This window comes from Nothoprocta perdicaria, unplaced genomic scaffold (assembly GCF_003342845.1).
Source record: "Nothoprocta perdicaria isolate Ctin4 unplaced genomic scaffold, notPer1 scaffold_3, whole genome shotgun sequence".
NCBI lineage: Eukaryota > Metazoa > Chordata > Aves > Tinamiformes > Tinamidae > Nothoprocta > Nothoprocta perdicaria.
Genome location: NW_020455532.1, coordinates 9,859,169 through 9,929,559, shown reverse-complemented (window position 1 = coordinate 9,929,559; position 70,391 = coordinate 9,859,169). Strand labels below are relative to the sequence as shown.

The window sequence follows — 70,391 nt, the reverse complement described above, 5'->3', positions numbered from 1 at the left end:
TTCCCTTTCTATTTGCCTTTCACCCATAGCAGAGTCTGGACCAGATGTTGACAAAATGCGGTAGTTAATACAAAGCTAATCAGCTTCTAGATCTAGTTCATTTTTTTCTTGTGTCTGAATTTTTCGTGTTGCAGATATCTGCTTACAGATGCAGACAAAAGGGTGATTTTTAAAGCAGCAATTTCATGATGTTGGCCAGAATTCACAAGCCATTCCAGCAGATTAGAGTGCCACAATGAAGTCCTCTGAAATGTGAAAGTTGGAGCTGGGTCTGTAGTTTTCAGAGGGARCTTGAATCCACATCCAGAAAAACACATGAACCGCTGGATTACTTTTATATCTCATCTCATTTCTTCTTTGTTCTATTTGAACGTTTGATTTTTTTCCACCACGTGACGTGAAAACATGTCATGTGAGAAAAAAATATTATAAATATCTGGCAAATGATACTCTTGTGTGTGTTTTTTTCTTTTGCACTTCTGTATTTCTGAATGGCTTGGCACTTGTGYGAAATAACACAATAGTGCTTGAACTATGGAAGTTGGAGATAATAGAAAGCGAATTGATTGAAGTACTTAAAGGTCAGAGGCAACTGAGGAGGGAGGAAGAAGATGGGAGGTGGTTCTGGAAAGGGRTGAGTGCCGGAGAGCAGAGTGCCACACTTCTGCCCATAGGTTTAAGGTATTCTTGTGTGTAGGTTTAAGGTATGTCCGTGTGTTTTTCTGCTCTTACAGTTAGTGCCATAGTCCACCCTGTTGACCCACAAATGCCGGTGATTTGGTGGGAAGCTCCAAYTCCCTGTAAAGCAACGGTTGGACAAGAAAAAAGTCACGAGGCAGCATTTTGGGATGTGCATAAATAAAAGCTGCAGGTGCAGCAGCTTCTGGCAGGTGTTTTTTGACTCCTTTCCTGGCTCCATCCTCAGCAAGGAAGAGGGAAAAGGGAAACAGAGTTGGAGGAGCTGCCTGGTGGAGACAGGCCCTAGTGCTGCCGCTCTTGTTGGAGCTCATCGAGCACCACGGCCCTCCTTGAAGCGATGGGATCACAGCGTTAACTAATGCAGTGTGAGCAGCGTGGTGACCCCATGGTCTCCCTGAGCATCCTCCTCTTCCTCCTCCTGCTGCCCTGGGCACCCTCTCACCCTCCTGCACACCCACACCGCACTTGAGCGCTCCGGGAGGCACTTGGAGCCTGTTGTTCTCCCTCCTTCAGAAGCGCCAGGCTGCGTGTCAAATGCCTGAAGCGGTTTCCTGCTTTATAGTTTTATTATAGGACTATTATGACTTATCTAATTCTGCTCTCCTCCATGTGCGTGTGTGTCTCACTACTCACGCGGCAAGTGTTTATGTCGAGCACAAATAATTGCTTTGTGCCTTGGATCCTTCTGCAGCTCTTCCTTTTTTATTTCTTTTTTTTTTTTCCTTTTTTTCCTCTTTTTTTTTTTTCTTTTTCTTTTCAAGAGTGATTGCTCTTAAAGAGGCAGGAATATTTTTCTCTGAATCCTTTTCCAGAGTCTAAAATCTTGATTTTGACAGGGACGAACCAACCCTCATGCTGAGTACAAAGGTGCCGTCTCAGTACTAAGAGCTCTGTAGGATCACAGCAGCATCTCGGTTTGCTAGCAAATTTGCACAGCAATACATACGTACGTATAAGCTAGTTTAATATGTACTTCMGTGTATGTTAATATGTACACCGTGAATATCAGAGAAGTTGACATTGTTCTTCAAAAGTCTTATTTCTTGACCTGTGTGTTTCAGCTAGTGCAGATGTTCTGTTCTTTAATCATGTCCATTAAACTTTTTTATATATAATTTCACCAGAATTAAAACCCCTCTATACCAGTATATACACAGAGGAGACAGCAATTGCTGGAGTACCGGGTCAGGAAATGCTAAAAGGGCTTTCAGGAAAGTTGGCCTCGACCTCAGAACAGAATTTTGAGCATACAACCTCAGAACATACAACCTCAGAAAGGATTTTGTAGATGCAGATCCAGCCGTACGGTTGGAATCTGACGCTCCAGTAACCTACATGTGAGCCCAAGTCCCTCGGTGTGAGCAGAAGCAGGGGCAAACAGGGTAGCAGCCAGCTGGATTTTGCTGTTTTGAGCCTGTCTTATCTTTCTGTGGACAAGAACTTGGAAACTTCRGTCTTCTCAGAAACTGTTAAATCGATTAAAATTAGCACTGACCTGGAGAAGTGAAGATTGAGAGGGCATCTTAGCAGTACRTATAGAGAGCTGAGGGGAGAGTGTAAAGAGAGTGAGGCCACACTTTTCTTGGTGGTGGCCAGTGACAGGCTAAGGGGTAAATGGATATAAATACACACACAGGACATTCCATCTCCATGTGAGGAAGAACTTCTTTCTGTGAGGGTGGCAGAGCCCTGGAACAGGGGAGCAGGACTGGGTATAAATGGAGGTTAAAAAAGCAGATTAGCAGAGGTAAGAAAGCAGAATTTCATAGATTTTTGCAAGTTTTAGGGTTTATGAAGAATTGCCTTTTAATTTGCTTTACATTTCCCCAATACTTTTTCAATATTTTTGGGTAATATTATTGACAGGGGGTATGAGTTTTTTGAGTTATGGAATAGGCAAGAAAACATAGGCCTTTCTTAGAACATCTTCTGCAGTATTTGAGAGCTGTTGCTGTCCCTACTTTGTAACGAAGCCATTTCTGTCACTATCTTCCTAATGTCCATCCTCAAGGTCTGTTAATACTTGGTTTTCTCTGCGAGCAGCACCCCACCCTGGTGCCTTCACCTCCSTCTTTATTCCCATTTTGGGAATATTACCTGCCTGGATGCCACCTTGTGCCCCTGCTTGAGCAGGGTCGTTGGGCCAGATGATCTCGAGATGTCACTCGCAACCTCAACCACTTAGTGATTCTGTGATGCCCGTGGTCCCACCACATTGCTCTTTGTCACAGTGTCCTCCCAGCACCTTTTCCACCCCCAGCAGCTTCACTTTCTGCATTGTACATTTCTGCTTTAACCGGTGCAAATCCAGTAAATCTGCATGTCCCTGGGGAATTCTCTCCTCTTGTAACTCTTTCATGGTGTTTTCWCTTCATGCTTCACTCTAGGGCATTCCGGAATGCGATTTGCAGGCAAGTTGCTGTGCATAATAAGCTGTGATGTGTTGTACTGTATTTCCTGCTCTATAGCAAAGCCAAGCGGATCCRGTAGCTTGTGTTTCCTTTCAGCAGTGCTGGTTCTTTTGGAAGTAACGGTCAGTGCCAGCCTGGAAGTGAGGARTTTTGGAGGGAAAGTCCCTGGGGGGATCAAGGAGCTTGGTTTTGTAACTCTCCACTTGGGAGAGAAACTACAACTTAAAGAACCATGGCTGCGACGACCGTGGGTGAGTGGCACGTGTGGGGATCTCAGGCAGAATGCAGATCCTGTGTCCACTTGCTTGAGGATCGGGGGAAGTGGATCTGCTCCCAAGCGGAGCGTGGAGCTGGGTCAGGACATTTGCAGTATCCTTTTTCCTCTGCGTTTGCCTCTGCGCCTGCTCTTGCCCTTCCTTTAGGACCTTCCTAACCTTTCGGATGGGGAAAGCAGGCAGCTTCCTGCCCTGTGTGTTTATGGAGCTGGATCTGAAGGAGGCCGTAGGTTTCCTGGCACTCGTTCAGCCGTGGGCTGAGCCCCACGGGCTACGTGCCTTGCACCGCTGTGGTACATCCCAGCACGTGGTGTGCTTTGAGTTACTACCTTTCCTCCAAACTTGAAGAAAGCAGAATTTATATAGTTTTTTTACGGATAGCATCTTAGCATCTAGAAGTTATGCAGAAAGCCCTTGCTGACCAGAGCATGTTTGTTATCACAGAGTAAATTAGGACCCTCTTCCCTTGGCAGTTTTTGCTGGTGAGTTTATGACTTCCAAGTTTGCTTGCTCCAGATAGGTCTGAATACTTTGCAGTGGAAACCAGGGAACTGAGACAAGCCTCTCTAACACTGTTAGCAACCTGACAATCTGCTGCTTCGTTATGGGATTGAAATCTCCAYGGGACGGCTCTCCGCCTCGCAGCAGAGCTGACACACAATCCGATGCAGCTGATTTCCCGTGGCCGGTCTTCAAATGTTGAAATCTCGGCCTTTCTGAGTACAGGGCTGCTATGCATGGACACACTTCCTGCTAATCTCGAGGCATAAACACTCAGCGGCTCCAGACGCTTGAAGAAATAAACACACTGACTCAGTATTAATATTTCATCACAACACACTAAAGTTAAACCTCGCTGATCCAGAGTGACCTGCAACCACTCAAGAAAATGTTTCTTTTTTTTTTAAATAATTTAACTTTTTATGGGGGGAAAATAAAGAGGAAAGGGTCTCCTGCATGGCAGACTTAGCATGGATAAGCAAAGGCATTTGAGCTGGAGTGAAGCTGCCCATGTGCAGAGCTTGGCTTTGGAAAGGTTTGCGGGTTGGAGGAGGAGGGTTTAACAGCTTTGCTCGCTGTCTCCCTCGTGTCAGGGGAACCCGACATACTTAAAGGGCATGGAGGAGCAGAGCACAGGTCAGTGCATGCTTCAAACAGCAGCTCCTGTAAGTATTGCTCTTCGCTGCAGGGRTGCAGGGTTTCCTGGAGAGGCACGTGTGTTCAGCATCGCTGCTATCAGAAAACCCACCTTTGGTCAATACCAGACAACCTTTCTGCAGAGGTAAGAACCTGTGYCCAGGTAGGACCCAAGCAGTGTTAGCTGAACTTGAGGATAGTGATCTGATCCTAAACACACTGTAAAGGAACTRTCTGCCGCTGGTCTCTTAATAGGCTGCAGCTCAGATGTCATCTACATTCACTGGAAAACCATCCACCCAAAGTCTCTTCCTTTAGTCCTTTATTCTGTAGAAGAATGTGGCTTGCAGGTTATGAAAACATCTTCCATGTGAGGAAGAACTTCTTCACTGTGAGAGTGCCAGAGCCCTGGCACAGGCTGCCCAGGGAGGCTGTGGAGTCTCCTTCTCTGGAGGTTCCAAACCCGCCTGGATGCCGCCCTGTGCCCCGTGCTCTGGGTGTCTCTGCTGGAGCAGGAGGATTGGACTAGATGATCTCTAGGGGTCCCTTCCAACCTCAACCATCCTGTGATCTTGGTGATTGAAATGTGTAGGGAGTTATGCCTGTAACCAGCCAGGCAGGACAAGAAACTTAGTTGCTGATTGCATTACCCAATTCACGGTTTCTAGGCAGTTGCTAGCTTGAAAATAATACTACTTTCCTGTGAATTAGAGCATATCTGTTTGGAAGTTACTCAAGGTAAGTGGGTCAGCATGTTATCTTACATGTCACTTAGCTAGTGAGGCATTCACTACTAAATTGTCTTTGTTTCTTTGTTAAGATAAAACAATTGAATTAGCCTATAAGTTTTTTTTCTATTTTGTTGTCCTGAGCCACTAATAGTATTTAAATCCAGCCTTAAAGAATTAAGTTTGTCTTGCTTTGTAGTTTGTTCTTTTTATTGAATTTGATTTAATGACTGCTTAGCATTCAGAGATACAGCACCTATATAGGCTCATGTGCGTATAGATGTATAGGTGTGCTATATAGGTGCATGTTTCTGATTTGAAGAGGGAGAGAAACATTTGCTTTTTAGCTGTCTTAGCAGCAGACAAGGCCAGTGACCACACGGGGCAGCGAGGAGCATCAGAAAAAATTGTGAAGGGAAACATGAGCTTAGTAGTTGTAGCTGCTCCAGCATTTTATCAGCTTTACAAGGGCTCCAGTAAAATATACCAGGGAAAATTGTAAAAACTCAAGTACAATTTACACAGTAGCGTTCTGATAAACTCAGATCAGCTGGGTTTGATCACAGAGCTGTTTGGTGCAGGAGCACCACTTGTACATTATGAGTGAGGAGCAGAGGAAGCTTAAAGCAGCTGCGCTTCTATATTTGCTCCCTCTCTGCATTCAGACCTTGGCTTGAGAGCTCAAAGGAAATGAGATGTTTTGCAGAACCCAGTTGCAATCAGTGGAAGCACCTACTAATCTGCTGGTGCCATTTCTGACCTTTCAGGATCTGACAAAGTTGCTTATCAGAAAATGAAAACATTTTAAAAAAAGAGAAATGGAGTTGTTTATTTTGGGAGCTTTGTGAGATTTCAAGGAGCRTTCGTCAAAAGAGATTTACACAAAATTCCTTTGAAGAATTGTATTCTCCTCACTAGAAGAATCAGAGCTGATCCACGAAAGTATTTTGTTATAAGTGAATGTCCAAGATTATTTTGTAAACTTATGTTCCCAGCAATGGTGAAAGTATATCATTAAGTGCATCCTCGTGGTATGAATAGGGGAAGGCACTCCCTTGTATAGCACCTGAGTAGCGATGGATTTGTTAAAATATAGTTCTTCCTTTTAGAATGGAAATGTAAAAAATGATGCGAGGGCCCATGGAAAAACAAGGGAAGGCCTGACAAGTGAGGCTCTAGTTTTCAGAACTTTGAATAAAACAGGGTCATCCACGGTAATCACTACTAAATTCCACATTACCCTGCTCTTCTATATAAATGTGTGTTTAGTAAAGCTGCAGTTCAGGTAATGCAAAATTGTAGTGACTTATTCCATAACTTTTCTTTTTCCCCTCCTGATTTCAGAGTCCATCTGGGAATTCGAGCTTTATTTTCTCTCTCACTTTCTACCCCTTCTGCCTTCGAGGCTGAAGTTGTCAGCCCGATATGCAGGAAGCCGAGGATTTCGTATATGCAGATGAACAACTGGATGTGAAAATGAGTAGCTAGTGTTGAGCAAAAATTGTGCAGGGATTTGGCAGCTTGTCCTAAGGTGGCAAAGCAGGTGCTGCCTGCTCCAAGGGTTGCTTGGGAAGCCGGTTCCTTTCCACATGAGCTGAAAGCCTGGAGACGTTTTGCCTCCTTTCACCTGCTCGGATGGCGCCTGTTGCTGCTTGCTCTCTGGTCAGTGTGTGCATAAAAGCACTGAGGTTAGTCCAGCTAATCATCTAACGAGGCTACTGTGCAAACGTGGCTTCTCTCYGCAGTCTTCAGCAACACGATTGACCGGTAGCCAAGTATTTGCAAGAGCCAAAAAGCCTCCTGTCTATGAAGGCTAGTGGAGATGACCATGATTACCATTAAAGGCCATGATTGCCATCAAGCAGAGAAGACTCCTAGTGCCAGGTGGTAGCGAGGTCTTTCCCTCCGGGCTCCAGGTCACCTGCACCCTCCTGCAATCCCTGCTGAACACCCTGTTTGCTGGCCTGTGTTCCCCTGTCCTTTATAAACACACAATCCCTTAAGCAAGTAATGAACGTAACGTTTTTTTTTTTCCTCTTGTTTATTAGAACTTAGCTAATCCCTGTGTTTATGAGGAGTAGGGTGTGTCAACCTACAAGTTAATGAAATTCATGTGTTTTCTCTGTTTTCCAACAAAATTGAAGCYGTGGGGGCAGGCCCAGTAGGATACCACAGCAATGGGACTAACGGGGWGGTTTGCAGGCAGAGGCTCAAGAGGGAGTCGCGGGTGGGAGGACGTAAAGTGGCCGAATGGGAGCAATGAAGGGAATAGTCCCCCTTCCATTAGAGTAATTAAGAAGTAGTAAAAATAAACCACCCAAATGAAAGTCTAGCCAAAGCAAAGCCCTAATGTGCACTTATGGTTTCAAGAGCCTGCCGGAGGCCGCCACCAYGTGTTGCCGCAGCCCTCGTGTCTGCGGTGACATTGAGCAAACAGCAGCTCCGGAGCGAGGCTGGGGACAGCTCGGGGACGGGCTCGTGGGGCCAGGCGAGCAGCCAAGGCACGGGCCTTTGCTGAGGGCGGCCTGCAGCTTTCCTGCTTCTGCTTGCATGAGGGAATTCACCTTTCACAGAGACGGCCTTGGGTGTTGAACTGAAATTCAGAGTAGCCGATGTAATGAAAAGCTGCTGTAGTTGAGGAGGTGATTGGTGAAAGGAGCTAAAAGTGGCTTGATGAGAGTGGTGAAGTCCTGTTGCTCCTACAAAGGTTCCTGCTATTGTCTGTTTTGCTACAGAAGAGCTTATTATCTCCTTTTGGTCTCATTTTCTCTACTTCCTTCTTTGGTTCTTTCCACTTGAGTTCTTTCTGATTACCTTTATTTGGTCTCTAATTCCCCAGAAGAGTGAAACGACTGCTCTGCTGGTGATGTCCCACTGGCAGTTTGGGTGTGTATAAGCATGTACTTGCACTTAGGTGTGACTTAAGGTGTCTTTTGTTAAATGGCTTCACTGACATCTGGTATGAGCCAGCGGTGCTGGACTCTTTGGCTGTGGTTTATTTCCTAGAAGCCTCAGTGTTGACTCCAAAAGCATCTTCGTTAAATGCAGATCAGCCCTTCTGTCTGTGTGTTGTGTTTTGGAGATGTGGAGAAAGTGGCTAAAGAATGAGGTAGGTTCTTTATATTTGCCACTGCAGAGTTAAGACTGTGTGGAAAAATATGGTAAATTGATGCAGCAGTCCTTGGGTGCTCTCCAGAGATGATGCGACTAACATAATCTTCAGTTGCAGGAGTTTTTTGGCATTCCCAGTGCTAGAGGAACCAGTTCGCACACCACTTTATAGCAGTAATCAGCATGTCCTTCCAAAGACTATCATGCAGAAAGGGACAGGATCTGTAGTGTTAGATCATTGCAGTTATGGAATCAAAAAAACCTTCCAGGATCATCGGGTCAAACTGTAAATCCTTCAGCACCGTGCGTGTTGAACCATGTCCCTAAGTGCCTAATCTACATGATTCTTGAACACCACCAGGGATGATGACTCCACTGCTTCCTTGGGCAGCCTCTTCCAATGCTTAACTCCTCTTTCTATGTAGAAGTTCTTCCTAATGTCTAACCTGAACCTCCCCTGGTGGAGCTTGAGGCCATTTCATCTTGTTTTATCTGTAGTTATTCTGGAGAAGARATTGAYACCCTYCTCACTACAACTTTCTTTCAGGTAGTTAGAGAAAGCAATAAGGTCTCCCCTGAATCTCCTCTTCTCCTGATTAAATAACCCCAGCTCCCTCAGCTGYTCCTCATAAGGTCTGTGCTTTCTTCACCAGCCTCTTTGCCCTTCAGATCTAAAAATCTGAAGTTACTTAAAGTCTCTGGCATAATAAACTCATCAACTTAATTCTACAAGCGGTAAGATATTGGCCTAATTTTCAGGGGTACACTGGTTGGTTAAAGTGCACGGAAGGGTGTAAGGCTGGCTTTGCCTCTGATAGCATCCATTTACTTGGGTTTTGATGTTTTTATGCTGTTAGCAGTTGGAAATCTTGGGGGAAGAGCGGTCTTGAGGACTGCACGGACCATTTGCAGTAGATCTGGTAGTAACAGTGAAGGTTACACAGATTTTTAGAGTCTAGTCTCAATGTGCATGAAAGGTAGAGTTGCTCTGCATGTGCAGATGTGATAACTCCAAGTATCCCAGTTTAGGATGTATTATTAAAAGGAAAAAAAAAGCAGCATAATTGTTAGACTTTCAACTGTGTCCTCGTTCTTCCTTTCTTCTTTGTTCACCTGTTGGCTGTCATCCTGCTTTAGTTTGCAAACTCTTAGGTCAGGAACTGCTTGTATGTAACTCACTGTGCACAGTTAATATTTAATGTGGCCACATCTGCAGCCACACAAATTCATGACAGCTGCAGTTTTGATAGTTAAGACAAAATACAACTGAGTAATGAGAAATAAGTTTCGTTTACGGTGGTTGAGTTTAATGTTTGAGAGCCACTGTGTCAGATGTATGTGTCCCACAAATAATTAATAAGATACCAACTCCTGAAGGAGGCCTCTTTCCTGCCAGGTATCTGAAGTGGGGAGGCAGGACCTTGTGAGGGGAAAAAAAATTAGAATATCCTTCAGAAAGGGTATTTGATGTGGGCCTCGAGTCTGTCCTTAGCTGCAAGTGGGCAACATGTAGGTGTAAAAATTCCAAGTCATCTCAAAACTCTGCTGTATCCGCTGCTAAACCGAGCTAGTGGAGAGCCATTTTTAATTACAAAAGCAAAAATTGCATTACAGCTGGCTTCTTGCCCACCTTTTGGAAATGGGCTGAAGCCCTTTGGTTTATAGTCTCAGCAGGTAAGTCGCATAAAACATTCAGTGGCATGGACCAAGTACGTGAAGGGTGAATGTAGGGAGRAAGGGGCCAAGCTCTTCTCAGTGGTAACCAGTGACAGGACAAGGGGTAATGGGTACAAGCTGAAACACAGGCAGTTCCATCTCCACGTGAGGAAGAACTTCTCACTGTGAGGGTGACAGAGCCCTGGAACAGGTTGCCCAGGGAGATTGTGGAGTCTCCTTCTCTGGAGATCTTCCAAACCCGTCTGGATGCCACCCTRTGCCCCGTGCTGTGAGTGTCCTTGCTGGAGCAGAGGGGTTGGAGTAGATGATCTCTAGAGGTCCCTTCCAACCTCAACCACTCTGTGATTCTGTGACCCGGGATGCGGTACCACAGCAGAGTCTGGGGAGCCATGTGTTGAGTCTTTTATCTGAAGGATAAAATAAGAGAATTGGATCCACCTTGGCTGGCAGGTGTGGAAAGGAAGAAAAGACTGAGGATCTCTAGGAAAATTTGGAAAGCTTATCAGTTTTATAGTATACATGCAGCAATGATGCATTAATTGCTGGTCTGAACACAGGTTACTGCAAGATATGTTATTAAGGTTGGATTAGATGACCCCTAGAGGTCCCTTCCAGCCTTAAGGATTCTGTGATATGTTGGTAAGATAAGCTGATGAAATCCACAGTAATCTATTGGGTTTTGTTTCTTACCCAGAGGTGACATCTCGCAGCAACCAAGTTTCTAACAGGAGCTGAAACTTCTGAGTCCTCTTTGCAGGCTCTGAGGTGGCTGGTGGGCTCCATGGCACAGGGGGAGGATCGGTTACTGGGAGGCAAGAATGGTACCAGCCCAGATGATAAGGAGTCTAAATTAAACCATAGGAGAAGAGGGAAGACGATGCTATAATATTTAAAAATGGCAAACTAAATAATATATAATTTACAGAAAATGACAGGGTAATGCTGAGACTATTTTTAAATCAACAGCAAATTGGAATTCARACCTCTGATAGGTTTAACAGATGGTCTGGATCTTAGAATCCAAAACCCCCACATTTTATTTCTTGGTATGTTAAGGACAAAATAAGGTTATGCAGTCTTTGTGGAATGTTTCTTGTTATTAAGCTGTGTTGAAGATAACTTTTGACCAAGCATGACTGGATTGGGAGGGGAAAAACAGAATAAGCTGGTCCAGTAAGAAGAAGAAAAACAGCAACAACAACAAGAAAAAYCAAAACAAACTATATGCAAGGATCACTGGGGACAAGTTACCGGTTCTAGGTGAGGATGACAAGAGAATTTGGGAGATTTAAGGGATGTGATGTACTGATCTTGGCTTTAGGCTGCAGATTTTTGTTTGGCCCACCATGCTGTGTTTTGATATTGAAGAGTAAAAATAAGTAGATATARCCTCTTTTATGGATTTTTAAAAATGTTCTCTCATGAGGACAGTAGAGGGAAGTATTCGGATGTGAATGATTTTTTCCCTGGAAATGTTTGTGAAGATGTCCTGGGAACCCTTTGTGGAGAAGGGGAGAGCCCAGCTTCGCCATCATGTAGCCCATGTGTCATGGGTAGAACAAMAAAAAATACGTGCTGAGAGGTTGAGAGTTAGCCGGAAAGAGCACTTTATTTTTTTTTTTTTTGGTTCTAAACAGCATTGTTTTTGATAAGACTTGAAATATTTACCTGTTTCTAGGAAGGGGGAGATTTGTGRTGGGAGCTTTCTGTCCGATAGATGCACAGGATCCGTGTTTGATTTCTTCCTCAGCTTCAAGGAGGTGCAACTACTGCGGAGAATGTTTTAACCRTGGCTTAGAGGGATATGCTGTCTATCTCTATATAGAGATATATATATGTATCTTGTCTATCTTGTTTTTGATTTATTGAGATTGCAAAACTGATTCTTTGTCACAGGTGTAGATTGTTCACCTATGAACTCATATATGTAGGTTGCAGTGCTTGGCATGTGAGATATATCTTAATGTAAAGAGGTGCAAAGATCCTCAAGAAAACTGAGGAACTTTTCCATCCTGTGATTGGATTGAATTGATTCAGGTTCCTTCAGGTTGAAAAGATGCATCTCCCATGTTCTTAATGAGCTCCTTAACCTAACAGAGGCTTCTGGATAGAGCAGTCATTACTAATGTCTCTGTAATTTATTTTTCTTTTTCATTTATTTATTTTAACCAGATTTTTGCCTGGTCTAAAAAAGTGACTTTAAATAATGGAAAGCTGCTACGACTGGGATTTCCTTAGAGAAAACAGAGTTCATTAGTCACTTAGTGACGGTGAAACTGGCAGTGGCTGGAGAAGTTGTGATCACATCARCACGAGCTGGTCAGCTGGCAAATTCTGGGCTACCCAGACTTGGCTTGTGGCTAGTGATAAAAATGGGGGAGCGCTGTCTACAGCAAGATTTATGTTTCCATTCACAGCTAGAGGATAGCAGTATTACCGAGCAAGATCCAGCTTTCAGGATGGACGTCGTTGGCTGAGCACGCAATATAAATATTTAATGGAGATGTTACCACAAACGCATTTCATCCAGGCTATGTTCATTTGAACCATTCATTGAATAACTTCTCATCATGACAATCTGTGTTTGCTTAAAGATGATTCATGAGCTGCACTGGGATCCAGCAACGTTGGTCGGAGATGACCAGCATGTTTCAGATACCTCACGGTGCCGTTTGAAGGCATCTCTGACCAGAAAAATGGCAAGGACGTGTCACATAACTGAATAAATGTAGGATTTATTTGGGATTGCTTCTGTGCAGGACATTTGGCAGACTTGGGGATATTTTTACTAGGTGGATTAATTTAGTTTTGTTGCTGATTATGTTCTGTAGCCTGTTGTAATTGAGAGAAGAGCACTAGTGAAGATGAACAAGTCATTGAACTGAGTAAAAGTTGTGCTGAATAGCTGGGATGTTCTGATATATCTGGATTCAGTGCAGAAAGAGAAGCAGAATATTTATGACTATGTGGGACTATATCTGAGTATTTCTTTACTACATCMTCTTTTGCGTGTTTCGGAGCTTTGTCCATGTTAAAGTTAGTTGCAGTTTATTTAAAGGAAAGTTTTTTTTTGCTTTTGAAATGAAAAAATAGAACTAAGTTGAGACTTGAGGACTCAGCAACTTCGGTGGTGATTTCTTTAGAAAGGATGTGTTGGTTCAAGGTGGAATTTCGTACTTGAAATGAGAAACTGGTGTAGTAGGTGGGATGCAGAACAAAGATGGACCCTGGGCCTTTCCTACTGCTGGGAAATGCTCTGACCACCAAATTATGCCAAATTATGTTTCCTATGTCTGTGACTCTGCCCACTTTTGAGGGGAAAAATGCAGAATGTTCTTTGGTTCTACAACTGAGATCTGATTTTATTATTATTGCTTTCAAAAAATCTGTTTTCTGTAGGACGAGAAAAATGTTTGCAGATGATCTTCAGCTCTTCTTGCTTTTGGCAACTTTGCASAGCTTTCCTGCAAGTGAAAATAAGAACCAGAGACGGGGATATTCTGCTTTGGGGGACACGGGGTGCGTATGTGCATGCACACATGTGTCTCTGCAGCTTTAATATGTTCTCTGGTTAAACARCTATAAATTCTAATATAGCTGCAGTGTATGCAGAAGGTACAGGAGCCAGAAAGCTCATGTTTGTGTGATGGATACAGCTTGAACAGTAGCAGCACACACATTCCTCATCTTCCTTCATGATGTRGCTACTTCATTTCTATCAAAAAGGAGTGTTTGATTCACAGGTGTGTCTCTACTGCTTATTCAGTCGCTGGCATCTTTGCTCAAAATGTGCTTGGTGTTAGGGGCAATGATTCCCCAAGGGCTTCACCATAATATTTCACTTATTCTGAAGCAGTAAATAAGAAATTAGGGATTGCCGTTAACAAATCAGATCCATCAGTCTTCTAGCCCAGTATCCTKCCTCCATCAGTAGCAGTCGAGGTACTTCGGAAGAGGCCCTACATGATACCCTATAACCACGGAATTTCATTTTGCACATAATGTATTTTTATCTCAAGCAGCTAATACTTAGCATGTACCCAACCATATTTTTGGCTTTTTGTTGTAACTTATTTTCTGACCATCAATGCCAATGACTAATCCATTTTGGATCCTTATAAATACTTAAACTGGTGAYACTTTGTATGATACAATGAGGTCAATAACCTGGTTGTAGATTGCCTAGAAAGTAGATTGGTTTTGTAAGCTGTTGATTTGTTTTCATTCATCTTTACCTGATATTCCTTTGTTTATGTGTTATAAGAGTTAAAAAAGGGGGGGGGGGGGGGGAGAAAAAACATGCATTTTGCTCTCTGTTGCTCACTCTTACTGATCTTCACTAAACCAAGTCTTTTTACCGATTTCATATGAAATTTCTTTGCCTGCATCTAAAACCCTTGCCCTGTCCACTCTTAGGCTGCTTATTTCCCCTCCATCTATCTTTGGAGTGAGCATAGGCATCCAGGGAAGGAGGTGCCATCAATTTACTGAATGTTATTAATCTCCTTATTTACAGACTATTCTGAAGCTGGACTTGTTTTCAAAAGTCTACTGAAATGGGTGTGTGGAGAAAGCAGAAGATGAATTTCAAATATTAGGGAATTAATTAGAAATATTTTTCAGAGTTACATTATTTCCTATGTTTGGATTGACACCTTAGCTTGATACCACCAGAGAAATTATTTACTTGCCACTAAGGGTGTGCTGGATGCAAAGAGGTATAAAGGCAGAAATTAGTAATAATTGCAGGGCCAAAAAAGTAAAATCCAACAATTAATTCCTTCTGTGCCTATTAAGGTGCAAAATCCGTGGCCTGGCTCCTTAGCTGACGTGTTGTGTCCGTAGCTCCGTGACTGGAGCGATGCTGTTTGACACCGGGGAGGGAACCAGCCCTGGTCTCAATGCTCCTTGTTCAGGAGATGGTCACGCAGTTGCTGGTGGCTTTRCAAGTGACAGAAACCTGGCTGCACTTCCAGCTGGAGGGAATGTGGGATGYGGGAAACTCGAGGAGGGCTGTGGCAAGAGTTGCCCTGAGGTTGCTGATTCCCTTCCTGCTTTTTGGCTTTGTTTTAGTTGGCTGCCTGGGATGGGTTTCGCTCTTTGCCAGGTGCAGAGTTGAATGGCAGGGCGCACTCCAAAGCTCCTCTGTCACAAATCCACCCACGCTACGGGTTTCGGTGTTCATCACGTTCCGTGACATGTAGCTCTTGGAAATATGCAGCTGGGAAATAATATCTTTGAATCTGAATGTGCTTGGACTGGTAAAAGGTGGATTTTAAACTGTCCAAAGAGGGCAGGAAGGAAAAATGATGGGAAAATAAGTAGGAACCTTAGATTCCCTTAGAGCAGGACTGAACTGGAACAYTTGATCCAAACACTCTGAACTTTGGAGATTCAGACACTAATACTGTCTAAAATAAAGATGAGCAGTGGTGTCAAATAAAGGTATCTTCTGGGATTTGAGTCAGATTGGGATTTCCTCACAAATGCGTATCTTGGTGGAATTATGTGGCTCACTTATTCAGCTGCCTTACCCTCCARCCTTTAAGATTTATTATATTTTTGCTTCGAGTGGTGCTCTTCTGTTTGCAGTCAGACCCTGTTCCCTGTTCACCATCCAGTACAGGGTGAGGTTCCTATCCGAGTTCATCACAAATGTGCACAGTGAGTGAAGCGTCAACAGTTGAAAGAAAATTCAAAGAAATGCTTTGGGGATGGAGAAAGCAAAAACAGAGCTGAATGTTTTCTATTTGGATTAATAAAAAACAGACTCTTTAATTAATTAAAAAACTTAATAAAAAACAGACCACCTAAATGTGGGATAATGCTCTGCTCTCMTGCAGGACCTGATCGTCTCCTTTGTACTAATTTTACACCTGGTTAAGTTCATTGACTTTGCAGTAACTCGATTAGGATTTGCATTGATAGTGTGTTAGGAAAGGATCAAACTGGGCTGGTGGAAAAGCAGAGCAGGACTCTGTWTTCGAGACCATGTGATGTGGATTTTTTGATAATAAAAATATTTGAGAACTTAAGAGCACAGCCAAAGAAAAGTAGCAATAATTTTCAAGCTAACAGGATGAAAATAAGAAATTAGAGGCAAAATGCAGCAAATTATGGGTTGAAAAGACAGCTGATGGTGTGGGGAATTTCATAACGTTTGGACAAGACTCAGGTCTGCAGTGATCGTAAATTGCTGCCACTGAGTTATTACCACTGCCGCTCAAGATGAGGAAAATCAGCAGACATATAGTGGAAACTGGATTGGAGCCAGTGTGTCCTTATCAAAAAATAAAATAAAAYGCAGAAACCACAACTTAAATGAGGCCTGGTCCTCTTTAGATTGATATTTTGGCATAAATGCTGATACTGCCCTTGTGTTTTATCTTCATGGTGACTGTCTCCAAATAACAGAAGGAGGGAGACAGAGGAGGGAGGCTATGCTTTTTTCAGCAGCATTTATTTATAGCATTAACTATATATCTTAAAGTGTTTGAGATTGTCCTGTTTCAGCCTTTCTTCTTATAATCTACTAGAAAATAGTCTAGTGGGAGTTTTTTAATATTACCCTTTTGCCTGTAGCACTCTGATTTTGATTATGCATTGCATTGCGGGTGAAATTTGGGTTAAAGATAATTGCAAAYATGGTATTGATATTAAATGATGTTTTCCCAACATTGCAATAATGCTTGTTTTGTTTGCTGGAGAGTTTATTACTTTTTGATCAATAGCATGTGAGATTTGTGGGGGAAATTAGCATAGTGAATAACAATTAGGAGAAAAATCAATGGCATTCAGACAAATAAGTGACTTGAAAAAGTCCCATAGGCACACATACACTCTCACAGATTCTTTAAAGTGTAATACATCTCATTTTGAATTCTGGGAGAGGAGAGAGCTACTTGGGCCAGAACTCAAGCTGATGGCACTATAATTGAACTACTGTGGGGCTCTTTGTTGCTATTTAGTGTTACTAATAGCTTGAATGTATGACTGCTTCATTCATTGGCTCCACAAACTTCCTTGGACTTCTTCCTCTGAAAGAGGAGAGGGCAAGCTTAAGAGTTCAATCAGGTGTTGTCAGCAGCAGGTGCCATTGAGTTCTAGGTGGTTGAGCTTTGGTCTGAGGAGACTCAGTGCCAGCTATGTCTATTATGGTATGAGTTAGACATAAGAAAATGGGAAAAGCTCCCCAACCTTGTGAGCCTAAGCTGCTTAAAAGCTACTGACTGAGTAGCTTTTCAGTCTCTACTTTCAGTCTCCACTACTCTGAACCAAATTCAGAGTTGTGGCAACTTTATAATGCCTCTGCCCCAAACAAATAACACATCTTTCTCATGATATGTAAGATTTTATTTTTAATCACTCAACATGTCTCTTGTTTTCTACGAGAAAACTGTGCAGAAACTTGGAACCATCCCCTTTTCTGTGTTTGGATTGAGCTGTTTGCACGTGCACTACGCATGTCCTAGTGTGCTTCTCTCCTGCAGTCCTGTGCAGGAATCAATGTTTAGAATAATGGCTCTGCTTTCCTCTGAATTGAGCTGGTTAATAACTATTGCTGGGGAAATCAATCAGCTCTATGATATCTTATTACTTACGCTAATTTAATCACAAGGAATGGGTCAGTGCTTCGGTTCACAGGGCAGAAAGCGTGGGGAGGTGAGAGGGTGTAGAGGAAGAAGCAGAGAAAAGGAGGCTCCGTGAACTGGAGCACAGGAGGTAGATACAACGTGGAATCCTCTAAGGCTGTAGGGCGAATGATGCAGGAGGAAAAAAACTTTATTTTTATTGTCTTGTGTTATCTTGGTCTTGTATTCTGGGAATCTTGAAAAGTGGAAATATATGCAAGTTTTTCCCTTCCTTTTTCTCTCCATGTTGTCTATCTGAAATCGGTGAGATTGCATTTAGAGCTGATGCCATCCTAGGGAGCAGAAAAGAGACAGAGGTTGACCCAGAGCCCTACGGCCCGTGCCAACCTCTGCTGAGTCTCTCCATGCAGCAAACAGATTTCAGGCACTACTAGGAAAATAGAAAGCACTAGTGTTAGTGGCTGCACCACCATTATCTAACTCACTTTATTAACTAGGTAATGAACTAAAGCTGTGGAAATAAATGCGTTAAAGCTGTGAATTAAAGTAACTGCATTTTGATCATTTGGGGTTATTTTTAATCCACATGCTGCTGGACACATCTCCTTGTGCCCCAGGGACGGTATAAAGTATGTTATTGGCCTCTCTTTTTGCACTCCATTTACTTCACATTCACACTGTTGTGTTTTTTTTTTTCTCCCTAGCAAGATCTGATAACTTGAAGAAGAAGAAAGTAAAGAATGAGCACAATGTCATATAACATTAATAGCAAGTACCAGAATTTATCATTTAACATTAGGGATATCTGCATGGCCTTCAATGAATGTTGAAGTGTCAGATTTTCAAGAATACTCACTCTTAGCCAAACTCAATTTCCAATGAATTTGATGGGCATTCTACTATAGATTTAGGCAGGAAAAATTTGGCTGATGCAGAGTTACTTGGAACTGTGCCTTAGGCTTCTTTTTCATCAAGTGCAGCATTTGGTGCAATAATATTAAATGACTGTCAGTAAAGGTTAACACTGACCGGGCAAAGCTCCTCAATAAAAGACTTTTTTCCTCCTTGAGCACACTCCATGGTCCTTTGGTGCTCTGCTGTTTTTGTGCATCTTTGCAATTCTGTTGCTTGGGGACTCTGTATTAACTCTGTGCTTGTACTATTAACTCTGTGCTTGCACTGTTAAACAGTTGGAAAAATACCTTTACTCAGGTTTCTCTTTCTCTGCTAACATGCTTGTCTGGCCTTACTTATTTCTTGGTCAGCTGTTGATGGGCTGAGCAGGTGGTAGTAGTAAAACCCTCTTCTTTTACCGAACTTTTCCCATCCAAATGTGGTGTTCTGCCTTGAGCGAGACACGCAGGTATTTATTGACTAGACAGATGCTCCGGACTTGTTTTCTTTGGCATTGCTGGAATGTTATAGAAACTTTAACTAACGGGTCTAGGTTTGTACACAGTTAAACAGTGATATAATTTATCCCTGTACATAGTTATGTGCACAAAGGTAAGTGGTTGTTTGCTGGCTTGACCCTGTGGCTGCCGTCTGCATCGGTCTCCTTCCTTCTGTGGATGCAGCAATTGCAGGATGTGGCTCAAATTACTCTGGCACCAAAGGAGGCTTGAACTTGTAGGGTGAGGGAGTTAATCTTCACACTGTGCAGATTGATTAATCCTGGGTTTAATTTCTCTTTTTTCAGCTGATAAAGTTGGCAGCCTTGGATTTGTCAATTTGCAGATATCACTAAAGGAGCATAAATGAGTACTTAGAGGAAAAAAAAAAAGAGAGAGAGACCTTGGAATAAATACATAACTTTTGTGTGAAGCGAGAACGTAAAATTACACCCAAAGGAAAGCCTTAGCCTATAACCTACTACACTCCTGAGATACTCCTCTGCCTCTATTAAGTTTATTAATGAGGGCTGTAAGGTCTTAGCAAGAATGCTGGCGCTGCCATTCCGCGCTGTTGTTTTACAATTTTGGGGAAGGACTAATAACAAAGATGATTAATTGTAGGTGCAGAGGTCCAAGAAGTCTGGGGGTAAGGAAAGAGGATTCGTTTTTGTTGCTGTTTACTTCTGTGCCACTTGTTATGTAACAGGCTCCTGAAATCTGCAGTGTCAGAAATCAGGGCCCGATCCTACTTCCCACTGAAATCGATGGGAGTTTTGTCATTGATGGAGCAGCGGAGCAAGTAGCTTGCAAGAATTCATTTATTCAACACATCTGGCTGCTGCTTCTGCTCATCTCGATCGATCGTAGTTGCGTCCAATCAGGTTTGTAGCATTAGCTGCACTACCTTACAATAACAGTGTAGTTCACTTGGGTTATGTTTTTGCTAAATGCTAGAACCCACACCAAGAAAACACAAGTTATCCTAAGGAAAATGGCCTTGGTTTCTCCCAGGTTGGCCACCTCTCTTGCTGGCTGTGTGTCTCTGGTATCCCTGTGRGGGCTTTGCTGTTACCAGGCTAAAGGCAGAAGTGTGAAGGGGTGCTGGAAATCTAGCTAGGAGGGACCATGTAGCAGTGAGAGGTGACTGGGCTCTTGAGGAACTAATTCAGTTCTGCCATGAGCTGCTTTGTCGTTGTTTAGGCCCAAATTCATCATCCGTCAAATGGGACTTGGCTAATGTTTCTGTGTAGGATGTGATGTAGTCGCACAGGTTCATAGAGGCTGCATCTTGGGATACACCATTCTAGGGCTCTCTTGGGATACCCAGTGCATACTTGGACCTTGTCCCAGTCAAATGCTGAGTTGTCGTGGTCATCTCTCTGGACTTCAGCATGTGGCTGCTGATGGTAGAGCAGGCTGCTGACAACCCTACAGAAATAAGCTGAATCTGACTCTAGTTGAGACTGGACTAGATGATCTGGGGCTGGACTAGATGATCCGGATTGGACCAGATGATCTCTAGAGGTCCCTTCCTACCTTAACTGGGGCTGCTGTGTCGCTTTCCAGATGTCACGGTCTTCGGAACAGCACACAGGGAATCAAATAATCAAGTGACAACTCCCATTTCTGCCCTGTGGTCTTGCAGAAGTTGGTTAGATAACCAATAAGTGACAGAAAGGCTTTGGCAAGCAGGGAATAATCAGTAATTATAGATTAATTGCATTTACAAAGAGCAGCCAGGCAGTGGCAGAGCTCTTCGTTCCTCGAGTTGTCCTTTACTACTACTTTTTTTTTTTCCAGATTTTTGTACAAACTGTGGCAGAGGCAGCTTTTCAGAGTTTATCCGCAAAGCTGATCCACCCATCTGGTGTACGGGCAAAAAGATGAGTATGTCTTGAGATTCCTAGACACTTGACTTGGGTGAGGCTAAGGGAGAGAGGCTGCAAGGAACTGTGCAGAAACTGAAGGATCTGCTGGACTTCTTTACTGAATTCTAGACTTTTTACTAGAAAGTGAAGCAAATTTAGACTTCCCTTCAAAACACTTATAATAAACTTTATTAGAAATTAATAGTAGCAATATATACAAGGAGGAAAGCACCTTTTCTCCTTCATTATTTCCCCAGATGTTTTTTCATTAATTATGTTGGCTCTCCATTTACCTTCCCCCGACCATTTAATTGCATAAACTTTATTTAGATGGGTCYGGGCTGATAAGATGAATGCTGCTAGGGAGGGAGTGCTAATATTGCCCTTAAAGTTTCTGTGCCAATTGCGAGYATATCTATAATATGAGGAGAGGAGAGTTAGTTAGTGGACTGGAAGAGCAGAACTGCTTTCAGATCAATAGATGAGCTGACACTGAGGCTGGAGGACTGATAGAAGTAGTGGAAAGGATAGACACAYTTGGCAGATTTCTGAAGACACATTCAATAGTGACACAGAGATGGAGCTGATAAATCAATAGCTCTTTGAGGAGATTAGATTGATATTTTAAATGTATATGAAGCAGTCTTAGCCAGGAAGGCTGAACAACCACTGAAGGGAAAGATAAGCAGAGAAACATGAATTCATATTTCTGTATCATTGCAGTGGGGCTATTAGAGGGATCGTGCGGATCTTCAACTGCTTCCCTTGTTGCAACTGGGTGCTGGATGAGATGCAAGTCTGAATTGTGCTGTCACTCCCACATTCCTTGGCCTAGCTGCTGTGGGTTAAGAGACTATAGTCATGAATAAGTGGTTGTTATTGTGGAAAAGCAGATWGAGGAGATTGCCTGTGAAGAGCAGGACGGGACTGGGACAACTGTGCGCTCTTTCTAGGGGTGGAGTAGAAGTTGGCCCAGGCCCACYGTGTATATAATCTGCATGAGGGTGTTCTCCAAAGCCTAAGGATGTAAAGGAAGGCATTATGGCAAACCTTCAACCCRTGTGATCCATAGGAATTAGAATCTAAATTACGTCTCATTGAAGACAAGGGCAGTTCTGTCAGTGGTTTCAATACTGGGCCTTTGTACACTCACTTTGTGCTACCTCAGGCCAGTCAGGCCATCTCCCYACGCTACCAATTAGATGGGTTGTTATAAAAGAAACAAAAAGCTATAAAGTGGTTTTAATCATTCTGGGATTCCTGGAGTGATGTGCAGCTTTTGCACTGTGATGATCAGTGTTTGGCCCTCCCACGACGTTCCTCTGTCTTCCTTGAAGACCTACTGGAAGTTCAACATGAAAGCTGCTCTGTGAGCAGTGGTGGTGTTGTGTTCACCAGATGTCGTGACTCTAAATTAAAGGGGAGCCCCTACTAATTTCCGAGTAGTTCACAAGTGAATTATTATGGCTGGAAAACTTGGCTATTTAATATATATTTCCATAGAGGCAGGATTGTAGAATGAAAAATGTATAATAATGAAAAGTGAAGCATGTCCTTGATTTGCTTTCTCTTGTTCTGAACTTGATGGAAATGGGATAAGCCACAAGATAGTTGAGCTGCTCATCTAACCAAGTTACATGCAGTCATGGGCACAGTGCCTGCCTAAGCCTGAATGTACATGCACAACAGGTACATATATTTGTATATTCCTAGGTACAAAGAAAATTAATATGAAAGTAGGATTGAAATTCCCAGGGTGAAATCATTTCAAATTCAATTTTAGGAAAATTCAAGGACTAGGTTAGACTAAAAAGAAGTAAAAAAACTATATTTTGACATACTCGTAAAGTATCCTTCTGAAGTGCTCTGGTTAATGCATTTTAGTGTTTCAGCCTCAGGCTTAACTATATTTAATGATACCATATTCTCCCTCCACCCCTTTCCTAATTTGAGCGCATTTGCTTCCAAACTTCCTTGGATTTGTTTCACATTTGCCACTAACCTCGAGATATTTTTTGCAAGTTTTACAAACAGACTGAAGCCAGTTGATAGTTCATATTTCTTGCTTGGGAATGACAGAATCACAAGGGAAAAGAGCTAGCCTAAACTTCTTAATATCCTGGCCTGAAAACATTCTGGTCTAATCCAGCACTTCCTATCAGAGCTTTATATTTTGTGTGCATGCAAGCAGGGCGATCGCTTGATTAGTCAAGCCACTGGGGGTCCCAGGACCACACACTATATAGCAATAAAGTCATTCCTCCAGCCAGATCTCCCTCTCCCATCTGTAAGCAAAAGATACAGTGGAGCCAGGCAGCCCTTGCCACCTTCAAGAGTGCCTGGAGAGTAATTCCAGCATCCAGCCAATTGGTCCCCAGCCCTGTCTCATGTTGGCGTAGGATCATGCTTGTTCTGTCTCCAGATGAGGAACTTCTTCACTGTCAGGGTGCCAGGGCCTTGGAACAGGCCTCCCATGGAGGCTGTGGAGTCTCCTTCACTGGAGATCTTCGAAACCCGCCTGGATGCTGCCCTGTGCCCCGTGCTCTGGGTGTCCCAAGAACTTAGACTTGTGAGACCTGGGTTTTATTCCTAATGTGCCAATTCCTGCTGTGTGGCTTTGCAGATCTCTCGGTGTGTATTTAGCTTCCTCTTGTGCTTGTGGAGGCCATGGCTTTTGGGGACCCCTTGCTCTGCTTGGCTTTTGGTGTGTGGTTCCACCACCTGTGCTGCTGCAGGTTCCTGATGCGGATGAGGACTTTCTGGCACTACCAAAATCTGCAGGAGGAATGAAACTGGTGTTCAGCTGTAGGCTTATGCTAGTAATTACAGCACAGATTACAGGAGTTCTAGAGTTAAAAATAAGAACATCTGGGGCTTTAAACTCACATCCAGGACCGGGGGGACAAAATACATCCCTTGTGTAATGTTCCACAGACCCTGTGTTTGGCCATGTCTTTGCCACTAAGCACTGAGAGATGAACTGCAGGTGTTAGAATAGAATAGATTGAGCACTATCAAAGGGTTTCCTTTGTTGATTAAACCACAGTTTAGGTGGTAAATATTTGTTTACAGGAAATCTTGGCTTCTGGTTAATACTCTCCAGCACAATGTGACTGTGGGCTGCAGACCTGGTTCTCCTCATGACGGGGTTGCCTTGCACTGCCTCATCTCCTCCTTTACCTGCCTTCCTCTGGGCAGAGGGGACGCAGGCTTAACTGCAGAGTTGAATCTTATTGAAAATGTAAAATGAATTTCTAATAACGGGGCAATTTAATAGAGCAATTCCAAACGGCTGAAAGCAGATTTATATCAGTGCATTGATTAGTTGCTGAGGACTTGCAGAATCTTCTATTTGTGATTGGCCCTGGCCAGATGAACCTTGTTATTCCTCATGAGTTTTACACTRGTCTCTCTTTATTACTCTCATTTCCTTTCCAAATCCTATCTAGGAAAATCTATGGGTATCAAGAGCTTGAGTCCTATKGTCATGGACCCCCTAAATTTTCTAGCATTGAAATGTATCTAAGAAATTCAGACTTAGAAGATGGTAAAGAAAATGGTAACACCAGCTGAGAGCTGAGAGAGGGAAGTTGCGTGTACCTGCTTTGGATTTGCTTCTGGAGCTCGGATTCTGTGAAGACCAAGTGGGATAAACCAAAAAATAGAGGGTAACTAGAGATAGGCACAGAATGAAAGGTGCAAATATCAACTGGTCCTGCAGAGAGTTCGATGCAGAGACATATTGGAGCAGAAATGGTTGGAGCAGCTGCTGGTTCAGGGCAGGTCGTTAACTGCAAACATCAGAGCATAGCGCTGGATAACAGGAGGCTTCGGAAGTCRGGTGAAAGCAGGGAAAAGCTACTGGACTTGAACAAGTCCTATTCAGAACTAAGAACTGAAACAGCAAAAAGCTTTCAGGCGAGCCCCTGGCTACAGTAGCAGAATTTTGGCTCCCCAGCCTCTTTGTAGCCTGCATTGCTGCTGTAATGCAATATGAACTGACTGGAAGGGCTTGGCAGTGCTGTTGCTCTTCCTCATGGTTAGAGCCAAAGGCTGCATTTTTCAAGCATATCAGGCTGTCCTTGGTTGCTGATGTGAGCACGGGCACCTGAGCTTCCTGCACGCTGGGTTCCTCACGTGTATCTGGGTTGCAGCTGGGCAAGTACCTTCAAGCAGAGCCCTTTGAGCATCCCCGCTCCTGCTGTGCGGTGCCGCGGATCCCTCCGCAGCTCAGCTGCTCCGCAGATCGTAGTTCAGCCGCGTCTGACACGGGGTAGGAGAGCAGGAAGAGGATCATAAGCAGCTCTGGGAATTCATGAGGTGGCCGAACCTCTGCCGAGAGCGATGGTCTCCAGATGTCACGGGCCGCTTTGAAAATTGCAACCCCTGCGATGCTAAAGTTCTGATCATAAAATAATTTTCGTTCAAGCTCCCCTTCCTCCACCCTGAATTTAGGGTGTTGAAATTGTGGACCAAGCGATGTGGAGCAGACTGCCCTTTTGGGGATGGGATGCCTGATGTAACAGGATCCTCAATGCAGGCAATAAACAATGTGAGCTTTCTAATTTGATGGCCTTGATTTGGACATGTAGATAACTTGGGCTTTGTCTTTCTCACCAATACTCTAAACTTTTCACATTAATACRTTAATATCAGCCAGCTGCTGATATAGCTTAGATAAGAAGGAAAAAAGACCTGCAAGTTCACACAATATATACTGTGAACTTTTCTGACCCTTGAAAAAGAGATTCATAACTTGAAAAAAAATATATTTTCCATTTTTACTCAGCTCACTTCCTGGATATGCCTGGGAACAAGAAGCAGGAAGCACCATAAATCTTGTGAAAAAGCCTGTTCTGGCAAACTTCCTAGACCAGCTTTCCTGATTGTTGCATTTTGGTTCGTTTGGATAAACTTCATGTAAGTAACCAAGCTCAAATACTACTCCAACCTATCTGCAAACTCCAAAGACCATGAAGCCAGCTCATTGCTTAGTCTAAGCAGCCTGAACTCTGCTCAGTCTCTTGCCCAGCTTGTTTTTGATATATAAAGCACAGATTTAGGGCTACTTTGGGTTTTTAGATGAACTTGGAGCTGAAGTGATTTAAAATGTTAGCGGGTTTGCTGCAGCCAAGCATAACATATGTAGGCGTTGTGCGACCTTCCCCTGCACAGCTTTGCTAATACATCCTAATCCCTCCTGGTCACACCTTGTGCTATTCAGAGACTCTGCTAATCCTGAGCAGAGTTTACCAGTCGCCCTAAAATGCCCTAAAACTGCTGCATAACAACCAAAGGCTCAGTTTGGATCTAGCAGGTTGTTCCCTGTGCAGCAGGAGGGGTGGGGGGGAAAGAGCAGGTTTGAACCCTGAAGAGAGAAGCAGCTGATGAAAAATGACTCGGGAGGAGATTTTCAGGTTCCTTCTGTTACTCTGTGATGGTGACAGAGGGTTCTGAGATGAGCTGGGAGGTGAGTTAGCTGGGAGGTAGCTCAGGCTACCAGGGATCACGTTGCCTTAGGCTGTGCACATATAGGTTCACGTAGGGTAGACGTATAACCAAAATGCCCAACTCTTTGCTCAGTAATGCTAATGGGGGGCTCTTATTCTCGCAGGCATCAGGTCTGTTTTAGTCCGGGCAGAATATGGTGTTTGATGAGGGCAGCCAAGCAGCCCTGACAGAGGGGGCTGCTGCCTGTCACACCTTGACTTGCTGAGCACTAACACAGCCCGGGGCGTCACAGAGCTGTCACGACACGGCATTAGCATGAGAAAAGGCATCTCTCCCCGTGTTTTGGCATGTCACAGCCCGGTGACAGGGAGCACAAATACAGCGAGGCGCACACAACAGCGCGAGTCGGCRTTGGCTTTGACAGTGTTGGGCACCAAGGCTGTCACTGCCGTGACACAGCCCCTCCTTCCCCCTGCCCACGCTGCCATTCGCAACGGCAGCTCGCCCACCGCTTTTATTTCCACACAATGTGTCAATAATTACTTGTCAGGCCTCTGCTTATAGACCTGGGATGGTGAATAAACGCTTATTATGCCTGAAAAATGTTGCGAGCTTTGCCATAAATCGCGGGTTACAAATGTGCACAATAGGGGCTATTGACACAGAGGCAAACACTCGCATTAACATGTAAAGTCATGCTGCCCAGAATGGAGTTTGACAAACTAACTTGCAGCAAAGGAGTTTGTTGACCTTTTCTGTGCCTTCCTGGCAACTGGACTAGGTTTGTGGGTATTAAAAACTCAGATGAATGGGAGATGAGAGAAGATACGAAGCATCTTCCTCTTTCTCTAAAAGGAAGTGAGATAAGTTTTATATAAAGCCTAGAGAGCACTGAGAGCACTTCAGAACCAGCATTATCTGATACCACTCTGCAAATATCACATAAACTGCTGTAGTTGCATGCAAAAAGCCTTTTAAAAAAATATTTTTTACAGGAGTGGAGCAAATTGAAATGCAAAAGTTAGCTGTCAGCAGCCCATAGACTTGTGCCTGTGTATCCAATAAGGGCTTCATAGCTGAAATATTAGTTTGCGCTGTTAGTTGTTCATGGATTGCCTCTACAGGTTGCATCGGTGTGGGTAGCGTTTCAGATTGCTGGGGACTTGACTTTGGTAGACAGGAACAAACTGTAGGAATGGTATTCTCCATGCTGAATTTCTCAAACACAGGGATCTACACTCTGTGCCATAGATATGTGGATAGAGGAACCTCTCCAAAGCATGATTTTAACTGCAGGTAATCTGAATGATCCTCCATAACATTTCATTGGTTTCCATTGATTTCCCTTTATTTCTGTGGTTTCTGAGGGTTTGCTTTATTTATTTCGTTTGTATCTTTCATACATTTAAAATATCCTTGTTCAGATCATGGCCATCTGGATATCCTGGCTCTGGTGGCTGAAGATATCCATACTTATGCTTAACCCTTTCCTGTTTTCGATATTATTACCTCCACAGCTGTTTTATCTTTTAATATCTTTCTCTTTACATTTTATTTGACATTGCAACCTCAATTTCATTTTTTTTCATTAGTGAGTTCCCTATAAACTTTCTGACCTAGATATTTTATCTTGAGCTAGTGATCTAGAACTCATTTCAGATGATGGAGCAGATGCTTTTAAAGAAAGGGTACTTAAATCAGAGTGTTATTAAGGAAASAGGAATATGCTACTTTTGATGGTAGCTTTTATGGAAAAGAGCTTCCTTTAAGAAACAAGAATCTGTTTTCTTTTTAGGAAAATGTGAACTGCAGAATGAATTTGACCTAGTCCCTTTAAGCAATTCAAAACTCCCTGGTAAATGAAGTTTACATTGCATATGTAAACCAGTGATTTACATGCATGTTGTGGTATATAGATGAATGCGTAAAGCCCTGTGTACCAACCACAGTCAGAACTGCATGAGAATATGGATATCTATGTAGCTTTCCATTTGACTTGTAAAGACATTCTAAGATTAAGATAGTCTTTCTAATCTTAAGGTAGTCTGTGTTTTTCCCACCTGCTCTGAGATCTGGTTCCATGATAGTTCAGTCTGAATGTGTGGTGTTGTCCCAGTCCTCCTTCCCCAAACACACACATGTACGTGCACACACACTCCTCCTCCCTTACCTCGGGACAAGTGCTTGGTGAGTTGGTTCAGGAAGCTAAACTGGCAGCAAACTACTGGCTTTTTTGCATGATTAATTTTCTTCTGGATTAGTTCCCCGAATGGGTGCCCTGAAAAATCACTGATGTCAGCCAAGACAAGGGTCATAAATGCAGCATAGGGAGGGCACAAAGCTGTAAGTTGTGTAGAACTGCAGCAAGCGATTCACCTAAGTTAGAAGTCTCATTATCCTTGTTCCCTTATTTATAGTGGATCAAAACTAGAATACACCACTGGGAAGCTTTTCAGATCTTGGGGTTCCCCTAGTTACCTTTCCTGACATTCCTCATTCTGTTGGTATTTGACACAGTGGATTTTCATCACTGTTATCTTAAGCAGACCTTGTCTGCTCTAAGTTATGCTGATCTCAGTTTGGGATAGCTCCATTGATTGTCCATCGTTTTATCACTGTAAATGCAATTATTGGATTGCCCTGTTGTTGCTTGGCAGTGAACTGGGAAACTCACCTCTGTTTCCTTGTAGGAAAGAAGTATTTTTTTTTTGTCTTTTGGCTCTCTGCCTTCCTTGGACATGTTGCAGCATCTGACAGACTCCATAGCTGTATCCTGGGGCCATGCTGAGCTGACCTAAATTCCACCTATAGCCCTGAACCTAATCTTCTCTCAGGGCACTGTTTCTAAGGCCTGGGGCCAAGCTCAGAGAGTCATGTAGCAAGGCCAGTCTTACGTAGTCTTGGTAAAATGCCTTCTGTGAAACCTCTGTATGGGAAGTTGACCTCTTGCATACCTTCTGGGGACCCTCATCCTTCTGGAAGAGGGATGAAAAGTCAAAATCCCAACTATGGACAAACTGGCCTCTTCAGGCTTTGTAGAAGTTCAGAGATGGGCTGTGATTCCTAGCTGGCTTAACTATTCCAGCAGAAATCATTACTGTTAAGTGTAGTTACACAGACAAAGCTTCTAGGTTGTATTTTGTCATTGCTTATATGCCCTGACCTTTCTACCCCAGATAAATTTAATATGAAAGGCTGGAGAGGTGTCTAACAACCACTGTATCCTGCTAAGGCTCCTGAGGTTTTCATGTGTAGCAGGGAAGGGAAATGGGCAAAAGGCTGTTGCTGGTAAGTCTCTGTGGATAGCAGTATGCTTCTTTATGAGCCCATGAACTCTTTTGATGCTGCTCTACTTCTGTGTTGAAACCATGCACTGGCACTTCTCTTTAAATATAGATCTCCTGTGGTCTCATACATGAAGTTTTTAAGGGCTTCTGGCAAACCCTGGGGACTGGTCCCCTTCTTTATTTAACCTTAAATGTTTATAAAGGAGGAACAGTAGAATGGGAAAAGCTCTTTTTCTAGAGGTGACAGGTTCTAAGGTCTGTATGCAGCATGGGAGAAGGATACTTTTTTGGTAGTGTTGTTCAAAATGTGCTTTTAAAATGTCACTTAATCATTTAGTCATCAGTCCTGGCTTGGTTTCAGCTTTTAAACCCCTGAAAACAGGATTTTAAAGAGGTGTTATTGTTTTGTGTGTTAATTAATCATTTCAGTCTTAGAGCTACTGAAGTCAYGGTATCCATATTCAAACTGTTAAAAGATGCTTATTTTCTAAGTCATCTCAGTATAGCTAGGAAACATCATCTTGTCAACAGACCTGACCATCCCGTTCTGAGGCAAATATCCCTTGAGGAGAGATAGTGAGTCGGAACAAAATAAAGCCTATTAATAGAACCCCGTAAGAAAGTTGAGTCTGTGGAGAGATTGCTGCTTCATTGCTGGAATGCTGAAGTGACGTGTTCATTGGAATACTGCATGACTTGGAGACAGGTTCCTTTAAAACCTTTAGTAAATATCAAAGGTATAAGGAAGGGCTTAAGTTGGGGACAGTGATTTTGGGGATAGCTGGACTACATATTGGTTTTCATACTGTTTAGTTTCACTCCAKTCTCGTTAGGACAGACATTTGATTTCTTCCCCCTGCTGAGCCCTGGTGAGGCTGCTTGTGGGAGCTCTGTGGCTTCCCAGTACCATGGAGCTATTGGAATGAGTTGTGATGGTTTAACTGATTAAACACATTTAACTGTGATGTAACATGCATTAACTGTGATGGTTAAAGACTGGAACATGTCTCATGTGAGGAGAAGCTGAGAGAGCTGGAGCTGTTCAGCCTGGAGAAGAGAAGGCCAAGAAGAAGGATCTTAGCAAGATGTATAAGTATCTTGAAAGGAGGCTGGAAAGAGGATGGTGCTAGACTCTTTTCAGTGGTGTCCAGGGATAGGACTGCAGGCAACAGGCACAAGAGGAACTTTTGGCTGATCCCAGGGAGAACTTTCCTGGGAGGGTGACCATGCACTAGAGCAGGTTCCCCAGGGAGGTTGTGGAGATGCTCAAAAGCCATCTGGTCACAATGCTAGACMAGGTGCTCTAGATGACCCTGCTTGAGCAGACGGATTGGACTAGTGATCTCCAGAGTCCCTTCCCACCTCAAGGATTCTGATATTCTACAACATACCATTTTAAAATTCCAGATTCTAGTCTAGGTCAGACTTTATTTATACTACCAAGTAGAGAGCTTTTGGTGAAATACCAATGCTTGCAGTTCCCTGTTCCTGTGCTAATCTTAGACCACAGTATGCAGGTAATTCCCAGGAAACGCAGTAAAATGGGCAGGAAATAATATATACCAATTCAATCTGAACATGGCCTTGTTTTCTGTACGCTCCCAGCAACTGATCTGGAGTTTCAGTACGAATTAAAGTAGATGATTGATAAAGTGCAAGATGAAGAGGAAAAAACCCCTGTGCTTATTTTTCATAAGCATTGCCATGAGTCAGCGGTGTGTGACTGTGTCCTTCAAGGTTACATCTGCGGGAGAGAACACGAAGTAGAACATTGTGTTGTCCTGAGCCCGAGAGCACGCCTTCAGCAAATTCCCTGCCCTTATCTCTTGCTGTTTATGGCTCCTTTGGGAGGATGATGACCTTCTATCTCTTTTCTACTGCGAGTGGATTGTTGTTTTGAAAACATCTTTTTGCTACGTGAGTGTCATAGCCAGTTGGACTCAGTTTCAGAAAGCTTATGTCTCAAAATGTAGTACCAGTGGGCTGTTTATTTTAACTTAATGTGATGATGAATCCCCTAACTATGGAGTGCATTAACCTCTATGCTGTTGCAATTTTATGTATTTTGTTGTTTGTTTTCTGAATTTATCTGTCTGAATCGCATCTAACCACTGTGAAACTGAAAACCTCCAGTTTAAGTGCAGACTACTGTAAACTGCTGTTTTCCAGGCTCTTGTACTGGCATACCATTGCTGCAGGGCAAATGTATGTGTGGTTACTTCAGATTACAGTTCTGCCATTCAAATATTTAAGGCAAAAATATATAGTTTTAACTAGTTCCTGCCTACCAAGCCCAGTCCCTATTCTTTCTATTACATACAGAAGCTCTGTCCTTTTTTTTCGGAGGGAAAGCTACCTGTCACTTCTGTTTCTCTGTAAAATAAGCTTTCCAACAAAATGCTGCTATTTTGCCCTTATCCCATGCTTTAGAGTTCAACATCTCTCTTTCAAAGTACAGTCCATGAATTTTATTACAACTTCTTAGTTGTTCTTGTCTCTGGGAATGGCAGGTGATTATTTTACGTGTCTCATCTTTGGCTTCCAAGTCTACAGTCAGTGARAAAATGTCATGTGCTCATGTCTCCTAACTCATCCTCTAGACTATTATACAAAAAACATGCTATTGCTGCTATTAATGTTGTCTTTGCATGCTATTTTTTTTCAATAAACGTAGCTTTAATTATGGGGCTTTGTACTAAAGACAACGTTATTGGTGTGTTAAGGATGCTCAGGGCTCAACTGCTGTATAGGTCTTAACACCTTAACTGCTCAGCCATGATGAATAGGTAGCAAAAAATAAGCGTCTGGATGAGATTTTATGGATTGCTGTTTTTCCAAATTGTGATTAGCATCCCGGGTTATAATACTAGAAAGACGAAGTGTGAGATCCATAAATAGTGGCCTGGAAGGACTASAGATGCTCTTCAGCATGATGCTGGAATTCAGAAGGGCATGATAAATGGAAGAATTCTTTGAAAATTAGGAATTGACACTCAGTGAAGTCAAAGGTAGGCTATCATAGTGCAGACTATCCTAGCTGAAATAAAAGAAAGGCATGGTTAGAGGTAGATACGTGTCATGTCAAAATTCACATCCTTTTCTGCACTATTACATGTCAAAATGTACGTGAAACTTGTAACAGTTCTCAGAAAGAAAATGAGTCAAGTCCGCTATGTGGTTGAAAAAATGGTGTAATCTTCTGGCCCATACTTGTCAGAGCAGCATATAAAAAGCGAGGAGGTGGTTGCCTTTGTTGCATGTGTGAAGAGAATGTGGCTATTTTCCATTGTATTAGAAAGAGTAAGTCAAGAAGTAATTGGATTCAATTACTGCAAAATTGCAATTTGATTTATATAGGATATTAGGAAAAATTAAGTGATGAAAGTTTTGAAGCGCTGGAAGAGGTATGCAAGGAGGTTTAGAATTTCATTCATTGTACATTTTTAGTAACAAATTAGATCAAAATCAATCAGAAATGGTCTCGAAATACTTACCCAACTGTTGTACAAGGAAAAGAACTTGCTGACCTTTTGAATCTTCCTTTTCAATGATAATCTATCACAAAAATCAATTCCTGCTATTTTGCCTGTGAGAAATTCACAGCTTCTAAAACTGTCATGTGTTTAAAGCTATATTTGAGACTGTTTTTGGCCTTTGATTTCTTTTTTTTTCCTCTTACATATTTTGGGGTTTCTTTTGCGTCACACTTGTGAATTCCTGTTGGCTTTAGACTTGCACAGAACTGTTTGGAAGATGACTTATCTATTTATTTAAAATACCGAGTTTTTTTAGCAAACTTTTGTCTACCGATGAAGAAAGAAAACTTGTAAAACAAATTCCAGAAAATCTGAGAAAGGTAAAAATGAAAAACACTTGTTTTTGTATTTGATATATCAGTATATTATGCATCTCAGTGGTGATACAGGGACAGATACTTGTGGGATTAAAAGGGAGAAGGAAGAAAGCACTGATTTTTAATGTTTACTAGCTTCATGTCACTGATTCTGAAAACATACTATAAAGCTGGTAGTCAACACAATACGAATAAGTGCTTGGACAACAGATGAGAAGTGTGGAGTTTGGACACACAGTTGGCATGGGCCAGCAGAGAAAACCACTTCGGGCCATGTTCCTCTTGGTGCCAGTGCCCCTGCTTCTGATGTGGCTGCCACATATGCACTGCCCTGCCAGAGCTGAATTAGGCAAACATTTCATTAGGAAGAAAATTGTCAGCCATGACTTTCATATGCTTCCAAGGATGAATCCTCCTCTCAGCCTCACCCTCACTCCCACCACTGTTATTTGGCGGGTGCAGCGTTGTTGGGATACGAATCTGAATATTTTTTTGATTGCATGAATAACTAGAACAGGGCAGGACAATTTGGAAGATTTTGCCATCTTGAAGGCAGTAGTATTGGTAGGAAAGCTAGGACTTCTTGAGACTTGATGAAGAGCTTGAGCGCTCRTTTTCTCGAATGCTAGATGGGCATCGTGCCCCTTGAGAGAACATTGGGAGACCTCAGGTTAGCTACAGGGAGGACAGCAGAAGGAGAAAACAAATCTGTTACTGAAGCTCTGTGAAGCATTGCTGCATATCCGTGTTTGAGTAGACCTTTCCTGCCCTCCTAGGAAGCTACGTGACCTCAAAAGCCCACAGGAGACTCTCTGTTGGATTTGTTTCGTTTTGTGTAATTTTGAAATTCATGCAGTTCATTGGAAGGATTAATTATGTATAAGGCATGTGCCTGCGTGTTCTTTTCATCTGTGAATGTTATCTTGCCTGCAGTTATTAGACGTCTGATTGGACTGAACATTTTGACAAGAATTCAGTGACARAAGGGGCCCATTCATCTTTGAAGTCGTGGGCCGAAGAAGAGGAATGCAAGTAACATCAGTAATGACCTCGTTTAACTTGTGACAGAGAATAAGGTAATCATGAAAGGTCACTGTAATGTGACTGCGTTGTGCTCTATATGCTGCACTGCTCATGTTTCAGCCAGTCTCTATTGCAGTTTTAATGAATGCTGAAATCCTCTTAATGTTCAAATRTAGGGAAGTTGGATGAAACAAGAGAGCAGAATGCGGAAAGACCTTCTCTCCCCCACGTACTTACAAGTGAGCAAAAAGCTAGAAACAGCAAAGTTCTTATCTACTGACATTTTTCATAGAAATTTTAATTTACCATTCTTTTATTTTTTTTAAACTATTGCTTGACTAAAAGAACTGTCTTGTTAAAAGAGAGAGAGAAAAAAGAAGTGTTTTCCATAGAAAATACTCTCTCTTCATAAYAGCTACAAAGCAAAAAGATTTCACTTTATAGTCAAAACTTTGCAAGTCAGGATGGCTTGTTGTCCACAGAAACAGACTTCTGTTTCATAAAAGTTTTGAAATAAAGGCTGTTTTGCCATCGGCACTAGAAAAGATGGGAATTTCTTTTGTTTAGCCTTTGGTGAGAATTGTTTTTAGACAGATGCAGTCCACGAGGGCCTGTTTTCCAAAAACAGCTCTTGGCTTGTGCTGTCAGCTTATTTTCCTCTGGACAGACTTGGCTTTGTGTTTGAGTAGCTGGCCATCTGACACCCAAGGTGACGAGCACAGCCAAATATGTGTGGGTGCATCCCCAGGGGTCAGCAGATCTAACCTAGGCACACTTTGGGTTTCATCAGATGCAAGATACCTCTATGTGGTGTCTCCGAACTGTGATGACAAGATATATGTAAATTTTCAAGATATATGTTAACTTTTCTGGTATGCTTAAGGTATGCCACCTCTGACCAATGAAGACCACTGGARGCAGGAGATGCATATGATGCAAAGCCTTATTGAGGCTCTCATGAGGCCTCATGAGGTTTTTGCCTCATGAACAACAAAGCTGCTTGAAAAAACAGCATTTTTTTTCTGATTTCTTCATGTCACTTGAAATTGCCTAAGCGCCACCAACATAATAATCCCCATGTGCTCGATGTTCTCTAATGATCACATGAACACTGCAGGAGTTTCCATGCAGCAGCAATTAAATTCCATGTATCCCGCTTTGGCATGCATTGATCACAGGGTAAGACATTATATGGATTTTTCAGGCTAATTCCTTCTGATGATATTTCATTGTCCTGGCCAGGAGTTTTTAAAGGTATTTTTTCTCATCATCTTCTCACCTCCTGCTAAAATATGTTAAGCAGTGCTACAAATGATAATTGCACAGGTTTGAATCTCCAGACCGTTCCCTCTTATTTCACAATAGACAGATGTTTGAAAACATTCAAGTGTGTGGAAATACTGTTATACTAATTTAAATGTCCCACAGTCGAGTCTTGCAGTTGTTTTTTTTGCAACATGTGCCTCGTAGTATCCAGTGTTTTACTGGAAGCAAAACAACTAGGGCTAGTGGAATTTACTATCCCTGTTATTTATTTACTTAATAAATAGTATTTTCTGCTATTTACTTCTCCCTTCCACCCTCACCACCCACATGAGGCAGCACAGTTTGAACATGAAAGTCAAGGGAGGACGGCAGCCTATAAATACTCAGAGAAGTCCAGGCAGGGCAAAAACGTTGCAAAAACCTTTGACTAACAGTTCACAGACCTAAGAGCTGGGACTAACCACTGCTGGCTGGGGATACAGGCTGAATTCAAACAAAGACCGATTGTAATTTTGTGGTTGGGCACGAATGTTTTGCACAACGTTGATTGAGGCTGCTTTGAAAATCGGGCCAGGATTGTAAAATAAACCTATTTGCTGTAGTACACATTGTGTTTGGAAACACAAGGAGGCCTTGCAGGCCTTGGCTGGAAAACGCTGTGCTGGGTACGAGGAGCTGTGTGGACCTTGCTTATTTTATTTGTCTTGTTTTATTGTTACTGAGATGCGTGGGATCTCAGATCAGGTGAGGCAAAGAACATTAACATAGATCAAGGAGTTGGTTATTTTTTAGTTGTTGTTACATTTTTTCACCTTAATTTTTCTCTGTGACCTTTGCTAAATCACTTAGGGTTTGGCCTTTTGATTTCTTACTTGAAGAACAGGCTCACCTTGCAGAGCTTGATGTGAGGACTAAAGAGTTAATGTTGGTAAATTAATAATTGTAAAGCCTGTAATACATGGAAAGTCCGATGTTAGTGACAAATGATACAGGAGTCTGCCTAGAASTGGCCAAGGCATCTTCCATTGATTCACATTGGAGTCTGATTTGAAAAAAGATGGGGCTTGGAGATGGAACTTGTGACCTATAGAGTTGCTCCTGGGATGACCTACAGCCTGAGGCAAAGTACTAAAAGCCAGCATCCTAAAGGTAGCTAGGGTTGAAGGATGCAGCATGGCTTCTTTCCAAGCTTTTCACGTGGCTTTCAAGTGCCTGAAGTCCACTCATCTCCAGCCTGGCTCTTAGCAGCTTTGCAAAGCAAGACACCAAGGCCCAAGAGGAAGCGCTGCTAGACCAGCAACTGCAGCTAGAATGGGGTGAAATCCTTGCTTTCCTCTGTGGTGTTGTCTGAGGAAGCTTAGTCGCTTGAGGAGTATTCCTGGGCCTGGCTARGGGAGAGGAGAAGTGAATACAGGCCTGCTCTCCCTGCGTGAGGAAGGAATCATCTGCCTCCCCAAGTCCCAGCCAGTATAAAAAGGCCACACAGCTCGAGTGAGGGGCTTTGCTTGCATATGGGAAGTTGCTGGGCAATCACTTCTTCAATCCAAGGATACTTGTCCTCAAAATAAGTGGTGTGAGATGTGAAAGTATTGCTTGCAGAGCAGGCCTCAGCTGAGGGAACACTCCTCATGTCATCGCATGGAGAGCTGGCATGGTGTTTTGGCTGAGTAGTGGCCTGATTTCAGTTTTTACTTTGTAGTAGTCACTTATCCCTTTTCCAGTCATTTTTGGTCTGATGGGAACTAATTAAATGGAACCTAATTGAAATAATTTTATAAAACAAAAAAAAAACAAACAAACCAACAAAAAAAAAAAAAAGACAAAAAAGCCCCAAAAAACCACCAGGCTGGACTAAATTCCAATTAGGAAGGCAAAAAATAGAATGGGAAGAAACAGGTATTGTGGAAGTTTAACATGATATATTTGCTTTAGGATGTTGCTTGGCTTCTCTCACCTGYTTAGGCCCATACAGCTACATATCTGCTCTGCATGATCTGCTCCCTTATATTTATATGTGGTCTTTGCAACTTTGACACACAACGAGCTATGATAGAAATCTTTCATTTAATTAAAATTGATTTTAAAATTCCCTTGATCAATAATGAGTTAAAATTCATCGCAGCAGTGATGGGAACAGCAAACCTTCTGAGAAAAGCTTTCAGGCCAGTGGTTTTGGCTCTGGAGACCGAGTCTTGCCTGAAATTATCCTTTTCTTGGCTCCAGGCTCCGTGTTGCTTGGCACATTATGGTTTACCCTATAGCCCAGCTTGTCAACCGCCCATACAAAAAGCTGAGACATCCAGGCTAAAGGTCTTTCATTTTCTGCTTTTTACAGTGTGGATACATAAAACCCCAAACTCTTCATGGTATCTAATGCCTTCAGGTTAGTAGTGCCTACCAGGCATCAAAATGAAATTAGTGTTTTATGGAAAATGACCCAATCTTTCTTCTTTGATTCCTACACTGTAGCCTAGCTAATCCTTTTTTTTCTGCCTTTTCACTCATGGGAAAATGGAGTAAGTCATTAATAAAGCATTACTTATCACTTAGGGTTAGAAAAYTATAAAGGGGCTTCTCTGCATTTATGTTTTGCTTCCATGCAGAAGAAAGACCCTAATCAAATATATATGTATATAAAAAAATATATATATATTTTATGTGTGTGTATATATATATATTTGTTTTTGTAACTGTTGTTACCRATGAGGACGTTGTTCCTGGTGGGCAAATGGATTACCTTGCTTGATTTGCCTTGAAGCTACATTGACTGGAAATCCCAAATGAACTTAGAGGATCTAATAGCAGGATGGGGACTCTCAGGAGCTCTGTCCTAGAATAAATACAGAAGGCAGAACTGCTGTTATTTAAATTAAAAAAAAAAAAAAAAAAGAAAAAAAGAAAGGAAAAGAATTATGTAACTAATATTTAAAAATTATGTAATATTTAAATAGAAGTGGTTTGCTGTTACATAAAGTGGAAGTGCATGTGCAGGATGATGGGATGCTCTGAGTGTACTGAGCAGGAATTCTAGACTATAGTAGCAGGTAGATGATACGTACGTCAAACAAATGAAAGGAAATGTCACATATAGTAGAAAGGAATAGCACCATCTGTGTTCTTATGTTATCATTTTATTTGTTGATTGGGGTAAAACTGTTTTATTGAATTGCTAAATTACACTTTGTAGTGAAAATGTGGACCAGTTGTTTACCATGCTTTGTTTTGTCTTCTATAGCATTTAAAATGCCAAAGGAAATACCATGCTGAGAAAATGGCTTTGGAAGAAGATTAACAGGCATCCACTGAGTAGTCTGTAGCATGTGCRAACTGCACTAATAGCTTAGTGTAAGTTCTGTAAAGTCAAAAATTATTGTATAAATTAATAAACTCTGAGTTGATGGGTTTTTTCKTATTTAAAAGAAAATGTAGACGTCTTTAGTGGGAGAAGTAATAATTTCTTAATAAAAAGCAGATTATAAAACCTAGAATATCRTGTGTCTTAATGAAAGACAGTAATATTTAAAGGTGCTTTGAGACCGTGTTTGGCTTCTATGTTTATTTACAGTTTACCCTCTGTGATGCTAAGTAATACGTACTACAACTTTTGTAGTGTTTAGATCCAGAAGCCTCAAAAGCACCYTGCAGTCTGTCATTAGAGTCATGCAGGACCCTGAGCCTTTGGGATGTTGCACCAGTCACTTGGTGCTGCCATGTGCTGATGACAGGTGACAGTACCAGTTTTTTTTAAGCATATTTTTACAAAGCCAATAAAGTATCCAGAATTTGCTTCATGATAAGGAATGTTTTTCACAGCTCTGCATGGTAATAGGAATAGGTGCTTGGTGCTTTCTCCTTCTCATGTGATTAGAAACATGCTCTATGCTTGCAACATCCAAGTTTGCTTTAGCATCTAGGATGCAATGAAAAATAATTCTATTCATCAGAGAAATGGTTTCTTATTTGAAGTTAAAATATTGCTCACTGAGAGCATTTTCGAGCCTTCTTTCCTAAAGACATAGCTGGGGGAACATTAGTCAACTTGACCAGCCCTGTATCCCTTCCTCACCCACATGCCTGCTGTTTGTCCTTCTCTGATGCTCCTTCCGCATAACTGTTCTTTTACAAGAGGTTATTGTTGCCACAGAGTGAATAGGGTAAGGAAAAATGAGRTAGTTTACGGAAAATAGCAGGAGTGAGCAGTGTAATTGCCCTGATTCTCRTGTTGCTCAGTACAAGTTTAGTGATGCACATGTATTCAAAAAAGCCTTGATATGTTTCAGGACAAGGAATACCCTGTGCTGGATTTTGTGAAGGTTGGGAAGAGCAGGACCTCTGACCAGCGAGGTGCCACCTACCCTGCSAGGTCGAGGAGCTCGGTAAGCCACATTGTCAATGTGGAGCGGGTCACCAGCACCAACCACCTCCTCCATGAGGGATTCTGCCCTCTTTACCCACTGCCAGCTGAGCATAATCTTAAATGTCCTAAATGACTTCATTAGAAGATACGGRTTTTGCTCTAATAGAAACCAAATGTATCATCTTATCTACGGAGCAATGATGGTTCTTTCCTATGCTTAACTGTATTTGGATTGGAGATAAAAACTGTGCTTCCCAGAAGAAAGGTTGACTCCCTACAAGGCTGTTGGAGACAATTTAGGGATTATAGTTTGTTTTGTGAAACATTTGTCTGTTGTGTGGAAAATTCAGTTTTTGAAAAGTCCACAGACCTGGCCAGAGAGAGATTAGGCTAGTTTTAATATTCCACTGTTTTCACTCATTCCAGTTGGTTAAAGCCTTGTTCTCTTTGTGTTAAGATTCCTGCCTCTGCGTTTTTGCTTGTGGGSCACCTACGTAGAGTCTGAAGGTCAGAGAGCAGTACCTGTGTCTTGGTGTATTGTTCATCTGCAGTGTGTGGTTTATCTGATGTGTTGAAAAAGGACTTACTGAGCTTACCTGAGCCAAAGGTAGAAAGCTTAGACAATGTTTTGAGAAAGCTGTGAGAAAGGAAAAACAGGAAGCTGCTGTTGCTGGTTTTCTACTGCATCCTTTTCACGGGTGTTATTTGGTCCTTGGGTTGTACCTTGAGCCYAGTTACTCTTTGGAGTTCTCTTGAGGCTGCCTGTTGTTCCTTCCTCCCTGAACCCTTTTGACCATCTGTGGCTTGTGGAGAATATGAAAGCTCCTTCCTGTGTCCAAGATCAATAGCTTTAAAAAGAGAGCATAAGAAGCCACTAATCATCTTTTCCACCAGGAGTGATTAATTTCTGAAGTGCTTCAGCTTGTTCCCTTTGAAGTTCCATTTCCATCTTTAATTTTTTTTTTTTTTTTTTTTTTAAAGCAAGTGTCCAAAATTTGGAGGCCCACCCACATGTGTCCTGCAAATAGGCAGGAGCTGGCCATGGCTTCTCCAGAGAGTCTGTGCTGTTTGGATGTGGGTGGGCCACAGCCCTATTTGGAAAGCTCTCAGATCCTGGAAATTGGATTGCAAAAGCCAGTTGAGATGTTTCCCAAAGCACCCTGGCTTCAGTGGAAAATGGGCCTGGTGCTGCTTTCCTGCCTGAATCTTGGATGGAGAAAAGAAGGAAAGGGGAGGCGGGGGAACCCAAACAGCCGCTGTACAAACTTAAATTGAATGCGGTTCAGTTCCTCAGCTCCACTCCAGCTCAATAAGAGACTGAAAGAAGTGGTGCCCCCACAACCACCTCCTCTTTACGTGGGTAAATAAGACATTCCAGCAGTGCTGAGGCTGGGCCAGTGGAAAGATTTTTTTTGAGGTTCCCACTAAGTCATCCACAAATCCACCTGGTCTTTCTTCCTGCTTCTGCTGCAATCCGCAGCAGCCCTAAGGGCTGCTATTACTGGAGTATTACTTACACAAACAGGGATTACATGTACAGTTATGTAAAAAAGTCCCCTTGGAGTTCAGAAACTGCAGAAATTCAGTATTGTCTCGTTTGCAAGTATAAAAAATTGGTTGTAGTGTAAATGGGTGATCTAGGTGATATAGCTCACTCAGACATGAAGGTGTCAGGGTCTGGGAGTGTGCACAAGCCTCAACAGAGTTTCCACTTGTGTTRACCTGAATTGTCTAGTACATCCTTGGCCCTCCAAGGTGCCAAGAAGCTTCAGCAGAAGCTGCTGATAGTGGAATTGTCATTGAACTGTTCAATTTGCAGGTACAAATAAAGRGCAACGTTCACATGTTTCATCCTTCGCAGAGATCCTGATGCATTTTCTAATGATTACACTTCGATTAGTGTGTTTTACTGGGTTTATATGTCTGAAATCATACACTACTAATGTGATACTGCCACTAAATACTAGGCAAGAGAGACATCCGTCATGTCACCAGGAGATATCTGTTTGAAAACAGAATCTGGGTATCATTTATTTTTAATATATTAGATTTGTTTTGTTTTTTGTCCTTTTTTGTGTCTCTGTGGTACCTGCTTTTGGCCTCTGCAGAAGTGCTGAGGCTCTTCAGGAAAGTCTCTTCTTTGCTTTTTCAGTGTTAGTTCAAGTGGACCTGAAAGGTAAGAGAAAGCTTGTGCCAGCCAGGTTTCTGGGCATCTGTGCTCCATGTGAAGCACCTGCTCCTGTTAGGTGTGTTCCATAAAGGTTGGATGATGGCCCAGTTTGTCAGCAAGAATTTCCACATTAAAAAAGGCACTTGTTGAAGGTATGGAAGTGARTTAAGAACAGTGTGCCTCTATAATAGTCAGGAATAAAGAGGATGGGAAAGAGAGGCCGTTTAACAGGGAGAAAGGAAAATACACGTGAAGTTAACAAGTTCTGTGGTGTTTGCAGTCAACTGTGTGAAACAGAGAAGCGGTTTCCTCTGTGTTTCTGGAAATRTAAAAACGTGTTCTAGGCTCTCTCTTGAGAACTGCCCACTTTAAAAGCAGTTGAATCATGACAGTAGTGAGGTTGAGATCAAACATATACAGCTGTAGACCTCTTGCTCGTGTTTCTTCCTTGTGACTGGATGTTATGGGGAGTTGTGACAATGATCATCATTTGGAACATATGCATAATATGGGATTTTCAACTGAACACTGAAACGGCAAACACCTTGAACACCAGCCTTTAAATAGGAAGTTGCTTTTGTCTCATAGACTGGATATTTTGGTTAGATTTAGGTGTTTAACTTTTCTGACTTCCTTACGTGTTATTTTGCCACTTCTGCAACACCAAAGTCTGATCAGAAGGGCTCCGTTACCCTGGTCTGCCAAAAAAGGTGAAGGTGGGAGAGAATAAGCTCGAGCATTGGCTGTTTGGATTATATTTTTTAAATAGTTTTAAGCTACTTTTTTGGTTGCCTGCTTTCCTCATCTGTCACAGGTGTTCCTTTCATGTTTCTTYGGGGTTTATGGATGAAGCTGTGGTCTTGGTGAAGAGTAAGAGTAGGATTTCACCACCCTCGCAGAAATCATGATTGGTTCGTGGTGCAGGATTCCTGTACAAGTGTTTCATTGAATCAGGCTGTTGTATTAAGCTGCGTTTTCTTCTTCAATGTTCTAAAAATGGTTGGCAGAAGTATTTAATGCCTTTCATATCCCCTCCTCCCTAGTAAAATTAATGTTACGAGCGAATATTTTGGATGGAAAAATAATTCTGAAGACATTTTCTTTGAAATACTATAAATGTAAAAATGGGAGGGTTTTTCCCTATGGTTGTTATGTGTTTTTATCCTGCGTCTGGGAGTGCTATTTTGGATGCATGTGTGAAATGGCTTTTTTTCTTTTTTAACTCCCATAAATGAACTTTTTCCTTGTTACTGAGAAAGCAGCTTATTGCAGAGAGAAAGGAGGTAAAGAAAGGACCACACCACTGTAAGGGATAGGTGATGGAGTGCTAACATTGCATATATACTGGTTTATGTGCAGGCCTTTTAGTGTATATCCCAGTATCTGCCTTGGTTTCAGAGCTCACTAATATTCACAGGCCCTAAAAAGTGCCTGWAGATCCTTTTTTTTCTCTCTCCTTTTCCCTCTTTTCCCCCTCCCTTTGAAACCTCAAGGTGTTGACTGGTGGCTCGCTGTAGCACTCTGTTACCAGCCATTCGCACCTCTGCTTGTCCACTGTCCCCACCTCCTCTCACACTTCTCTCTGCTCTAACGACGTGTTGCAGAAATATACTGTGCTGTACAATGAATGCGTGCAAAGAACAAGGGGGTATTTAAAAGCTGAGAAATAGGAGAACTAGTGAGGAAAGGGAGAGCGAGGGGAGTGCTTTTGGCACACTGGACTGGCTGTGCATTGTAATTCAAGATAGATGACAGCTCCACAGTAGGGATTAGAGTGTTCATTTGAATTCTGGAAGTCTAGGGTTGGGCACGTTTTGAGATTTTAGGAGATTGGGATCACCTTTCTGCTTGGGATCTATTTGAGAATGATTATTTATTTTATTATATATATTATTTTTATTTAAACTTCCCTCTCGATGCAAAGAAAGTCTTTGGGGGAAACCTCCAAAATGTGGATCCTCACAAATTCTACTCCAAACCTTGGAGATTTGATTGCGTTTTCCTCAGTGAGGGGCAAGTGAGACTTTTCTGAGTTTTTACCTTCAGGGCCACAACTGAGAACGAGAAATGAGTGGAAATAAACATTTTGCATTTCAGCCAGAACCCTTCCCTGTAACTGTACATCTCCTTGGAAAGACCATGCTCCTTGACCTGCTCTTTGAAGGAAMAAGGACCGACCTTTGCGTTCTGAGCAACTGGAAGCCAGGCAACTCTTGCATCCCAGGTGCAAACCCCTACTCAGCTTGCTCCGCAGAACCTGATACTGCAAGAAACGCAGCAAAACTAGGCTATTTCCTTTCCAAATGTGTTAAATTTCAGGGATGTGAGATGGTGGTGTGCCCTGAGAGAGCTGCTCGTGCTTGACGAGCGGTGGCAGTGCTTCATTAATTACCAGCAGCCCCTCCCCGTTCCGCCACCGCCGCTAGGTAGGGTATTTGTTCAGCGCACATAATTATCTCTCTGTCGTTCCATCTCGTATTGATTCGTGTGCAAAAATATGATTAAAACATGAACATCTACAAATGATTCAGAATAACAAGAGAGGAAAGGCCATTGTTTTTTCGCACTGACTACAGCAGATTGCTATAATTACAGTTGAATGGTTGTGCAGTTCTCCGTGCCCCCTCGCAAGACTGGGTGCTCCTTCACATCCCCAAAGGACCGTTCAAAAAGTAGAGACGTTTGAAAGAAACGTCCCGTTTAGGATGTTTCTTTGACCCATTGAGAACCTTTACCTTGGCGCTGGCGCGTATAATCTCTGGCATAAGGTCATGCAAGAGGGGAGAAGGGGGACAGGAAAAGAAACACCAGCCCTTCAGACATCTGCTGTGGGGCTGCAGCCAAGCGTGGCGAGAGGCTGTGCCAGTTGGGCGGCCGCCCCTGCAGTCGGCCTGCGTTCGATGCCAGCGTTAATAATGCGGCCTTCCCGCTGCGGGCGCCCCTGCCAGCTCCATCATGAGCCCCCAATAGCGGCGGCAAACGAGGTGAGGGGGCCGGTTCCTTGCCCTCCCCTTTCCTCCTCRTAGATCTGCCTGCTGGGTTGTCGGAGGCCCCTCAGGGTGAGGCAGGCCTCTCGCCTCCGTTGTGGCTTAGCGACCGAGGGCGCTGCTCCGCCGCAGCCCTTGGGAAGGGCCGGTGCGCCGGAGCGTGTGCACGTGCCGGAATGGATTTCCCGCTCCATCCATCGCGCAGCGGGCGCCCTGCTCGCCGGCTCTTGCAGCTGCCGCCGGCTCCTCTGCGGGGCAGCTTTTGCCTCTTCTGTTTTACTCGGGATTACGCCTAGTTTGGAGCRCAAGGAAAACTTGTGTGTGTCCTGTTAGCTGTTCTTATCTCGTCCTAAGAGGAGGCGATCGTGCCTTCAGAGGGCTGACTTGTTGCTGAAGTGTTTCATGCCACCTTTTGGTCAGTTTTGGACCAGTCGGAGGTCCTTGAAATGTTCTGGCAACTGAGGAAGGGAAATTAATGCCTCACAGGATYGTTGGCACGGGGTGTAACTCGTACGGATCTGTGTGCCGATGTCGTCATCCATCCATCAGGCTGGACCAAGCAGCTTGGAGAAACCTGACTCAAATAATACATGTCAGTCTGAGCGTATCTTGGCCCTCATAGAGTGGCACTTTCCAGGAGTGCTTTCGAGATGCAGGGCATAGTAATTTGACAGAAGGGCAAGTTTAGCTTGTTTTTAAAAGAGATCTCAGAAAYGTTTTACAGAAGTGCCTGTCTTATTCCTTGAGGAAGGAGTGGAGTTAATTGTGTGGAAAGCAGTCAGAATGCAACCTGCAAAAGCTGGGCCAAAGAATTCAGCAGCTGTACAGGCCTGCAGCTGAAGTGATGGTCACCAGAGCCCTTGTGGGGAGCGCGCAGTGCTTTCATCCCGACCTGGGTGTCTGGCTTTCCCTTGGGAGGTTTTGAATTGCAAAGCTGGAGCTCAGGCTGCGTGAAGTTGTTATGAATCAAAACTGAAGAAAGGAGTCCCGTGAAGCATTGCCAGCTGAAATTACCAACTTTCCCTYGGCTTTACCTCGAATTTGCTGTTAGGAAACCTGTGATCACGTTTTTAGCCCGTGAGCCAGAAGTAGTCAGCTAATCAGCAGCCATTCTCCCCACCTGATTAAATGAAATCCTTCATACTGTCATGGTTTTTGATTAGTATTGCAGTGGGATGTATATTCCAGTAATTGTCCTGCATGCAGAACAGTACCAGTCTTCTGCCAGTGCTGTATTTCAATGCGACTGCGTTGCCCCCTGCAAATAGTGCTTGATTAGCTGACCTTCACAGAGGAAGCAAAATCCTTTCTTGATACCAACAAAACACTGTGAGTCAGGAAATACGTTCTAGCTAGTAAGTTAGTTCCCTACTTCCTTATTTGAGTCCTATGAAATAACACGATGCCAGCATAATAGTTATTATAAATATGCTGGAAAAAATGCTATAGTGTATTGCAACTGCATTATCAGAAAGCTGAAAATTTGAAACATCTCTAGCTTACCTACAGGATGAGACAGGGAGAAGTATTTTTGTGACAGCAAGTGCACATCCTTTTGTTTGGTAATATGGTATCCATGCAGTGTCTCTGAAACGGCCCCAGTTAAAGTTCATGCTACATTAGGAAAGCAAAGTGGTTTACATTGAAACTTAATAGAAGTCAATTGTGTTTGAAACATCTGATGCAGAAATAAAACACCTTATGTTTTATGGAAGAGAGGAGCCGTATATCTGGCACTCGCTCTTCTTTCTAAACACGTGTGCTCTATCAGTTTGAGATAATCCAGGCCTGGCTTCTGCCCAGGCTCTCCTCCTAACTCGAATTACGCGAGACGCTCTGTACTCCCGGCACGCGCACCCACGCACCCAGCCCTCCAACCCCAAATCTGTTTGTGTAAGGCTTAGCTGGCGTCTTTGCAAATCCCCAGYCTTCCAAGAAAACATTTTTAACAGAGGCTATTTCTTCCCTCGTTGGTGAGATCTTGTTTGGTGTGAGAAGGGCTTGCGTTTTCCCTCTGCGGTTTTATTGTTCACCCATTGAATACGGTTCGTGATGCCCCGCTCTTAACTTCTGGAGTTCACGTTTCACTTTGTTCCGGCATGGTACGATCTGTGGGGCTGCTCTAGCTTTGTTTGAGCTGGTTGCCTGGCCAACAGGAGAAAATCCTTCCCTGGAGAAAGCAACTTTGTTTTGGATAGGTATGGCATTAATTGATCTTCCAATTGAGCTAAGTTCTCATGTGGACATCTTCCAACTTCTGCTATTGCTCCTTCCAAATTACCTATGGATTTTCTTTCTTTTCTACTTGGCAGGCACAGATTTTTACATATTATTTCCCCTTTTGATTTCAARTTGATACAAAACCTCTGTTCTGTGATGCATCCACAGACATTCACACCTGCACAGGGATCTACACACGGGGGTCAAGCTATGAAAACGAGATCCATGACTTGACAAATGCTCACACATCCCACTTCCTTTCAAACATCTGAAAGTCTTTTTGATTAGATATCATGGTATTTTTTTAATAGATAAGTCAGAATTTGCGTTATATGAAGAGATGGAGACATTTCTTTCCTACAAGGCTGTGTGGCAAGTCTACAGCAGAGCTGAAAATAAACCATGGATTTGGAGTTCTGGTTATTAATGCTTTTCTTATGACTTCATACTTCCTCCCTCAGTATTTGGCAAGTCTTCACCATGAGCAAGAGGCAAATAAAACTCCATGATCCTATTGCATACATATTTTAAATTCAAACTAATTTTCTAAATGATATATATGTATTTTTCCTTGCTTAAACTAAGACGGGGAAACTAATGTGTAGTAATTTGTAAGAATCTCTTTCTACTAGCAGTCAAAAAGSCCTAGGAAATGTGAGCTAGTCAACGAGAGCCAAGTGATGCGTTTCAGTTAAAAGCTTTCACAGTTATCCTTTCAAAATAGAAGACTAACTTTTGTTGGAAAAATAAATCTGTTTAACAAACGGATTGTTTTTGCTTTGTGTGTCCAGAAAATGAACATATTTCATTGGGAGACTCTTCGGCCTTATCTTGTTCTGGGCAACCAACAGAGTTGAGGTACAGTAATATTTTTGATGCTTTTTTGTACATTTTACTCTGGTGTTAACAGATGGGTCCTTTGAAATGCACACATTGTGCATTGATTCTGTGAGTTTCTGACCAAGTGTTACAGGAAACTGAGATTTGTCTAGAGTTTTGATCTGTGCAAGAAATGGAGATCGGGATGTTATATTTCATATACCAGTACATTAAAATATATTTTCCTAACAACTATTTCTAGTAATGCAGGAATGCAGGGTCTGCTTCTTAGTGTTTCATGCCATGTCAGCTTCATAAATAGAAGAACAATGTGTTTTGTGAAATGGTCTAAAAAATGTTTGGAAGTTGTAATTCCAACGGGGAGCGAGATGAAGTAGTGAACTTTGGTGTCAGAATTTTAACTCTGCTGTAGCTTTGCCTTTCCTAAGGGATTAATTTCCATGGCACTGAAGGTGTAAGTCATCTTCTGTTACCGTGTTTTGTTTTGTTGGCTCTCTTGGAAGTTTTCCTTTTTCTCCTTCAGTGTRTTGGGGAGTGTGTGAAGGCAACCTGGTTCATTGCACGTGCAGATGCGAGGAAGACGAGTCTGTCTGTGCAAGACAGACACATATATTTGTCAGGAAGGAGGTAACAAACTGTATTCCCCAAAAGATTAAAGGATGAGCACAACACTGGGAAGGACCTTGACTGTAGAATATGGCTTTTTGAGGGCCAGTCCTTTCTGAATAAGCCTGCAAGATTCAAAAATCTTCAAAATGACATTTATTTTTATGTGTTTAGTAATGGCTTCTCCAAGTTTCTAGCATTTTTTTTGGTAATGTGAGAATAATTCGGTCTAGGACTTTCAGTTTTTCCATTTCAGTACTTACATGTCCATCTCTCTCCCTCTCCCTCTGTCCTTTCTTTTGTAAGAGCAACTCCAAAACAAACAGGGAAATTAATAATAAAAATCCCTATCTTAATGCAATTTCAAAGCCATTTGAATCCACAGCATAAGGCAGGAAATGCAAATTTACCACATGAACATTAATATTGTATGTTAAACAGACAGTGGTCATATGGATAAATGTCACTCTTACCTTGGTTTGTTTAGTCTCTTTCGTAAAGGCAGTTCTTGGCACTCTAGGGTTAGGTGAATATCTGGTCTTTCCAAATGGAACAGAAAATCTAGGAAATCTAGCAAAATTAATTATTTTAAACTCAAACAAGAAGGAATGTGACTTATTTTAAAGTCTAATGATTTTCAGACTAGTTTCATGGCCTTTTAAGTCTTGAGATTTGTTCTAGTTTTTTTAGAGTCTTTTTCTTTTCTTTTTATTTGCTTGGATTTGACAATCCTGTAGTGACCTGAAGTGGACATCCATTCCTTCTGGTAAGGAAGACTGACCCAAAGATTCCCTTCTTGCTGCTGTCCGTGTTGCGTAAGTAGCCTCAGCTTCAGTGGGAGCCTCGATATTGCCCTGTCCCAGAGTCCGAAGGTCTCCGTGCCGTTCGCGGAGCCCTTCCCTCCCCTCAGCTCCTTGGCCATATGGTCAGCTCATGTGGCAGCCCTTGTGCTGCCTCCCCAGGGCTGCTGCCTGYGGGTGAGGAGCTGCGCTAGCCCCACAGCTGCCTAGCATCAGTGCTGCTGTCAGCAGCAGCCGCTCGCCCGGAGCACACGCTGCTCCCGTGTGCAGGAGGAGCCAAGACCCAGCGTGGTGCCCTGGCCCAAGCTGTTGAGAAACGTGAAGGCTCCTCCGAGCCGGGAGCTTTTGTCTTTGCTCCCCTTGATCATCCTGACACAGCTGCTAATTACAAATAAATTCCATGTATGATGGCCGGGAAATTCATGCAGGGAAACAGACCTCGGTGCTTCCTGAGTCTTTTAAGTTCCTAAAGTTAGCTTTGCATTCCTCTAGGACRGTCTATCTCTTCCCTTCATCGCTGCATTTGCAGCGTGGCAGGAAATCCTCCTCTCCTTTGGACCCAGTCATCACTGTCTCCTTCTTCCTTTTTGGTCCCCGCACTTGAGCAATCCTGTTCCTTGATTGCTATCTAAATTGTCCTTATCACACGCCAGACCCTGCACAAGCTGCAAGGCAGCGCTTCCTGCAGGGCAGTGCCAGGCACATAACATATGCTAGACATCCACGGGCAGATGGGCTTGCTTAGAGCCAGCCAAGCAYGAAGAAACAGGGGCTTGGGTAGGAAGAATCTAAAGAACTCAAGGAACTGGTTGGATGCCATCCCCTAAGCCATGTTAACAGCTCATTAACATGCCCTGCAGGGCTCCAGGTCAGCACAAGAGGTCAAAAAAATTAAGAACTATTTTCATAAGGAAGCAGAAGGCAAAGAGGGTTAGATATCTACAGCTGSTAGAGGACACAACGTAAGGATTGGCCTGAGAGAAGGCAAAGGGGAATGCTTCATTTCAGGCTCTGCCTGCCTAACGAGGACCAGCCATCTGTCTGTTTTCTACCTGAGATTCTCCCCATGCTGAGCTGAAACTTGCTTTATTATTCAGAAGCAAACTTGCCCAATGCCACAAGATGTTGGGAGGCAGCTGATTCGTGACCTAGCCAAAGACATCGGGAGGAGGGAGGAAGGTTTTCCTTTGAACCAGGCTCTGCAAGCATATGGTAGGCCTTGTACTTCAGGACGTGATCCATATGCTGCTCTTCAGTGCCCATATGCTTTGTATATTTTTGGTATTTATTTATTTTAATCAGGATTGAGTCTGTGATCTTGATTTTCCTTTTGCTGCTGGCTGTAATTACGTTTGGTTGTGCTACTGGAGATAATGTGGTGAGGTTAAGAACGAACACCAATGTGCTCAGTGGTGTCCTTTTAACATTGCCTTGTGCAGTGCAGTTTCTGGAGAGAACTCTATTCCAGGTTAATCTCTAATGCTCTTAGTTTATGTTTCTTCTTGTTGCAACTGAGAAAGGAAGTTTCATTGACATCAGGGTTGGAAGAGAGGACCCTGTGACAAGGTTCTATTGGCATTAACTAAGACATTGTTTCTTGGGAGGCTAGTGATGATAAATCAGTGTGTTCTTACTTCCCTGGAGAAGCAGTGCAAAAATCAGAAGGCCTCTTGAGTCTCTGTTTCCTAACAAGGTAGTAGAATTTGCCCTAAMGTACCCAAGGTTGAGAGGTACAAAAGAAATATTGTCGGCTACTTTCTTTGTTTTCATTGCTAATATGATGATATTTTGGTTTTGGTAAGGCGATATTTCCTGATCTTGAAAGAGAACCTTTTCTCTCCCACAGTCTGCGTGGTGGTATCAGCCATGGCATCCTAAACTAGGGCTGAAAACAAAGTAATTCCTCGTTGCCGAAGGAGTTTATGGCCAAATTATTTTAGCCATATGCTTATTGTTGTTGTTCTGGAACCTCTTTATCTAATTAGTAGTGAAACTGCATTTCTTTTTTATTTCCACATTTTTATCTTTACAGCAAAATGCCTCCTGACAAAATAATTCCTATTTTGGTTTTGTGATAGTCAGGTAAGGAGTGCTATTTTTATTTATTTATTTAATTTTTATTAGTGGGTAAGAATAATGCACTGTGCCATGGTCCTAATGTTAATGAAACCGTATTCTCCTGAGGATTCACACCAGTAATTAAATGCATATTCCTCCTCTCTTTTCCCTGAAAACAAATAGGGAATGAGCAGATTGAGTATTTCCTGCATGAATTGATAACATCTGCGTATTATTGGGGGATCAGTGGGGAATACTTAAGCTCTTTATCGCAGCGTAGTAACGCACATTAAAATTAGATGGAGTCAGTGATAGTTTTGTATGAGCAAAAACTACGTCTTGGCTCCTTAAGGGTTTTACCATTGAAGTGTTTTGCCACCACAACGTTCTTAGACACTGAGAAGATCCTATGGTGACAAGACGAGAAGWTTTTTCAAGAAGAATCATTTCTAATCTTCACTTAAATCTTGAGCTGAAAAGCTTTCAAGTAAGTACAGGTTAGTAATATTAGTCTACAAATAGTTTTCCAGTTTTACGCTTCTCTGAATGACACGATTGGGGAAGTAGAAGTATCAGAATAGTCCGTTGGAGCTGGTGTTTTTAATCTGAAAAGAAGCAAGAGATACTACAAACCCCACAAGAGAGCATCATTTTGGGAAAGTTTTGAGATCCTTTTCTATTCTTTAGAAATATGACTATGCAAGAACTTTATTCTGAAGGCCTTTTGATTTTGAGAAAACTCTTTCTATCAAAGGTTTTTGCAAGGGAGGTATAATATCATGTATATAGGAGAACTGGGGCCATGAACTCTAGTTCCTGTGAAGCATGGCAGTATTTGAAGAGGATGCACTTCAGTGTTGAGTGGAATCTTAATTGATTCAATTTGGGCATATTAGAACACTTTGTATGAACATCAGATGTGAAACAAAATATTTCTACTGTCTTCAGGATCTTTTCTGGAGCTTTCTGCTCTGCTCTGTCCCTATGACAGACATTTTCTTTTCATCTCATTTAGGAAGTGCAATCAAATGAAGAAATCTGGAGTTTCTAGAAGTGCATGAGTTTGTTTTTAATGAACTCCAATTAGCAAGGACAGCCTTTGAAGAGAGGAATCTGCGTTGTGCAGCCTCTGGGAAATCCATCCTCCTTGTCCACTCTAAAGAGCTGGAATTGAGGAATGACTGTGAAAGGTCTGAGATCTAGTCCTCATCTCTCCAAATCGGAACCGCTATCACTTTCTCTCTGATCCTCCAGGGATGTTTCAGGGTGTCTGTCATTGTGCTCTTCCTTCAGCAAACACAACTGGAGGCGTCTCCTGCAACTTCCAGCACTGAGCTTTGATTTGCGCTTCCTTTCATTCACTGCAGTGAAAAATGGCCTGACATCCTGCTGTGAATTTAAATACTCCCAACCCAGGAATAAATGCATCTCATGGCTCATTTATCTTTCAGCTATTAATTAATAGTGGTTAATTGCAGTTATGAACTGCAGCATTCCAGTCTCCAGCATCCATACATTTTATTTAATATATTCTGATTAAGGTGGAGTCAGCGAGTTGCAGAATAAGTCAAAGAGCTCCTTGCCATTCTTGCAGAACTTCGGCTTCCTTAGGAATTCATTCCTGTAGGAAACAAAGACAACTGCATCTATCTCCTTTAGTAAGTGAATTGTTTTGTGACTGAAGCAGGAAAAAGCTTTAGCAGATCCTTTTTAACCACGCCACTCATTTGCTTATCCTTGATGTTATCCTCATGTTGCCTTTCCCAGCATTGCACTGAGAGGATAACGTTGCACTTGCATGACTGCAGCCCTGTTTACAATATAAACAGGGCGATTCAGCCCTGTATGAGTCTGCAGCCAGAGATAATTCTTTGAACTGCTCCTCCATATTAACTGCAAAAGCTCTTGCCTCTGTRCTGAAAAAGATGAGTTGTAGAATAGGGCTTAGGGCATTAGTTTACTTAGATGAACCAGGTTGCCTTCATTTATTATTTGCATTTCCTTTTCCTGGCAACTCTTCCTGTGTTTCGTTGAGATGCCCTTTATTGGTGTTGTAATAAGWAGGTCTTAGGGTGCTGGATGTATAAAACAATATTTATTTGAAAGCGCTGATGAGCTTTGGTTTCAAAGCTAATCCCCAACATTTTATTTTGGATGTACACGTATCTTGGAGGCTCTTTATGCAGCTCCAGGCCAAGTAGGGGCCCCTGGAGACTGTCAGGTGTTGAAGGCACAAGCGTTGCAAGCTGCAAGGGCTGCATCCTCCGACCTTCCTTCCAAAGGTGACTTGTATTTATTTAAGAGCAAGTTGCATCCACCGTGCTCCTGGTGGCATCCCGAAGCACTCTTGCCACGCAGCAAAAACGATGACTGTCAAATTGATTTGCTGATAAACCTCCCCCCGGCCCCTCTGAAGGGCTMTGGCAGTGAGATGTCCTCTTGGAAACCGAGCTCGGCTCCTCTGGGCTCTGCTGAGAACCCCGTGTTCAAGATAAACATGCTCGCTCGCTTTGAAGTTGTTTGCTCATCACAAGCAGTTATTTTATTTGTGTTAGGCTTGTTACTCCCGTGAGATGCGGGTCAATTTACGATATCAAATCTGAGCCAAAGGAGGGCGTTTTGAAACATCCTCCACCCGCTTTGCCCTGCTGGGAAGGTAGGAGGATTGCCCTCAGAGTTCATTGTGTGATTCTTTTCATATTATTAACTAGTTTTGCTTGTCTTGTTTCCATAGACAGTGCATGTGAACGATCTTCCTTACCCCTCTCTACTCTCATTGCTCCGAGACTTTTGAAAGTTGTAAAATTCAAAATTTTTACAAAGATAAATGTAAAATCTCTTGAGATCTTGAACTGGGCCAGACTATGATCTGCTTAGTGAGATGTGGTTGCTTTTGTTATCGTTTTTGACTCCTGTTGCTACAGAAATAAAGTAAAAATTGCTTCTACCACTGTGGAAGCAATCACTCACTTCATCTGTCTGCATCCCACGGAAGGATGAAAGTTGTTGGCTTAACTCTAGCTATGGGCTTTAGATGTCTTAATTTCCTTCCAGATTTGAAAACAACCCCAGGGGCAAACTCAGATTTTTAAGCGTTTTGTCAAGATGAACTACGTGTGTTGCCATTRGAGCGTCAAGAGGCGTCATGGTGGCTTTGTGGGGAGAAAGGGGGATAAGTAAGAGATAGTTGGAAGATGTTTACATCACGCTCGTATGGTTCATTCCAGGATTGTGCAAAGATTGGGTTCATTCCACCGTCTGGAAGCTGTTCAGAGTTGAGCTTCATCTGGGAAAACTGTTTTGGTCTCTCATATCTCTTTGTTTTCCTCATGAACCCAAGATGAGTCTCACTAAGCTTAGCCTGTAGTAGTCTTGTTTTTACAACTGAAGGTTACTGTCACTGGCTCATAGCCACTGTTGTCAAATTTCCTTGAATCAGACTTACCTGGAACCTCCTAGGAAGCTTTTCCTGTGAACTGAAGTACTTGAATTTTCATCATATTATTTTCTGATGTTGAAAGTGAGAATTTAGTAAATACAACTTTTGTGTGTTGTGTGTTAGATAGCAAACCATAGTTTAGACTACTTAAGTCGTGATAAGAAATTACTCACTTCAAACTGCAGATTTGTTGATTTTCTACAAAACAAACAAACAGAAAACCCCACATAACTGTAAGTGGATGCAGACATAACTAGTAGTAGTTTATAGCCAGGAATATACCCGATTTCCAAAAGTAAAAATGCTTTCTGAGCAGTCCTAGTTTGCTTGAAGGGAGTATGTAATGACTTGCTAAATGCTTAGCGAGCTAGGAAATGAGTATGACTTATTTTTCTTCAGATGGGCTTGCTTTTATATATATATATATATGTGTGTGTGTGTGTGTGTGTGTGTATATGTATGTATAAAAGGAGTGTACACAGAGAGAGAAATGGAGTACGTATATGTGCAGAAAAAGGGAAAATATGTATAGAAAGGAAGTTATGTCTTTATAGGAAAATATGAAAGGAAATATATATAGGAAAATATAGAAAGGAAAATATGTCTTTATATATATAGAAAGGGAATATATATATATATTCTCTAGTATTCTAGTCTATGTTAATGAAAATTGATATATTTGAAGAAGTACTGATAAATTAAATGTAGTTTTAAGCTGCTCTAGTGCCTCCTGAGAATCTTAAAGCAATTTGCTCTCAGTAAAGAATTAAAAAAAAATGCCACTGTTATGAAAATGGCCATCATTGTAACAATGATAATTTTTTTAAAAGATGAGAGAATTAAATCATAGAAGAGCTAAGCTCAGGATTTTCAGAGCACTTTAAGCACACATTTTGTGCGGTTCCTTTCTTTCGGATTGCTTAATGTAGTCATCTAAAATTCAAAGCTCCTAAAACCGCTCCCTGGAATCACTCTGTCCCTGCATGGACTTTGCCCAAGATCACAGTGGGAGTCTGTAGTATTTCTGGGCCCAGAACCTACATGCTGATTCTGACCTTGCTTAAGCTAATCTTAAATCTTCTGTAGCTATTAATGTCAGTAGATGTGCTTTTAATCTGTCTCTGAGATTACAATTCAGATTTCCAGACTTTTCATCCTTGAGCTCAGCAGAAAATAATTCCTTTCCTATATGCCATAAAAAAAAAAAAGAGTTCAGATGCTTATCTTGCTTATCTTAGTCTCTTTGTTCCGACACAACTGGACTGGAAACTTCAGCTGGAGTCTTTTCTTCTGGTTGGGTCAGAATCGGTATTGCTGTTTCTGCTCACATTCCCAGTATCAGAAAGTACAAAACTAATTCTATGGGAGTTTGCATTTAAGTATTTTGATTGGTTTAGCTGTTTGAGAGTATTATTTTTAAAATATAAATGCTTTATAGCTTGTTGAAGACATCTTAAAATCTTTTGGGTAGATTTTAAGACCCAAAATACTATGTTATTCTGAACACTTAATGCCCAAGATTAGTGGTTTTTTTTTTTTTTTTTTTTTTTTTTTNTTTTTTTTTTTTTTTTTTTTTTTTTTTTATTATAATTCCTGACACAGCTCGTAAGTCCACGCTTAGTTGGACCGGTCCTTAATATATCTAGGTTTTTGGGAAGATCTTCTTGCCTTGTGACGTGGCAGTGAAGCCTTCAGGGCACTCCCTGAGCAGCTGCCTTTCTCATTCTGTCTTTCCTTCCACTTGCATAAAGTCATTGGTAGTGGTGATGCAAGGAGATGCAAGTCCAAGGGTGCACAATTTTCAGGTTTTACCTGCTTGCAGCTTTTGTAAAGGCTCTTGACTTGCTCTTCTCTGACGGGTAGGATCTCAGACCACCTAGAACATCTAAAAAGGCATTAAAGTCTGTTTGTCAGACCTAGACGATGGGGGCTATGCCCACAGGGCTGCTGTGGCAGCACATGGGATGGTCGTCTTGTGAACTGGAGCGTGGTGATCGGTGCATGGATCTTCATGCATCTTCCTCCAGCTTTTCGGGTCTCCTAGTGTGAGTGGTGTCAATAGGACATGGCAAGTAGGGATTCTTGCTTTCTACTGAAACCTTGTGGCTATGACTGTGGTAGCTTGTGAGCTTTCAGGGTACATGTTGAGGCTTTTGGTCTTAAAATTTAATCTTTTAAAAGAAAAGATGACATTCATTCTGACTTGCTTAAATGTGGGGACTGGGTTTGTAGGGGGTCTTAGGCTGTATGTGGCCAGTGACAGGACAAGGGGCAATGGATATAAGTTGAAACACAGGCAGTTTCATCTCTATGTGAGGAGGAACTTCTTCACTGTGAGGGTGCCAGAGCCCTGGAACAGGCTGCCCAGGGAGGCTGTGGAGGCTCCTTCTCTGGAGATCTTCCAGACCTGCCTGGATGCCACCCTGTGCTCTGGGTGTCCCTGCTGGAGCAGGGGGGTTGGAGTAGATGATCTCTAGAGGTCCCTTCCAACCTCAACAATTCTGTGATTCTCAGTAGATGAATTTGGTGTCTTGCAGCTTCAGCTTTTGACCTTGTTCCTTGCTTGTTGAAGAAGCATCTCCATTTATTTTCCTTTGGGGTCTACCACGGGAGGCCCATGTGCCCTGGCTCTCCGAGGCGGCAGTGCGGGACTCAGCGGCTGTAGAGAGATTGGGGTGCAGTGATAAAGTAGGAAAAGGGGGTGCAATTCATGCTCTCATGTTTAATAGTTGTCCCAGGCTACCTGTTCCTGTCCTCATCAGCGTGGGTTCCTTACCAAAGGGTGTCTTAAATCGCTCCCCTCTGCTCAAGTGCCTCCTCAACTTGTTTGCACCCCCCATGGTCGCTGTGGTTGTGTGTTCCTCTTTGGGGGGGATGTATCAGACTGTTTATTTAGGCTGAAAGCTGCTAAGGGAAGGTCTGCAACTGTGTTTTCATGCTGCTTAGCACAAACAAACCGGCACCGATGTTTATTTCGGCTTGTGCTACAGTAAAAACAACTGACGCCGCACACATTAATCAAAGGAGTTGCAACCTAGTTAAAGCTAAATGACTTTTTATTAAGTGGTAGCACCCCAAGTCTGTGGGAATAGGCCAGAGAATGGCAAACGTGGCCCAGGGCAATGCCAACGCGTGGCACAATAATCACTGCTCTGGGGAGACCAATTCACCTCGCTCATTCCTGTCACTGTCTCCACTTAAAGCTGGTACTCGTGGCTCCAATCAAGCGAGCACCCAAATTCCTAGAGGTACCATTTTGCAGCAATATGAGCCTAATTGCTTCTAGATTGAATATTTTCATGGGATATCAGTCTCGGTGTCCCTGGAATTAGCATGCTCACTGAAGGATTGAAGATGCTTATCGGGCCCGACAGCTTTAGTGTCAGTGGGATCGTCGACAGCGCCGCGAAACTTAGCTGGGCTGGCGACAATATTTATTTATGCAGAATGGAGACATATGGCCAGAATCATCCGCTCCCTTTCCTCAGTAATTAAAACATCTGGGAGCACAAAAGGACTGTAAGAAGAAAAACTCTCTCTCTGCTAAATAAAACAGGAGCGTTGGTGCCTTTACATAATTGCCCAGGCTTTCTTTTGCAGTCGTGGCAGGGTCTCTGGAGGACCAGCCTTCTCTAATGTTTTTTGAATGTGTGACGGTCAATAGAAATACAAGTGAACTAGCACAGCACTCCAACTTTTTAATAATCCTGCATCTTTATTTTCCAAAGGACAGATTTTAATGCTCCTGAGAGGAATGGGGGATTTTTTAGAGGAGCAAAAGCATACTGGAGTCATCAGCTGTTTTACAGACCGTGGTTACACGTTGATAGCTTTGTCTGCCTTAGCTTTAGTCTTCAGTAGATGTGTCTTTGATAAACACAGTTTCACTGAGAGCTTCGAGGTTCAAATTCACAACATGGAATATGGTGATAGATGTTATTGTGGGAGGGATTTTCAGTACGGTGTGTAGAGTGTGTTTTACTGCAGCTTTATTTAATTTTCAGAGATTGGGTCTCCCAAACAACAAGAATGGCAAGATGAAGTAGTTTGCCAGCTTCTTTGTCCTTAAAAAATCCCTAAATGAGCTGAATGCTCTGGCTTTGCAGGGCTAGGCTTTAGAGGAGGGATCTTATTTTTGATATACGACATCTTAAAATCCTAAAGTCTTTGTCTGCAAAGATGGGTAGCCATTTTGAGAGCTGTTACTGTTTTATTACACACAGGGTTCTTACTGTGCCTCCTGAGAGACTTTATTTATGTCTTATTCTTTTTTTCTTTAGTCAGAATTAGGCTCAGAGTTTGAATGATCTTGAAGTACTTAACATCCCGTTCCTGTTTCAAACGCGACAGTGTATTTATCCTCCAGTGTATTTCCTGTGTGAAGAATGAGAAACTTGGGCCAAGAGATGGAGCGGGACTTGCCCTAGATCATGTAAGAAGCCGGTGGCTGAAGTGGAAATTGCACAGAGCTCATGTGAGCCCGCTGCAGTGGTGGCATTTGGATCCTGAAAGCTCAGCAAAGCAGCAGGCCCAATGGGGAACACATCTGGAAGGTTGTGCTTTTGTGATGAAAAAGTCACTGCTGTTTAGGAGTGACCCAACCACGTGTTTCTGGGGCAAATACTCAGTTGTTAGGCCCAGTCTGAGAGACCTGGGCACGCAAGGCCTAGTTGGACCAAGCTAAGACTGAGCAAGTGATGGAGGTGATCAGTGCATGATGCCTAAAGTAACCTGGTCTTGTGGGGCACAATGAGGGTGTGAAACTGTAGGAGATGTAGGTATAGGATGTGGAGTTGTACTGTAAACAGCCTGTAAATGTGCTGTGAAATCAAGTTGATGCCTCTGTATTCAAGATGGTTGTAAGGAAGAGCAAGGCAGGTAAAACAGCAGAAGAGGGGCAGTGATAAGCAGAAGAGTATGAAGTTTTGGGTGGGAGGTTAGGAGAAAGTGTGGGAGAAACTATCCTGATGAGCAGGCTGGGCCATGCCAGCTTACCTTGTACTTTGGACAATACCTTTGGAGGCAAAACAGGGCATCTCATTATCCATCTCTTGGCCTTACTACTCCTGCTCTGAGGTTGCTGCTGGCTACAGGTGGCCACTCSTGCGTTCTTAGCAGCTGTTAAATTCATCATGTTCCCTAAAGGAAACTTATCCCCAGAGAGGTCCAGTCAAGTATATGTATATGACAAACAATTGAAGGCTTGGTATTGTCTAGCGAGCTCAAAGATTCAATTAAACCCAGTCCAGTTTTAGTTGTAGCTCCTAATTAAAGTGTTTGACGTCCACACAGATACAAATATTTATGCTTGGTAGAACCTGTGCCGAACAGCAGAACAGTTTGCTCTGAGGATGTGGACAACACAAATGCTSTCCATGCGATGACTCCAGAATCTGCACTAACAATTGAAGTTTCAGCACRTGTCACTTCACAGGCAGTGGCAGAACCTCTTAGATGTGCCTGGGTGGCAGGTGACACTGCAGGGGCAGGTGCCAGTTTTAGTAGGTGCCAACAAGTGGGTGCCTTGGGCCCAGCCTGTCACACTGTGTCCTTGTGCCCTGCCCAGGTGCTGTAAGGACCCTGACCCTGCACATGGATGTGGCCATGGATCATTTTTATCCTGGGAAGTGGTGGGTGAGTAGCTGGGTTTGGTGGGTGCCACGTTAGTGCCTCTCCGCTCGTCATCGGCACCCTGGCCAGACGCAGGCCTTGCTTCCATGGCTCCTGGCTTCCTAACTAATCCAGAAACCTTCCAGTCCCTAATAAATTCCAGCCCTATCAATGCGTAATTCCTTCAACCCCACAGCCTAGTGCAGACAAGCACTTAACAAAATATTTAGGCTCTGTTTGCTGCTTGCATTGGAAGATATAATTGCTGGCACAAATAGAGTTTTTCTTAATTTATAGCATTAGTTAATTTACACTGGAGACTGAATCCTACACTGTCCTAATTCTGTATTTAGGCTGTATCAAATGGCGAAATGAGGGTGATGGTGATTTACTGTTGTTCTGGCAGGAGTTAACTGAGGCTCTTGGATTCAGATAGACCCTGGTGGTCAGATGAAAAACAAGTCTCAGGGAAAGAGTTCGCAACCAACACGTATACGAGATGAGACGTTTCTGCTTTGTTTCTTTATCAGCCTTCATTTAACCCCTAATCTTTATTCCCCGCTGTGCTACGCTGCTAGAAATGAGATTAAACAAAACAAGCCTCAGGCTAGAGACAGCCCAGACATCAGAAAACACTTGCATTTGTTTAGCAGCGGTCATATATTTTTAAAGGAGTCAATCACTCACATCCCTGCTTCCAAGCAGGAAGAAAAAAAAGAAGTCATAAATAGTGCAATAGTTTTGGTGACAAGCAGGCATCTTCCTAGTTTTACCTTTTCTCTTGTGCCAGGGTCTCAGAAAACCCAACTCAACTGTCTCTCCATCGTCGCGTGCAGTTGCTTATGGGGCACCAACCACCATTGCTTCCTGGGCAAACGTGACATTTCACATCAGACCTTGTCCCACACAGGAGCCCSGAGACTTGGCCAGCCACAGGCACGGCTCACATGGCGAGAGGTATAAAACACAGATGCTCTTCAGGGAAACTCTCCTCCTGYGCCTTTCCCTGGGGCGGGTCTGTGTTGGAAAGAACACAGTTAATAGACCCCTGTGGAGATGTTTATCAGAGTGGAGCAGCCCGCGTGGGCTCCACGGCGGGAAGCATTTATAGGATTTGTGACTTGGGAGAGCAGCCCGTATCTACACGGCGTGGCCGTGTAGCTGCTTAGTGTTAACATTGCTTCTGTGAGCAGAGAGGGAATTGTAGTAAATCTTCCAAGAGCAGAGAGCGAGTTTCATCTTGTTTGACACATTGTTTCCTGATAAGAGCTGCTGGGAAAATACTTCAGTTTTCTTGTCAGCCCGAGCTTGCCAGGAGAGTCTTTGAATCCTCAGGGTCCTGGAGGAGAAATTGGAGGAGCCAAGTTCTGGAGGGAGGAAAGGGTTGGGAATGCTGCAAGACGGATGGGCATCGGGGGCAGCCTTCTGAAATATGGGCAAGGGTGGATAAACATGGCAATTAAATGTCTCTTGGCTCTGCTTGACAAAGAAGGGCAAAGTTTTCCTTTTCTTTGTGCTTCCCATTTTACACTTGCTCTGGGTTCCCCCAAACTGCGTCTCCTCTTGGGCAGTAGTGCCCAACCTCTGGCTGAAATGTGCAGTACCCAAAAGCTCTTAGCTTCAGGATTTGCTTAGRTGAGGAAGCTTTTTCAAAGTTGAGTGACTCAAATGATGCTGTGCAGTTAATAGCCACAAAGCAAAAGGATGCAAAGTCACTCCAGGGTGCTCGTGTTTTGGCTTAGGTGGTTCTTGATCGCTATAGCTGAGTCCTGCTGAAAATCTGTTCCTTATCTTATAGTTGCAGGTAACGTTCCCATGCACCCTGAGTTCTCTGATACTGATTCTGCTTGGAATCACAGTCTGGATTTGTTAAAATTGTCTTGAATGAGTGTGTGCGTGTGTGCATGTGAGCCGGCAAACGTGGAGCATATGTTCTGAAACCTCAAMGCGTGGACAATCCTTGTGCTTTATTACAAAGTCAAACCTCAGTCTAGTTTTTGGTGGGAAGCCCTCACTCAGATTTTGTGTGAACCTGTGTTGCAAACCACAGACTGTTTGTGTATGGGCTCTMCATGATTTGATGGCTGGGTTTTGCCTGAAGTTGTTTTTAAAGTCTCTGAAATTCGATGGTTGCAAGCTCAGATGAGAACAAAACAGACTTCCCATGAACCACAGTGAACCGAAGCTACTTATTTTCAGCAAAACTTGCATCGGGTTGTATTCAACCCTGAACTTAGCACTGACTCCGGCAGAGACAGAATAAAACCATTGCAGATGTTTATTTTTAGCATCTCTGAAAATCCAACCCCTTACATAGGTGTCTGGTGAGGATTTACTKGGCCACCTGAACTGCAAAACAGTTCCTGTGCACCCAGTGTGAAAAAAAAGTCAAACTGTGGATGCAGGGATATATTTGTACCAGTTTAGGGAAGTTTGTCTGCATCTACGTTCCTGGGTGTTTTCTGTGAACATTTATTTTCAGTCCAGATTGCTTCCTGCAGGAAAAAAAAAAAAAAAAAAGAAGGATAAGCACTTGTGGAAGAGCACGCTTGTGACAGACACACACTGTGACAAACTTCTGAAAAATAAATGTCCCTAATTTTCTGAGCAGCTGTTTAAAACAAGATACATGTCAGAAATTAGCCCAGTGATGTCAGCTCAGCCTTTTGCATTTTTCACTACCTGTCCCTAGGCAAATTCTGATACATTGCCCTGCACAATCTGAGGTGCGTTCCTTCTACAAATTGAAGTAGTTAAAAYGGGAGCTAGAATAAAATAAAAAGTTTATAAATTAGCTATGAAGTTTTGTAAGCATCAGTTTGCTGACTTTTTTAATTTAATTGCAGCTCTAAATGTTTAATTCTGAGACTTTGGTAGCCAACATGGTAGATGCTCTGGTGGGGCTGCTGCGATGCAGTCTCATGTCTGTCAAATGGACAGGTTACCAGAAAGGGTAACCCAAATCCCACGGAAGACATYAATGTCAAATTGATGATGAGCTGGGGTGGCATCTGAGAAGAGTCTTGAGAGGACAGGATTAAGCCCCAAATGCCCTGGGATGCCATTTGAAAAGAGGGCACACACAGAACTTGGCAGATGGAAAAAACTGCCGGGCTCAGCTAGATGCAGGTCTCGTATCGCACATGGAAATTTCAAAACTAGGGGAAAGAATGCAATKAAGTGTTAGTTGGAGGCCTTTTTTAATGCTATTAAAACAAGTCTTGCTGAGCACTTCACATAAATTAGACTATATAGTGTCTTTTCTGGCAGTATTTTGGGAGCATCTTCTCGCGAAGCCCTTAGTGCTTTTCTCGTTACCTGGAGAGGTTCTTCACAGCAAGCATGAAGAGCTCTTGCGGTGCTGCTGGTGCTAAGGAACCACCTGAAAATGGAGCTGCATGTTTCCCTGGAGGAAGAACCAAGTGTTGAAGACTGTCACCCTAACAGCAAAGGGAGCTGGCTGGGTTTGAATTGCCCCGATTGCTGCTGCCTTTGTGTCCGCAGGGCTCTGGGGTTGCAAGGAGCGGGTTCCTCTGCCAACATAGGCTGGTGGGGCTGTGGCACCTTCAGCTGAGCCAGATTTATGTGCACYGGAGGAAGAGCCGACCTTCATCAGCTGTAAACAGTCCTTGACAGAAAWAGGTACCTACGGCCTTGTCCGCCTGTGGAGGTTCTGTCTGTGTGGGCTTCCTGGCAAACCTCCTTGGCAAACTTCCTGAGGTAGAGCTGGCGAATCCGTGGCCTTCCCGGCCTCTCCCACTGCAGGATGAGAAGTCACCCTGTCCAAAGGTGAATTTTGCTGTTGTGATCGGGCCTTTCTTTGACATGGCTCTGTTAGCTACAAGTTGCGTCTCGTGGTGTTCCTGGCTACCAATGTTCTTAGCAAAAGTGTCTTGTAGACACGACTTGATGTACTTAATAACCGCGCCAGTGGAGGGAGTTGATTGTCTCGTGGAATTTAGTATTCATTTAAGGCCTAAAAATAACTTCTAGAACCATGAAAAGAATTTGCATCCTGGCTTTAAACAGCTACTCTGTCTCTTAAATGTATTCTTATATCCAGTATAAAATGTAGACTGAGGTTAACATAGGATTCAGTTTGAGAATAGCCTTTTGAATCAAAAATATAAATTGTGTGCAAGTTTTAATATTACTGATAGTATTATTGAGAACATTAGATGCCCCCATGGGTTCCTCCCTTCTTGGGAATTTATCAAAGTGTGCTCAAGATTTTATAAAAATAGATATTTGATCAAAATACATTTCTAAGTGTGGATAAACACAAAGATGTGTTTTTTATTTGTATGTTTGTTTTTAATCCTAAAAAGCAGTAATTTGCCTGGAAATAGTCACTGAAAATATAAAAAGTGTTTAATATTTTTAGACAAAAGCTGATGAACCATCTAGGTACTTTATTAACAAAGAATACTGCTTATAAATAGTGTTGTGGTTGGTAGAATTGTCTGCATGTGCAGATGTGAAAGACTAACGAAGGCTTTAGTTTCTTTAGCTAGGACTCCTAGTTTAGCTAGGACTCCTGCAATTTGCCATATTGGTTTAGACTGGTGCCATGCCCAAGTTAGCCATGAGTTGCAAAAGCTGTTATGTTTTTAGCCCGCTGCAGATTATAATTTCAGGCATTAAAATGAGAGTATCTAGGAGAGTAAAAAGGAGGAAATATGGCCTAAAAATGCAAGCTTATATGAAAAAAGTGCATTTGAAAAAAAAWTGTGGGCATCTGAAGGCCAGGTGGGCTTCTAAGTAGAGGACTTGTAAAAGTAGAAATCCTTCAAGTTTGAGTTTCAATTAGAGTTGCAGGCTGAGATGAAGCTTTAGCAGAACAAGTGTGTGAGGAAATGGGGTAGTAAGTACAACTCTACAGCTGGGACAGGCTCTGTGCAGCTTTCAGATACTCGTTCCTGCGTCRTGGGTGATGCTCATGAGAATCATGACCATGATGGAGATTCCAGGAGTGRATGGCTGCATCTGAGAGGACTATTTCCTACTACTCTGTTCATTAGTWTGAGAAATGTAAGTGCCCAACCTCATACTTTCCACATAACTTTACGTGAGGACATCTATCATCCCTGATTTTGTCTTTTGCYAATATCTTCAAGTTTGAAACTGGCACAGAGTAGTTTACAGCAAGTGAATTAGATGAATTAATTTCCAAAGGAAACCTAATGGGCATTTTAGAAGAGGATATAATGTCTCATTTACTCTCTAGAGCTATCTTGTTAAATGCCAATTAAGTATCTAAATATTTCTTACAACCTTAATGAATTACAGTGTAATAAGTAGYAAATCACAGAATCACAGAGTGGTTGAGATTGGACCTCTAGAGATCATCTAGTCCAAGCACCTGCTCAAGGAGGGACACCTGGAGCATGTGGCACAGGGTGGAATGCAGGCAAGTTTGAAGATCTCCAAATGACTCTTAACCCTCACCCCACTCCCGTTTAGTAGATATTCCARAGAACACATGGCAAAGTCGCTTACAGTTTGACTTTGTGTGCCTTCTACCTGCCAAAATACTACTTAAGAYAAGTGTTACAAATAAAAACACCCCGAACATACAGCAAACAAGAAAAATCAAACAGCAGGACTTGGGAGCGGGCCTACATGCTCTGTTTTCTTTTTGAGATAAACTGATGGAATTCCATAAACTCATGGAATGAAAGAGTTGAATCAAGAAACATCCACTGAAAAGCAGTGGGAGGAGAGCAAGAGGGAGATGAAGGCAMCAAGGTGGGGTCCTGCTTGCAGAGAAAACCAGGTTTAGACAGACCTTGAGAATGGACGTCTGGAAGGTAGTGATGCAAATGACTTGGCTAAGAAGTAGGGACAGCAACAGCTCTCAAATATTGCAGATGTCCCGAAAGAGGACCATGCTGTTCTGACAATTCCATAACTCAAAAAAAATTCTACCTCCTTTCAAATATTGAAAATATTTGAAAAAAATGTTGAAAAAGTATTGATAAGTATTGAAAAGCCCCAAAATATTGAAAAAGTATTGGGGAAATTAAAGCAAATGAAAGGGAATTTCTTTGTAAACTCTAAGACTTTGGAAAATCTTTGAGATTTTGATATTTTTATCAATGCTAACCTGCTTTTTTAACCTCTGTTTACACTCAGTGCTGCTCCCCCTGCTACTGTCAATTCTACTTGGCCTGTTTACCCTTCGGCCTCCTCGACCTGTTTGCTCTCAGGCCTACTCCCCTTGGTAATCTATTAAAAATATTAGTTTGATGGTGCAGATACCATTTTTGAGATGTACTTGGTGTTTCCYATAAACATCTTTGATTTTTCTTTTTCCAATTTCTAGTGAAACACAACTGAATGTGTATGAGTGTGCAGGCACAAATAAAAGACAAGTGATTTTTTTTATTATTATTATAATTTTAGGCTTCATCTTTTCCCTGTATTATTTGTGAAGTATATGCAAACATCAAGGAGCTGTTTTTTAATCATTCCTCTCTGTTATCTTTAAAGAGAGAGACATGTTGCTTGTTGTTTTGGACAAACTGGTTTATGTCAAGAGGTGCGTAAAACTTGAACGAGATCATGTAAAAAGGGTCTTGAAGGCTGATTCAAAGGGCAGGGAAGGACAGCACTTGCACACGCCTATGAATCACCCATGAAATAAACCACCAACTCTTCATTTCTCACAACAGCCTCCTGTTGTGTTTAAATATCATTGTGAACGAGCATCTTTGCAGGGAGAGGAGTGTCATCCTCACAAGAGCAGTTCAGSACTTCGCCCCTGTCATGGAAGGAACGTTAATAGAGTCAGTCTTCACGTTAGTTTGCTCAAGTATGAGACACCCACCTGCAACCCTTATTRCACAAGAACAGTCCCAGGTTTGCAGAGGTGTGAGGGGTCTGCATTCGGCAGCGAGGGCCAACTCAACAGTGTTGCAGCACCCAAATCCAACGGGTGGATTTCCTGAGATTCTCCTGATCTGCTTGGAGAGCAGTCGATTTTYGAGTCAGGTGCTAAGCGCTCTATCAGATATAGCTCCTTCTTCACACTCCTGTACAAGTGCTATTACTCTGAAAGAAATGTAAACTTCTTTGTTGTGATCTTTTGGTTTTATTTTTCTCATGTTCCCTTCCCAGCACTGGTGTCTTTTTGAGTATTTCCATGTATTCTTCCCAAGCTCCATCTTCTATGCTGTATGGAAGAGAAGGCAAAGGTATTTTAGGATTACATTTCTTCAACAATCTTCCTTCTGTTTATGTCAGTGATTAGTTTATTCGTAAAGGAAGGGAGGAAAAGTGGAAGAAAAGCAGCACACAAGCACTCAGAAACAGTGCAGCTTCCTAAGTGCTTTTTTCCAATTTATGAAACAAACAAAACAAAAAATCCCCTCCGAAGTTAAACTAATATGAAACAGCCCCAGCATTTGAACTTGTCGCACGAAGCTGGTTTAAATTTTAATGTGAGCTCTGGAGTAGATTTGTGTAAGGCAAGGTAAAGCAAGGCCCATGAAATATTGATTCTGTACATTTTCTTATGAATTTTTATACTCCAATTTAGTAAATTTTTCATCTCGCCTGCACTTAGAGGTTGCCTATAAAGTCGTTACTACCAATTGTATTAACTGTTGTAAATAAATCATCCTGGTTTGGGCTATTTGTATGAACATGGGCCGACAGGACCCGGTTTTGTTGAAGCTCTGGCATTTCATGGCCTTAGTCTGAAAGGGCTAAAAAGGGATTATCAAAATTTAAAATCCGTCCTGGCGCAGCAGYGGAAAGACAAAACTCATGAGCTCCTGTCAGAGGCGAGTGTTTTTCTCTCACATTTCCCACCTGCATCACATAAGGGAACAAGGCAAATTCTCCAGCAGAATGTCTATTCTCTATTTCATGTTGTAGAAATTGAGGGGAATGGAATTGCATCCTGCACTCCTTATGCTGACAAATCAGTCCRTTGAAGATGTAGGTAAAAACTAGAAAGGTTAGTTCTGCTTTAGTTCTAGCCTAGGCTTTACAAGGGTAATAAGTATGTCCATGCCTATGTATCTATATATTAATGTCATCCAAATATGGGACCTTGGAACACCTAGGGAAATTCCATAAATAATATATTTCATTTTGCAGTTTTAAGTCTGTAGCTCCATTCTTTCTATAATCAGTGCTTTATCTGCAGTTCAAGTTAATATCCTGTTTAAAACCTAGCTTGTGTGTTACTACTGCTTCCTCATCTGTAATTATAACATATTAAGTTATTATATTATATTAAGGCAAGATGCTGTCTCCGTGTCAGGGAAATGTAGGTTTCCTGGTGCCTTTTATGTTAAAAGTATTTCAAGACAACTTTTAAAGCATTTTGGCCACATTCACCTGAACAAACTCACATTTCCCTTTTTGTCAAGATGACCATGTGTGAACTTGACCACATAACTGCTAATAGAAAGCATAGCACAAGACCGGGTGTGTTTAAATGTATTGCTTTATYAATGCTAACTAAATTTCAAGGTAGGCATTTGTATCCATTGGTTYTTATTTCTGCTTTTAATCCCCTTTTTTGTTAAGATTTGCTCAGTTTCTGAATGTTCCTTCTTGGCCTCATGCTGGTCAGGTCTGAGCTCCGTGGTGGACCCAGTTGCAGGCAGTTTGTTGGTCACTATTTAACCCCCTGGATCATAATTGTGAGCAATSATTGGGAGAGGACCCGACTAGAAAGGTTTTTAGCACGTGCTTACAGCCAGTAGTCTTGAATTGTGCTTAAATAAGTGGTTAAAGCCAAGTGTATGATCCCRTGTGGTTGTCAAGATGATGACGGGAGCTTGGCTTACTAGGCCTAACGTATAAATCAGAACTGAGGTTCTTCCAGATTCTAGCTAATGTTAATAAAGCATAAATTTGTTTTCTTTACCCGGAATAAATCTCCATTTATTTTCTGTTTTTGTAGGTATCCTACAAAATTTCATGAAAATTGGGGCCCTTTTGGCAGAGGAAAGAGTCTTATGGCAATTTGATGACAAAGCACCCAGGTGCCCTTTTAAAGGTTATTTGCAAATTACATGTGATTTTTTCTAATGAGTTTTTACTTGCCCTACTTGTAACTAAAGGTTTACATTCATTTTCCAAAATGGCCAAAGTATTACTTGTTTTAGTAAATAAGCCTTAAAGCTTATTTATTGAAATATTTAATAAAATAATTTCTTCAAATGTTTGCAGAAAATGGGCAATTCAGKCCAAATATTTGAAAAAAACTCAGATTATCCCTGTCCTATCCTAGGCAAGTCTCAGAAAGCAGCTTTGTGTTGTTATTTCATGTGCTGCTTAGAGATCAACTTGCTAAATGCAGTTAAAACTCAACTTGCATTTAATGTAGAATAATAATGCAAATAGCAAGAATATTTAAAGAAAAACTCTATTTTTTTTTTCCAGAAGGACAGCACATCAACAGTTAAATGATATTCTGTAATAATCACCTCACATTCWGTTTAATTTCCACTAGATATTTGAGGATGACCTTTGGGCTGTCTGTGTATTTTAAGTGTTTATGTAAACAGCAAAG

The 70,391-nt window shown here is 42.4% G+C and overlaps 1 long non-coding RNA gene across 1 annotated transcript; it reads left to right on the top strand.

The window, feature by feature from the left end:
- The first annotated feature begins 25,776 nt into the window (after positions 1–25,776).
- Positions 25,777–39,119, top strand: LOC112949787. Its single transcript, XR_003249881.1, has 4 exons — positions 25,777–25,812; positions 34,417–34,559; positions 38,108–38,155; positions 39,008–39,119. It is a non-coding gene; the product is annotated as an uncharacterized LOC112949787 (long non-coding RNA).
- Positions 39,120–70,391: the final 31,272 nt, after the last annotated feature.